Source organism: Scomber japonicus, chromosome 15 (genome assembly GCF_027409825.1).
Source record: "Scomber japonicus isolate fScoJap1 chromosome 15, fScoJap1.pri, whole genome shotgun sequence".
In the NCBI taxonomy this organism is placed as follows: Eukaryota; Metazoa; Chordata; class Actinopteri; order Scombriformes; family Scombridae; genus Scomber; species Scomber japonicus.
In genome coordinates this window covers 23,027,920-23,099,367 of record NC_070592.1, presented here as the reverse complement: position 1 = coordinate 23,099,367, position 71,448 = coordinate 23,027,920, and the positions used below count along the sequence as shown (strand labels likewise).

The 71,448-nt window shown below is 40.9% G+C and overlaps 5 protein-coding genes across 5 annotated transcripts in view; 3 read left to right on the top strand and 2 right to left on the bottom strand.

Moving 5' to 3' along the window:
• Positions 1-11,666: 11,666 nt before the first annotated feature.
• Positions 11,667-14,290, bottom strand: med10 (mediator complex subunit 10). Its single transcript, XM_053334293.1, has 4 exons — positions 14,057-14,290; positions 13,872-13,955; positions 12,697-12,799; positions 11,667-12,494 (listed from the first exon to the last, which is right to left on the bottom strand). Exons 1-4 carry the CDS (start codon positions 14,176-14,178, stop codon positions 12,399-12,401), a joined length of 405 nt encoding a protein of 134 aa, XP_053190268.1. The 5' UTR covers positions 14,179-14,290; the 3' UTR covers positions 11,667-12,398.
• A 3,304-nt stretch (positions 14,291-17,594) lies between these two features.
• ube2ql1 (ubiquitin-conjugating enzyme E2Q family-like 1) lies at positions 17,595-27,471 on the top strand. The gene is made up of 2 exons (XM_053334553.1): positions 17,595-18,147; positions 27,340-27,471. Exons 1-2 carry the CDS (start codon positions 17,794-17,796, stop codon positions 27,469-27,471), a joined length of 486 nt encoding a protein of 161 aa, XP_053190528.1. The 5' UTR covers positions 17,595-17,793.
• Positions 27,472-47,591: 20,120 nt separating this feature from the next.
• On the bottom strand, positions 47,592-58,354 carry nsun2 (NOP2/Sun RNA methyltransferase 2). Its single transcript, XM_053333992.1, has 19 exons — positions 58,165-58,354; positions 57,254-57,411; positions 56,759-56,863; positions 56,543-56,648; positions 56,383-56,454; positions 56,089-56,173; positions 55,784-55,976; positions 55,229-55,303; positions 54,920-55,050; positions 53,904-53,977; positions 53,565-53,695; positions 52,815-52,911; positions 52,376-52,587; positions 51,914-52,006; positions 51,676-51,811; positions 50,275-50,355; positions 49,151-49,289; positions 48,703-48,742; positions 47,592-48,579 (listed from the first exon to the last, which is right to left on the bottom strand). Exons 1-19 carry the CDS (start codon positions 58,228-58,230, stop codon positions 48,285-48,287), a joined length of 2,289 nt encoding a protein of 762 aa, XP_053189967.1. The 5' UTR covers positions 58,231-58,354; the 3' UTR covers positions 47,592-48,284.
• A 977-nt stretch (positions 58,355-59,331) lies between these two features.
• srd5a1 (steroid-5-alpha-reductase, alpha polypeptide 1 (3-oxo-5 alpha-steroid delta 4-dehydrogenase alpha 1)) lies at positions 59,332-66,654 on the top strand. The gene is made up of 6 exons (XM_053333993.1): positions 59,332-59,703; positions 60,008-60,174; positions 61,858-61,959; positions 64,953-65,103; positions 65,224-65,326; positions 65,446-66,654. The coding sequence occupies exons 1-5, from the start codon at positions 59,393-59,395 to the stop codon at positions 65,288-65,290; spliced, it is 798 nt and encodes a 265-aa protein (XP_053189968.1). The 5' UTR covers positions 59,332-59,392; the 3' UTR covers positions 65,291-65,326; positions 65,446-66,654.
• A 3,315-nt stretch (positions 66,655-69,969) lies between these two features.
• The window catches only part of tent4a (terminal nucleotidyltransferase 4A), a 16,701-nt gene continuing 15,222 nt past the window's right edge, over positions 69,970-71,448 (top strand). Inside the window, exon 1 of the mRNA XM_053333991.1 lies at positions 69,970-70,969. Coding sequence (XP_053189966.1) covers positions 70,182-70,969 — 788 coding nt within the window. The 5' untranslated portion in view covers positions 69,970-70,181. The remainder of the gene's footprint in view (positions 70,970-71,448) is intronic.

The following is a 71,448-nucleotide window of genomic DNA, read 5'->3' as shown; positions in this document are numbered from 1 at the left end:
GTATTGACATTGCTTATTCTTAGAATATCTCATTCCTGTCAGCAATTATTTTTAGTAAGTACAATATTATCATATAAGCAATAGAACCATCAGAATGTATGAACATAGAGACTTTTAGATCTTAAGTGATGGTCTAGCAACTATTGTCTGTTATTGTACATTTTTTTAAAAAGCTTAATGGAACATGTGATGGACCAAAATCTGAGAGAACTGAGAAGAACCTAGAAATTCCTCAGACTGTTAAACATTTGTACTCACTTAAACTAGCAACAATATTATGATTGGTAAGATCAGGCAAGATCCTCATATCATCTGGTCATTAATTTTACCTTATAATGATATACCAAACCAAAATGTCATTAAGGAGGTGAAAATATGCAACTAGCAGAGCAGCACTGCGGATGTCTAGTTTCAGATTTGAGTCAGAGATTTTTGTGATTTTGAAGGCTTATCAAAACTTAAACCCCAGTTTATAAGAGACAGTCTGAGTTTATGAGATACTGTGATACTGCTCTGGAAAATTGTCATGGTAACAATGATACTATCTTGTGTTGTGACAGTTACTAGACAAACAAAGTAGACACAACATTCATGTGACAAAATAATCTACCAAGAATGTACCCTTGCACATATTTGGTGTACCAGATGACATCACATTGATCTGGGTTCAGCTTTTTTGTTGGCTGACCCTGAACTTTGCTGCCGCTGTCTCCTGTGTTAGCACCCATCAAAGCAGTGCTGCTGTCTGTCTTAAAACAGCCTGAGTGAAGTGAGTACAAGTGACCAGCAGTGTTCAGCATTTCTTATTTCTTCTCACTTTATTGAGATTTGACAAGTACAACTATTTATATATGATAGTTAAAAATAGTGGGACGTCATCTTTAATTGTGGGACAGATCCATCTGAAACACTGACTGGAACAAACTATTATTGACTGCTACTTGGAGACAGAGCACACCTTTGTCACCCATCAGTCCAGCCTGACACTACTTCAAAGAATCACAGTGTATTTATATATAGCCTTTTTAGAGATACACATGACCACATGAAGTAAGTAATGTGAACATAATTCATTTTAAACCATTTAAACAAACACTAAAACATTTTTGTGAACACATTCTTATCAACACCTTTACAGATTTCCCAGCTGTTGAATTAAACAGTTATGGTTAAAATCTGAGCCCTGAGCAATATTCACTGGAAAAGATTAACAGCATTATCACTGCAAATCTGGTATTCTCTGCCACGGAATGTGAATACAGCATTAGAGATCCAAAGTGGAAATGAAACTAATCATCCATTTTGCTGTGAAGTTGAACTGCTGAACCTATAAGCCAACATCTGGACCTCATCCAGAATCATTAAGGCCTTGATGAATTACAGTATGTCAGAACATCTTGATCAAAAGTCATTAAGCAAGCCGTGGGCAGACACCACCGTCATCCTGCCCACCTCTGATGAGGGCACAAAGAACCAAACTGTTTGCGCTGATGAAGACACACGTTGTGAGAGGCAGAAACAGAGAGTGGGAGACAGAGAGAGATCGAGAGGAGGGATGACTCTGTGCTTCTTTTGTCCATAACGTAGTTTGTAAAAAGTCAAGTGTAGGTAGCAGGTGGGTTTAGGCAGTGTGGGTTTGAGTCATCCATGGCGAGATGTGAGTGTGTGTGTAGGGGGGCGGGGGGAATACAACACAAACTGCCTGTGGCCTGATCAAATATCTCACGTAATTGTTGGGAGGATCCAGAGAAACAGGACAAACTAAATTTTGTTTATCAGATCACCACAGATCTCATCACGCCCAAGCTGTGTGTGTGTGTGTGTGTGTGTGTGTGTGTGTGTGTGTGTGTGTGTGTGTGTGTGTGTGTGCGTGTGTTTTGCTTTTGTGTATAAGTGTTGATGTGTGCATTATAATCAATGGTATTACCGTAGTAATAGTGTAAATCATTTGTATTAGACTGTTCCTGAACATCTGGAGATTAATGATGCGTCAACCAGTGTGTGTGTGTGTGTGTGTGTGTGTGTGTGTGTGTGTGTGTGTGTACAGTCCACAGAGTCAGAGGGCAGTATAAGTGGCTATTGGTGTTTTATTGTGGTGGTGTCATATAATAGCCCCTTCCCCTAAGCTACACTGTTAATGAAACTATAGTAAGACCCCACCCTGCTCCAGTACAAACACGCACAAACACGCACAAACATGCACACACACTCCAGGGAGCTCACACGCTGCTTCACACACTTTATCTCCAACTATACACATAAATGGCAAATATACACACATAAGCACACACTCTGCAGCACCTAATCACACACTAAAGAAACACACTGAAAAAAAATGCATATATGCAAAACAACCTGGGAAAACAAGAACAAACATAAGCAAACACACACACACAAACACACAAATCCTGGACAGTGATTAATGAGCTTTTGTTGTTGCTGTGTAACACCACATCTGCTGCCATGGGGACTTCAGCACGAGCCGGAAACAATATGGCCTACTTGGACCATTATACAGTGGCCAGTCGTATTGCTCAGCACACACACACACTTCTACCCTCATTATGCTGGTGGCAACCTCATTTAGTCCCCAACCACCCCCTCCCACACACACACACACATACACATATGACCCCTGCAAACACACAAACATATGCCCATTATTCGTTTTGTAGCAATCATCCCCCAAGACCTAAACCTGCATCCCTCTGAACTCCCAGAATGCATAACTCAGGGTCTCTACTGAGACTGATTGTGATTGTGACCTGCAGCCTTTCAGTCCCACCACACTGCACCTGGATATAATAGTGACACTAACACTGAACACTCTCCATGCTTTTTTAAATAGGTAACAGTAGCAAAGTGCTTAAATAAAATAAATCAGTGCTAAAAATCAACAGAGAAAGCGATAAAAAAGGAGTCCAGTCTTACAACAGAAAGACAAAAACAGTAACTGACTGCTTTAATCTCGCCAATAGAAAGCTTTTTTTTTTGTATTTGGGTTTTCTTTCAATTATTTTGGCTTGTTTCCAGACTTAAATAGAATACGCTCATTAAAACCAGCTGAAAGTTACCCAAAGTGAAGACTAATCCTGCGTTTTTCCATGAACCCTCCGGAGATATGATCATTTTTAATAGCAGAGAGTTTTGCATATGCCTTTTCTTTATTGCTCCTTTTCTCTCTCTTGCTCGCTCTCTTTCATTTGCTTCCCTGCAGGCATCTTGATGTATATGTCTGGCCCATGGTCAGATGTGCGTGGGCGGAAGTTTGTGTGATGTTCATGTGGCCGAGTCACCTTGTGTGTGTGGTGGGGTGTGCGCTGCATGTTTGTAGGGGTGAAGAGAGGTGGGGGGTCAGCCAGCTTGGCATTTATGTGATGACCTCTGTGGGGGGTCACATCAGAAGACAGAAGTTGAAGCCAAATGGCGAAACAAAGGCAGGGCGTGGCTGTGAGTTTTATGGAGCCTGGCGTGTGTGTGTATGTGTGTGTGTGTGTGTGTGTGTGTGTGTGTGTGTGTGTGTGTGTGTGTCCACGGGGATGAAAGACACACCCTGAGGACAATAGAGGTTATGTGTAGCAGCTGACTATAAGGGAAATTATTCACGAAACAAATTAACATTTCAGTCGACCACTTGGGACACCACCTATTAATCTCAAATAACCATCATAAAACGATCAGCAACATTTTCCTTTACATACGTTCTGTTTCAGTCATACAGACCATCTGAATACATCTGTGATTTAATCCAGTTTGTGACAGATTTGACTTTTGATGCTCACAACAATCAGCGTCTGGTGTTATAGTTTTGTCTTCGAGTGCATACTTCACATCACACATCCTATTTAATGCTGTGTTAAAAGCATTCAGACTCCCTTATGAAAAAGTAGCTACACCATGGAAAAAAGTGGAATGAATTCTCAATTAAAAGTAAAAATCCTGCATAAATGTTACAATGTACTTGACTATCAAAAGCATTCATTATGCTGAATTTACCCTTTCAGATTTTTAAAAATATCTTATTACTAGATTCATTATTATTGCTATAAGAAGGCTTTGAAAGTAGTTGGAGGATGTGAAGCTAATTTTAACTACTTCATTTATCGTGGGGTAATTTAATCAGCAGTAGCTCATATTTTATAAACAGAGCCATGTTTTGTGTGTACAGTCTTAATCTGCAAAGAACCTTCAGCCAGATAATATCAGTTAATATACGAAGTGGAGTGAAAAGTACATTTCCTATGAAATATAGTGCAGTAGAAGTATGAAGTAGCATAAATAAAGGCACTTCCAGGTAGAGTAAGGATGGAGCTATAATAAAAGCATTAATTATGTGGGAAATATTGCAAGATGTGTTTTTGTTTTGTTTTTTTAACCTTTTTATTAGGTGGAATTAATATGAACAGATTAACTACACCTACACCCCATATAAACACTGCATTGGATACACACATGTATTCATCACACAATGATATTAATCAACTCATTAAAAAATCACAGTGTACATAAGATAAAATAATAACCATATAAATCACATTATGTAGTATTTTACTTCAGTAGAGGAGGTTAAATAAAAATGAATGGTTGCTTCCTCCATTTTGGAAGCTCTGCACTGTCAAAACTGCTTTATATTAGTCTTGGACAAGGGGTGCAAATTTAGGGTCAAAGGTCACCGAATTTGAACAGGGTGTGACATTTTTCACAACAGACATTTTGACGTGTCATAGCAGGGAAAGCAGAGGTGTGATTAATAATGTTAATAATGGTTGCAGTCCATTAAGGTGAGCTGGTGCCAGGCTTAGTGGGACACTTACTGAACTGAGCTGTCATTAATGTCATTAGTTAGTGTATGTGTCAGAATGTCTGCTGTGAAAAATATGCATTGCTGTTTGAATGTTGAAAGATAAAAAATATATAACATAATTATATACTGCATGAAGCAAAGAGAACCACTTTATCACATAGGCTACTGTATATAATGAAGTGGAATTTACCCGAGAATTGTTTAGAGAGCCTGAAAACACACTGCCTCAGGCCAAAACAGCCTCTGGCAAACACCAATATCACAATGGCAATAAAAATGTGAGAATATCCTCTGATTGTCTTCCCATGCATTGTTGATAGAGGCAGAATCATTTAGAGGCTCTAATCACAGGAGCCAGCGTGGTACATCGGAGGAAGCGGCACACAAGTGTACAGTATATCATAACTATGAAAAAGATGGTTCATTGACTTGTAATCACACAGTGACAGCGGGTGATGAAAATGATCGATTTCCTCTTTTCCCTGTGTAATGAGCAAGGTTTAAACACTATGATGGCAGAACGCTATTCCCTGCTCAGTGCTGCTTGTGAGCCTTTGTGCTTTGTTGTGCGTGCCATTAGCACACACTGGGAAAAGAATATCACACATGCACACATGTACACACAGACGGCTCACATTTTCAACTCTACCATTTAACGACAAGAGAGAAAAAGAGTAGGGTTGTCTACAGACTCCGATAATTAAACCAGAGGGAAATTATAACAACTCTCTTTCTCCTCCCCTCCCTCCCCTCTCTCTCTCTCTATCTTTTTTCTCTCTGTCTATCTTTCGGACTTGTTCGCTCCCACTCTCTGCTGCTTGTCAGCAAATCAGCCTGGCATCAGATGAAAATGGCGATCCAAAAAAGGAAGAGAAGAGAGAGAGAAGAGAGGGGGACGTGCACATGCCAGCAGCTGGGCCACAAAGCGGAGATGAAAATAATATTTTACATCTATTAACTTCCATCTGTGCTGTTTTTTTCTCTCTCTTTTTTTTTTCTTTTAGCGCAGTTGCTCAATTGCCACTGTTGACGGGCACTTTGCTGAGGCAGGTGCAAGGAGACATCACTGGGCTAATTTATAGTTTTCATTTAGCGTTTTTATCATCCTATTACTGGCCATCACACACACACACACACACACACACACACACACACACACACACAGGCAGATACCCCTGACTGGGTCCAGAAGAAATAATAGCCATGTTCCTCACTAGCCTTTGTGAGTCTTATTACTGTTTGCAACACAGTCAGGCCCTGCTCACCTCTATACAAGGCTGTTTGACTTAGCTCACACTGTGCGCATATGCGTGTGTGTGAGTGTGTGTGTGTGTGTGTGTGTGTGTGTGTGTGTGTGTGTGTGTGTGTGTGTGGGTGTGTGTGGGTGTGTGGAGTTAATAGATGTTCAGAGAGCAGTACGTAGGAGTGTTGCTCCCGCTGTGATGTGGTTTACAATTCATATCAGAGCCCTGGAGTACTGTGGCATCACAAACACAAATCAGCTGAAATGAGATTGGGCCTATTACCCAAACACACACACACACACACACACACACACACACACACAACCACACTTTTAATATCTTGCACACACACACACACTTTGCAAAGACCATTGTCCAGAGAGAAGAGCGAAAGGGTGGTTGACGGAGAATGGGAGGGGTGTTTCCATGGTGACCGCACTGACAGAAGGAAAAGGGGGTCCGCCTCCTGACCCTCATTGAGAAGGTGAATGACGGTCACTAAGCTGAGGCAAGACAGGTGGTAGTCACAGTGCTACAGACAAGAGAGAGGGAGCGGGCGATCAGCAGCCATGTAAGCCTATCATGGCTGTGGGTTGTGTGAGCTTCAGCGGTCAGTCGGAGGCACTTAGCATTAGCATCAGAAAGACATTATGCTAATAGCATCAAAGGCAGCAGCCCCCGCCTTTGTGTTTCCTGCGCCAACCCAAGGGCACAGGAGGATTTTATATTTCAACTGCCGTTCCAGCCCTAAATCCCAAAGCATTTGCATGAAATAAAATAAAAATACATAAAATGTAATGGATCCAACAAAAGATGAAGCATGGCCAAGCCTCTAATGGTCTAACTCTCCGCAGGCACAAAGAGGGAAAGCCTCACAGTGCCATGGTGGAGGGGTAAAACGTGCTGAACTCAGTTCTCTCTGCTGAACAGAGAGCAAAAGTGAAACCAGAACTTGTGGATTCTGTTCCAGAAATAATTAAACCTAATTCAAAATGCCATTAACATTTATAATGCAAATTACTAAAAGCCCAATCCTCCAACAAAACCACGCTCCACTAATGTCAGTATTTACGTTTTAAAAAGAATAATTTCCCAGTGGTCTACCCAGCATCACATACTGGGACCAGTCTAGTGACAAACTACTACATTACAATTGTGGCATTTTTTATTCAGGAGATATTAAAGCTAAAAACCTATTCAAGCTGATCTAATCAATGTTTTTACATTTATAGTGGATACATTAACTCTGTGTAATATCAAAGGTATCGCATGTAGGGATGAAACCATTTAGGATTATTATTCAACTCTGCATTTCAATGTCTTTCAGCTTATTGTTTTGGTTCACCCTCATTCCCAGCCATGACAGGCAGCATTTTTGAGCAAGAAAACACCAACTGTACGCTACCTGACCAGCACCAAATGGCTAAAAGACAAAATTAGCAGCTAGCTGGTGAACATAGTGGAGCATTATCAGCAAAAGAGCCAGATACTTCCCTCAGGAGCTGTTGCAAACCAAAACAGAGCTAAAAAAGACGGATAATACTCGACTTACATTCATCAAGTGGCAAGAAAAATGGATACCAATGTAGCTCTGTTGTACATGTAAATAGAATTCCTATATAAACTTGAAAGGTTGTATTTATAGCATACAGGTACTACAAAACTCGCAAAAAATTAGAAGGACTAGGATTTTTATGTGGTTTGTCTGTGATTTGGTTTATCTGGGCTACCGTAGAAATATGGCAGTGCAACATGGCGGTCTTACATGGAAGGGGACCCACTCCCCATGTAGATATAAATGGCTCATTCTAAGGTAACAAAGACAGGATTCTTAGTTTCAGGTGACTATACACTAATTAAAACACACTTATTAAAAATTATATTCCATTTCAGCCAAGTCCCATTTCCACTAGACGTCACTAAATTCTACATACTGCACCTTTAAAATTCTACATGCTGAACTTTTAATTGTTGTTTGACTTTGTTAGAATCATAATTGGAAAGTGATATACTACATATATATGTATCTTACTTTATGTATTTTATCTTATTCTACTTTTTCAGAGAAACAGCTGAATTAAACCTCCATGAGAGATTGCACAGAGTTTCAGCACATAGGTGATGTGAGGACTTCAGCTCGCTCTACCCAGAGTTCAAGCACCTTTTAAGGTCTTCATTAAATAAACATACGGTGAGATCACACATACAAGTCTAGTTATTTAATAATATATCCCAGAAGCAATGAAATGTCTTGCTCATATTGGGGGGGTTGTTTGTCTTGTCATGATTGCAAATGAGTCTCCGATCTAGATTCATGTTTTCGGGGGATTTAATTAACTATTTAGAGAGTGCAAGGGCAACAGATCACCTGATACTACACCAAACACTCCTTCAAAATGTGATACCTGCAGGACAAAGTCAGCAGCACCGTCCACTCATGCCTTTGTGTTTTTTGAAAAGCAATTTGTCGAGCCTCCTATTTGCACTGTGAAATTGGAGAATGGAGAGCTCTTCCAGCAGGCAAAACGAAATATCACAGGGTTTTGCAATTACACCATTTACTCCACCTAGCATGTTATATGAACTCTGTCCTCCTTTTCAAGTCACCGACAATAACGAAAGGGAAGAGGAGACACCTCCACATGAATCACTTCAATCAACACCGTTGACATTCTTCTGACATTGTTCCCAAGGAAAGCGGAGACAGATTCTAAAGAAGGAAAAGGGTCTGGCTGTTGAAAAATAGGAAAGGAAGGTAACCTAGGTAACAGAGGAGGATGTTTGTTCGGGGGTGTCGGGCCTGAGCGTGCAAGAAGAGGAGGTGAAAGGAGGGAAGACGGAGAGGAGAGAGAAAGACTGCTCACCTTGGATGAGTCATCCAACATACCTCAGCACTTAATACAGAAAGATATTTACAGTAGAATACCCTCTTCATCCCCCCTCCCTTCCTTTTCTGTTTAGTCAAGCATCACGACACACATCTTTCAGGCTTGAGCACACAGTCAGAGTGTCACCCAGTGAAAGAATTGTCACGGTGTGTACCAACACAAACACAAACTGGATAAAAACAGTCTTTAATTTCATTTCTTAGCTCTTTGAATTGGCTTTTTATTAGATTGAAATGGATGCCCTTGACCACTGCCACTGTGACTCACTTGCAGTGTGGGTGTTCGTCATCTGGACACAAAAGTGAGTGATTAATGGGTGAAAATAGGCTTAAAAAATGAAGAGCAGGACAATAGAAGCTGCCGACGACAATTCGCTCTGCTGATGGCGTCATGGATTACCTGTTTCTTTATGAGACCTTCAGAGTTAAAGATGTTACCTTGGTACGCATTTTAAAACATCAATGTGTCATTCCCAAATGACTATTTCTGCTGTATGACTGCCTTAACGTGGATACCACAGATGATGATTGCCAGCTACAGGGCTTCATGGATCCACTGTTTTTTTCAAATAACCAAGACCTGACCCAACATAACAAATATAAATGTCCTTGGATCGTTTTAGATTGGTTCTGACTGTCCTCGGGTCCCTTTTGGACAGTATGTTGCACATTTATCCAACTATGTACTGCTCATTCATCCATTTACATACACATACAGGCCAGTGTGCCACCTTTTTTCCTGAAAACAGCCAGTGTGCCACCTTTACAGACCATGGGTTTACAAGGAGAACTGGATACGTCACAGGCATGGCATGTTCATTCCAATGAAATGAAAACATGAAAACATACTGCGCCCATGTAGCATACTCACTAGACACTTCCACCGGCCAAGACCACTAACCTTCTGGCTAATTTATATAGGGAAATAACAATTCAATCGTGTGGCTCTTCTAGACTCTCGAAAAACTGATCAAACCAAATGGATTACATTTTAATAGTGAAACAAGGCATGATGTCAGACGTCTCTTACACAATTTAAGTCTATAGGAAAAAGTATTTTTGGGCCCAATAGTGTCACGTGGCGTTGTAATTGGTTCAATTGGTCAATTGGCTTGGTAGACATTAGCAGTAAGCTAGCTTGCACGAAAGGCAGTGGCTGTATGTTTATTTGCAGCTCATCAGAAACTCTTCTTTCTGTTCATTCCCTCCAATAACCTCTTTCCCTGTATAAAAACAGATCAACCCAAGGAGACACACACATTTTTTGCTCAACTTAAAACATGTACATGCTTTCTCTCTGAACACCATCCTCATTCTGTGAGCTATGAAGTTCAACTAAAGGAAGGAGGACTTATTACCAAATCTAATAAGTCAATGTACACAGGGGGCATGTGATTAATGTTGCCATATAGGAATAATTTGAAGATATCCTTTAATATTGAAACTATGAACATAAATGAATAAAATAAAATGACTACAAAAGAAAGGTAACTGCACACTGGAATCAGAACTCCCTTAAGTTTCTCAATGCTAATAAATGTAGCTAATAAAGTATAAGGTCTGATGTTAGTGTGCATGTACCTTTTTGTTCTATTCTCATTGTTTTTGCACCCTTGAACATATCCCACTGACGTTTCATATAACTGTCACATATAACTGTCCTTGCCAGAATAAATGATGAGCTCAACAGCAGTAGTGTATGCTAATTGCTTATTTCCTTAATGTGAAAATGTGCCCATAATACAGATTCTGATAGAAAACGTATAATAGTATAATGTTAATAATATTATTAATGCTACAGTAACATTAAATAATGTGATTTCTTCAAACAACAGATAAAGCTCTTTGTATTTAAGCATGGACTCTGTGACTCTGCTGTTCTCCTGCTATAAGGTGGAAGATCAATCCTTGGTAAACCACAGTTGACTAAATGTGACGCGTGTTCAGAAATCCTCAGGGAAGGGAGACAGCGAGGGGAGAGGGCTGTCTGTATTACCCTGCTGCATAGATCACAAACCAATAACAGGCCTCATTTCCCTCCTTCTGTCTCAGATAGGCCTCCAGGGTCAGAGGGGCGTGTCGTCCTGGTTAAGCCTCAGCAGGAGGAGGCGTGTTGGGCCATGACCTGCTTGATGACGCAGCCCTGTCTGTTTCCTGAGCATATGTCCCTACAGTGTATATATAGGCACGCTATAGGTACAAGGAAGACAGAGACACTTGAGCTGAATGAAGCAGACACGTCATTGACACATCCTCACGTCTATGCAGGTCATGTCTGCAGGTGTCCCACTAACATATTTACTCATGTTACCAGTATGGAAATCATCTCATTTTCAGCAGTGGTCTCCTGTATTACTGTGCAGTATTTCAGTCTTTTCATTCTAGGAAATAATGCTTTAGGGAACCATGTATTTGAATTTTTAGAGATAATGACATTTAATATTGGCATAAGATATCCACCTTGAAAATGACTGTACACTAACAAGTGAGTGAGCCCACTGTGATCATCTTTATATATATCTTAATTTCATAATATTCACTTCATGAATGTTTAAAAAATATCAAATATTCACTTCGGTGATTTTACTGATTTTTTAATATTATAGAATTAAATACAGTATTAAAATCTACTGATATATTTGATATATTCAGTAATATTGTCTATTACAGCATGCAAATGTTAAGAGTGAGACCAATTTTATTAAATAAAATCGACAAAAAACACAATATCAGTCCAACAAGGATCATTTATTAACAAAAATTATAATACAAACAAGTTACAAATAAAGAGTGGACTCATTTCTGACCATGTTGAGTGATCAGGCACAGAATTACCATCAAATAACATCTGCATTCAATTATCATGGCCATTAGAAACCTGAGCTGGATACAAAATGTTATGAATTGTGTGTGGTACAAATGTATGTCGCATAATTATTAGGAAGCATTACAAAAAGGTAGAGTGTATAAATATACCATATGTACAACCGATGAAGTTTAATTCCTTAATGCAGAATCAGAAAAGGCGCTGCGTAGCGTTTTCTTCTGTACAGTTGGGAGTTGTAGAAATACTACTGCTGTTAACTCAAGTGTCCATGCAAGAAAAAAACAAAAAACAGGGACGTTAAAAAGCGAATGTGGCTCCTAGCAACGCAACAACCCAAATGCGGAAAATTACTTGTTTGCCCTCTCTACTTTTGATTTGTATTTCTTTAAATGAACAAAATTTCAATATAGGGTAGAGCGGACAAGATTGGCTGAGTCGGGCTGCTGAGCACAAATTAAAACCTTCTCCCCGTAGATACCGCTCGGCAACAGCATCACGACATGTATGAGAAATTATAACAGGCTATTTTCACATCCTGCCAGCAACCGCAGAGGATCCTGCTCAGTCGAACTCTGTCCGGACTTTTCAATTCGAGGGTCACAGGTTGAAGGTCGGGGGGTCTTGGTGCAGCAGCCACTAGGAGGGGGCGTCATCTCCGTGTATAGCCTTATATTTGGACATCTCCTCTGGAAAGACTTTGCCGAGCTCGGAGATTAGGAGGCTCTTGAATTTCTAGAGTGAAACAAATAGGACAGCAATGGTTGGTTTATAACTGATGTATTACAGGACCTTATTTTACATAAAATAAGAAGCAGAGATCTTCAAATACAGTATGTGTACAGGAGCATAAAATCAGTGAAATAGTTTGAAGGCTCTGGTGATTGTTGTGGTATCCCTGGTGTGGAATCTCAGCGACCCTGGCACTATCTCTTACCGTCATGGTGTCAATCTTTCCTTTGACCTGCTCGTTCCTCGCCAAGGCTCTCTCCAGACACTCCTTGGTGTACAGCTGAGGGTTTCGGCCTTGATCGATGTAACTGCAAAAATACAGCATAATATCAGCTAAAAAGACTGTGATAAAGCTATGAAGCACAAACATTTTGCATGCTATTATCTACATTTTGTAAAGTGGCCTTACAAATGCGCCTTCCACATAACTTATGAGACTCCAGGCCTTGACTAAATCAGTTCAGAACACTTTGTGATTTGGTTCATGATCCACTTACGTTAAAAATTGTTTGCTTATTTTCTATTATTCCTACTATCCTCCACAGACCTGCCTAAAAACAATAGTCAAGTGCCCAAATGAACATTGAATAGTTTTTTGTTTCTTGCTATAGATCCCTTCATAATGCACTTACAATGGGAGGACACAATCCACAATCTTCAATCTGTGCAAAAATGTATTTCAAAGTTTATCTGAAGCTAGTATGAAGCTTCAGCTGTCCAAATGAGTCAAATCAAATAGATAGCTTTCAATCTTACCAAAGGGCTAAAGTCCCTGTTTTTGATACCATACTTTCACAGCAGCTCAATAAGGAAACGCAAAGATTTGATACTAAACGGCTGTAAATGTGTCAGATATCCACTGTATGACTAACTCAAACTACCAAAGCCTCATATGCAGTTATGATGCATAAAATGACACACTGTAGATTTTGATCCCCTCAACACTTACACTGAAAGCACATTTTGAATAGGATCTTTTAATTGGCAGTATGAACAGGAGGAATGATTACTGTGAGGAAAATATCTTTCAGTGTTCATATGAACACCTGACTGTTGTTTTAGGTAGACTTACTTTACAAATGATGAACCTATCCTTTAACACAGTACAAAGTGCAGAGTGAGAACAAAAACAATGAAGCTGAAAACTGTAGGTGTTATTAGTACAGTATGTATATGCCGAATGTAAGAAGAGTCTCTCAACAGTACAGAGAAAGTAATATGATGTATGTAAGGTAACCATATTGTGGGGCAAGGGACCATTATATTAAATTGTCAGATTTTTCAACGGAGTCTCGCATGGTTGAAAGTAGAGTAGTCGATAGTAGAATATGAGGCAATACACACAGATGGACACAATAATACATCAGGTTTTGGACTCACTCAAACACCTCCAGCGGTACGTTAATCTCATGTAGCTGCTGACGGCACTTCTCGATGTCTTGCAGTCCAGATATCATGAAATTTCTAGAAGGGGAGGGGGCAAAAAATATTAGCCAACCTGTTTAAAATGTGTTTTATTTACAGATTCGTACCCGTGTTGTCGAGCTGGGTGAAACATGACTCACAGTTTTTGGTTGAGACCGGTCTGGCTGCTCGGCTGGAAGTCGCTTACTATGATCCCCAACTGTCGAATATTCTCGATAAATTTCTCCAGATGCTCCTCCAGGTTGTCGAACTTTTCCGCCATTTTATTAAGTGTCAGTGAAACCCGCGAAAGCAAAAGAAAGACATATAAAAGAGTCGGTGTACAAGAATCCTTTTGTCAAATTAACGCTATTTACTGTTAGCCACCGACACTACGACAGCCACAACGTCGAAGTGCTTTACGGCTGTGTGAAAGCCAATCGTTGCTGCGGATACTGCTTCTGCTACCATGGCTACGTCAAATGAGAGGAAGTCGTTTTCCGACGCTGAGTGTCGTGCAGCCAAATAGGAAGCTGCTTCTTTGTCGAGAGCAGAAACACACAGAGAAACGATATTAATGCAGCTGTTACACTATCAGAAACAGCACTGTCTTATTATAATAATAAATGTTCAACATATTATTCTAATTTTATTCAGAATACTGTACGTGCTGTTGACACTATTGTGTCTCAAATGTGTATTATGTCTCAAAAGTGAAAGCATGAAGGCGACACTGCTTATGTCATTTAATTCTTTTTTTTAACAAAGGATAGTATTATACTGCTAATTTACAGATGTGTTAAGGATAATTTCAAAGACGATTAAAAAGACGCACTACAAACTTAAATGCAATTATATAGCCTATTCAAAAGGATAGAACCATTTAAGTAAATACTAAACCTGAAGCTTGACAAAGGCCAAGATATTAGAGGCCTTTTTTTTTCTAATTATTAGTTCATATTCACAGACTTCAGTAAACTAACCAATTAATGTAGGACTGAAATTATTTTTAATTTTTCTTTTTCTCACTTAAGTTCATTGCACACTGGATCCCCTCATGTCATATCCTTTCCACAAATAGCCCAATTATGGAAAATTTCCCCCATTTTCCCACATAAATTGCTGTTGTAAATCAATCATACATAAAGTTAATAGAAGTGTTAACTTTCTGTATATATATTTTTTTTTTTCACACAAAGAAAAAAAAACAATACAAGAAAACTAATGCATGCAGAATTTGTTTGAGATTAAGGAAAGAAAACAATAACTAACAAAAGAGAAATGTCTGGAAGGAGCCAATAAAATCCATAAGAGCTTGCCGGATGGCCCTCCTATTGTGAGACATACAACATAAAATAGACTAATAGGACAATGGGGAATGATTTGGCCAGACTCAATTTATACACTATTGTGTAAAGTTTGCATGTATGGCATCTTTAATGCTAATTTGAATAATACATTTCCTTAAAGCTGCAGGCTTCTCCTATAAAACATGAAAGGCTTAATTAAACTGCTATTTACAGGTTTAATATTAAACAGTTATTTGTATTTTATATATTTATATACATAGGCCTATAGCTATTTAAGGAACAGGATGAAATGTGTTTACCTCTAGAATAATATAGAGCTTTGCGCAAAACATCAGTGTAAAGATATACATATGCAGACTGTTTTGAGGTAAACATGCGATAAAAGTGAAAAGAACGATAGATTCATGACGTCGAGAGTACAAGCTGGTCCTCTCTCAGGTAAACACACAGAGGCTAAACCAGAGTGTTCATACACAGGAAACACGCCCTTCAAAATAAAAGCAAACCTATAGTGTATTGGATCCACATTGTTGAGACCAGGATGGTGAAGCTCTTAAATCTTTATGTTTAACAGCCATAGCAACGTTGTATGCCTTTTGCGAGATAAAATGAGTAACAGAGGATTATTTATTTGTTTCAGTAGACTTATGATCAACTGTGTACATCTTCTAAATGCTGTCATTAAAACTGTGTCATGAGTCCATTATGTCACATAGAAGTCACTGATTGTGTTGTGTTTATGTGTAAAAACCTGTACATAAAAACAGAAGACCTATTGTTGGCCAAAACGTATAAAAGGAGCTTTAATTTAGTGTGTGGTTAGTGTTTGTATTACAATAGATGTAAAACTACATCATAAAACATCACAATACTTCCATTATGTTTTTACTTTCCTTTAAGAAGTCATTAATTCATTCGTCCCAATTGCATTATTCACACACAAGTTGATCTATTCTTAAAGATGGCAATGTTATCTTTTTAATTGGGGGGTAAATATCTTAAAGAAGCTGATTTAATATGAGTACTTTTTTTTTTTTTTTTTTTTTTACCACTAACAGTCACTATGAATACTATTATTACATTATAAGTAGCTTCATGTTTGTATCTTTTCTGAATGTGTCCATTTTGGTACTAAACGTCACCTGACTCCCACCGGGGCTTTTAGACTGAAGCTCGCAGCGCGTCTCCGGTCGGATCAGACTGGGTGAGAAAGATTACGCGGAGCTGCTTCGTCCTCGGCTGCATTAAAGCTGGAGCTGCAGCAGCTGCACACACACACACGCATCAAACACTCTCCTTCCTCTCACTTTCTCTCTCTCTCTCTCTCTCTCCCTCTCTCTCTCTGTGTGTCTTTCTCTGTCTCTCTTCATCACTGCAGCTCAGAACGACGGCAGCTCTCCTGGATGGTGGATTTCATTTTTTATATCCAGACACAGACACACACAGACACACGGATCGGTGTCCGGTTAACATTACGGGACATAAGAAGGAGATCCTCTGAATTGGAGCCGTCTACGGTAAGAACGGACTGCTGTTACCCGGCTGCTGGTTTAATATTAGGTGTGTGTGGGCAGGAGGACGCGCTCTAAGGAAAATATAGGATATTATTAGAGTGTGTTTAGATCTTTATGTGACCTCATCGGGCTTTATAATAATTCCATAGCTATTATATAATGACCTTAATATATTATTCTTGTAGGAGTGGAGTGTCTCTCTCTATAGAAACCGTTATGCGTTTCTCTTCTATAATAATTCACTCTCTTGTCGTTTTAATCGGATGGTTTTCATACAGCCTGTGTTCTAATATACCATTCTGTTCAAATGTACCATAAGATCACCTCAGTGCTTCTGCGTAAACGCATCGTCCTATTGAGCAACTGCAGTCATGATGTCGGTCCACTTGTAGGGGGGAGGAAAAAAAACGAAACTGAATGAATGTGGTTTGTCAAGATATGTCAGTAGGTGAGTGTTTATCTTAACTGATATTTAATTGTTGTTTTCCTGTTTCATTTTTTTCCTTCAGCCGAGCCGCGTCGAGATGATGCACTGAGGAGAAAACAGCGCAGGCTCCCCGGTTGTGTTCATCCTGAGGCTGCAGTGAACGGAGGGGGATTGCGGTACAAGGTTAATAATCAGCATCGATAAAGGTCGTCTCTGCGAAAGGGAACCGACTCGAAAAGGGTGAATCTCGCCCCTGTGCGGGGGGATCGGCGGAGAAATAGATCTATAAAAAAATTATGGCCACCCTACTGCGGAAGATCGGTCTGATCCGTCTGCACGACCGGGACACCGAGGACCCAAAGCACCATCAGGGCTCGTTAAAGGGCACCAAAGGGAACCAGAAAAATAACACCAACAAACACTGTCAGACAGCCAACGAAACCAACATTCTGAGCACCCCGGAGATTAAAGCGAGGAAGCTGGACCAGCTCGGCAAGGACAAGCCGTCCGGCAAGGATAAGCAGGGCAAGGATGCGAAGGAGAAGCAGCAGACGGGAGGAGGCGGGAGTAAAGCCACCAGTGCCTCCTCGATACCACCGCTGGCGCCTCACCGGCAACACTGCACCCAGGTCCGGACACGGAGGCTGATGAAGGAGCTACAGGAGATCAGGAGGTTAGGGGATAACTTCATCACGGTGGAGCTGGTGGAGGACAACCTGTATGACTGGAACGTCAAGCTGCACCAAGTGGACAAGGACTCGGCGCTGTGGCAGGACATGAAGGAGACCAGCACCGAGTTCATTCTGCTCAACGTCACCTTTCCCGATAATTTCCCCTTCTCGCCGCCGTTCATGCGGGTCCTGACACCCCGGTTGGAGAACGGCTACGTGCTGGACGGTGGGGCCATATGCATGGAGCTGTTGACCCCCCGCGGATGGTCCAGCGCCTACACGGTGGAGGCGGTCATGAGGCAGTTTGCGGCCAGCCTCGTAAAAGGACAGGTGAGGGGAGGATAGGCTGGTGGGTGAGGGGTTCTGTTTGGAATATCATCAACCATACGGCATGTTACTCATCTCTAGTTCATCTATTTTCAGCCATGAAACGAGCTGGATATGAGCAACCATTCATGCGTCATGCGTAATTAACGCGTAAACCTACTTTTACATGTCCATCACGATACAGGTTTAAATTGGATATGGAATTACTCACAGCCCCCTTAATCCACAAGGAAACATCTTCAAATAGATTTTTAATAATGTCATATTTTTTAAGCAAATAGGTCTGCTGTCTGAATTTTGTTGAATCTAGTGTCAGTTTTGGAGTGATCTCTCAAGATAAGATACACGATGTTTGTAGGAGAATTCCTGAAACATCTGTAAATATAAAAGAAATAAAGCACCATGAGAGACCTGTCACTTTTTATTTTCAAAGTAAATATCATCACAAGACAAAATAATCTGATATAAAGACGCTCTTGCTCCATGTTTATTTATAGCATTTTTCTGTTGTTGCCCAGTGAGTTATAAAGTAGGCACTGTACTGTTAAAGGCAGCCTGCTAGTCCACCCCCCTCCCCTGCCCTCCTCCTCCTCTCTGCTATCAGCAAACCCACCATTGTGAATATTATTAATCTTTATGTGCATTTACGGGCAGCCATTTCACGCAACACCCAGTATCTCCTTGATGCCAGCTCATCTCTGCAGTCCCAGTTTGCTTTCCTTTTATCGCCTCCATAAATCAGCATCCTCTGACAACAAAGACCTGCTGCCATGCAATGGAAAGGTCCCTCATGCAGGCTCTATTGCAGCCTCACTCTATCTGCACTGGCATCAGATTGTTGTAACACAGGCATAAGATAATTATTCAACACGTGCATAGCGTGATGATGGATAGAAAGACAGATGGATAAATAAAGACAGCAGGTAGTCTACCTACCAGTAGCCCTCTCTGACTTAGACTGACTGGATTATGTAATCCTGTCAAATCTGTTTTGCACATCCTCAGTGCACTGCAGCAGCAGCAGCAGCAGCAGCAACAGCTCTGCAATTCCGATGGAAATGTCTGCATCTCCAAATGCACTAAACATTTAAACCTCAATAGATTTTCTGTTTTCCACTCCAACAAATAGGCACTGATTGTGTTTTGTAATGCACATTTTAATGTCATATAGAGTGATTTTATGCACAGAGTCTGCTCGTTTCTCCTCACTGACTGTCTTTTGACGTCAGCAGCGTGACAGCATTGGAGCAGGAGACCTTATGTAAACTGTCACCCACTCTCCCGCCCAGCCCCCAACCTGCTTTTTTTGTCTTTGGTGATATAACTGAACATTATTCCCGAGTCATCTGTGGTCATTAAGCATCTGTTACCAAGAGAGGTCATGCAAAAACTTGAGAGAGAAAGACAGAGAGACAGAGAGACAAAGAGAGAGAGAGAGAAAGAGAGAGAGAGAGAGAGAGAGAGAGAGAGAGGAAGATGAAGATGTGTGTGTGTTCATCTTGATTTGCTACTTGAGGACATGAGCTAGCAGCTCTGCAGTCTTCTCTAATTATGGTGCAGTATCTTCCTTCTTCAGTTTGCTAATGGAAACAATATTGATTGATTATTCCTCTGTGTGTTTGTGTGTGTGTGTGTGTGTGTGTGTGTGTGTGTGTGTGTGTGTGTGTGTGTGTGTGTGTGTGTGTGTGTGTGTGTGTGTGTGTGTGGTGTGTACGTGTGTGTGTGTGTGTGTGTGGTGTGTGTGTGTGTGTGTGTGTGTGTGTGTGTGTGTGCGCGTGTGTGTGTGTGTGTGCGCGTGTCCATCTTTATCTCATTGGTCTTGGATGGATGTGTGTCTACAGGCCCTCACATGTGCTGTATGTCCTCATTTTCGGGGGAGATGCCCTCATCTGTCATGCACCATGCCAGACTGAGCACACAGCACTATATATAAACCTAAATACACACAATACATTTATTCGTCCTTGGTCGGCGGTTCACTGTGACAATAGGGATGGGGCTTGTTTGGAAGCAGATCCCTCTATTTTTAGTGTGAGAGGATACATGCAGTGACAAAGTGCTAAGCTGAAAGTCAACAGAGAGACACATGTCTTTACCTGCAGATGTGAGGGAGCGCACACACACACACACACAATTACACATTTAGATTACAGGTCATTTTCAAACGGTTCGACTGAACTGAAGTTAATCATCAGTCTGGCCTTGCAGATACCTAACCTCCAATTTTAAGACAGTCACTGGCACAGTGTAATTTGTCTTGTATGACAGTGAATTAAGGCCCACAGCGCTGTACAGGTGATATAAAACAGTTGTCTGAGCAAACTCAGCATCATGTTCAATATGGGTTTCTTTGTAGTGTGAGCCAATTTTGTAATTGATCTGTGCTGCTGTATTGTTCTCTGTGGAGCAGTGTTTAGAAAGTACACCGTCGTCATTAAGAATTATAGTCTACTACAGGCTATAACATATCCTCCTCTCCTCAGTCCGAACAGGAGACATATCTCATAGATTTCCTGACAAGCAGTACATAACTGTTCACTTCTGTGCGTAAACCAAAGAACATCACACACTGTTGATCACCTCTACTCATTATTTTAACAACATCTTGGTAAAATTAATTGTCACCTATTCATTATTCATTTAAAAATACAACCATGTAGTTCAATCTAGCATGAAATGAACTGCTATCAAATGCTCATAAAAAGAAACCCTTAGTGAGGTTTTCAAGGTGACTAAGCTTTTATCTTCTCATATCGATAGAGATGCAATGATTCATTGATCAGCAGAATCAATTGCCAACAACTCTGATAATTGGCTAATCCTTATAAATCATTAATGGCACAAAAATACCAAAGTTTTGTCTGTTCTGGCTTCTTAAATGTACTAATCTTCAGCTTTTTCTCTGTTTCATATTGTAAAATGAATATCTTTTGGCTCTACAGAAAAACAAGCAACTTAACAATGTCGTTAGGATTTTTTACTATTTAACTATTTTTTTCCTTCATTTTATAGACTGAAAAATCACTGCATCCTAAGTGTAAATGTCATCAACAGATAATGACATAATGGTCATATAAAGTTGATGGGCTCACAAGTGACAGATTAAAACAAGAATAGTCACAGATGAAGCAGCAGAGATATCCTGACTATTAGTTCCTACAATGGGTCAAGCACCATAAGCACTGCATCCTACCTTTTTTCACAACCCCAGTGCCTCTTAAATGCTCACTTCTGTTAAACCTCACAATGTCAGTGTGTAATCCTGACTTCCTGTAAAAAAAAAAAACTGAAAGTCTAAAGGCTGAGCTGAGATAATACTGGTGACATCAGCAGTTAAGTGAATTTAATGTGTAAAACAGGCAGAAATCCCCAGTAAAACTTCCTGTTTGCGATGACGGATTTCATGTGTAGAAGTTAAATGAATGCAAAGTGAAAGTGACTGTGTGCAGACATGGGAAGTGAAATCATTCTCACTGAAGTTTAAAAAAAAACAACTGTGGTATAGCCCTTTAATGACCCCGCCATCAGTCCCAGAGGGCTTTCCTTACTGATCTGATGAGGATGATGATGCCATCGATCCCTGTTTGTTTATCCGACCCCTTTAAGCACATGTCTGCGTTATGCAATCCTACCCCTCCCTCCCCTTCCCTCCAACACCTTCCCACCCCCACCCCAGTCCCCAGAGCAGCTTCCCAACATGCACTGGGGCCTTCCCTGCTCTGCCCATTGACTGATCTCCATTCACACGATTACCCAGCAGCCACTTTACACGAGTGTGTCCCTCTCAACGAGCGAGCGCTTAGCTGAAATAGATAAACACTGACATGGCACTGTATAGGCCGGGGGCGCTCACTCTGCTGAACTGCAACACACACACACAGACACACGCACATTTACACGCACACACTTTCTCTTTTGTTTTCCCATTCTTCCTCTCTCTCTCCCTCTGTCTCTCTCTCTCTCTCCAGATATTTTTACTTTTGCTTTCTGTCCATCATTGGATGCGTCATACCAAGCCATTCTTGTAGATGACTGTCGAGCACAATGGCGCTAATTAATGCTCAATTTCCCCTTTTCATGCTTAAGTCACAGACTTTTGTTATGGATTATGCATCAATACCCATATTCACAAAGCATATTTTCACTCTCTCATTCGTACGGTTTCTTCCTCAACACAGCCAGTGTTTTCAAATGCATACAAACAGAGTACATCTAATTTCCCTACACACAAACACACACACACTGCCTCATGTTCTCCTCATAAAGAACACACCAATGAGAAATTGGTTTCTCTCGAGTGTAAAAACAAGTACAAGATGCTCACAGTGATTGGTTTAATGACACCACGATGTTCAGCTCAGGGTACATTCCTCCCTGCCATCGATCACCATGGTAATCACACCTTTAATGACGGCCAATTGCCGTAACAATATCCATCCAAGGCAGCAGCCGCCATTTTGAGGTGGTGACAGCCACCATATGGTGGGATGTGAAGATATGCATGTAATTTGAAAAGAGAAAAACATCAGCTATGCTCTGTGACAGTAGCCAACCAGTGCATTATCTGTGTTTGTCAGTCGGGGTAATCTGTATTATAGGCCTCTGGCTGCACAGAGAGGTAGAGCAGGTTTCATCCAGCACTGCTTTGGTGTTACCTAGTCGGTCTGTTTTCCATTTTAAAGGCTGTGTGGACCAGTTGTTTGAGAAAAGAGGAGGTTGTCTTTTTATGTGGCAAGTGGAGAGGAACAGAAAGCAAGTCCCTGAGGAGCGCTGCATATCATATCTGAATGAGTCACCTCATGAGTCAGCTTCGGTTTCATAAAACAAGTGAAATAACCTAAAGGGATTTTTTCCCCTTTCCACCTAAAATCGACTTCCGAATTGTAATTGTTTTCATACATGTGGCGAGATCAGCCATATTCTGCCTTGTTTCATTTGTGTGAGCGTTTCATGTGTCAAACCCGATATGAGATTAAACGAGTTGTTGTGGTGGACATTCGTTATCGGAATCGGTTTCAAGATTTGCAGAAGTACGACAGGAAATAATAGGAAGAGCTCTTCAAAATGTGTGTGTATCTGAGGGAGACAGAGGGACAAATTGAGAGAGTGAGTGTCACTAAGCCCCGCAGTGAAATGAGGCCAGTGTTGTTACAGGAATGGAAACTGTAACCCTAATCTCCAGATCATTCAATGTTATCACCTCATCTCCCTTTATCCCCTGCATCACTTTTAACCCAAAATAGACGAGCTTGTACGCAAGGAGACGTACTGATCGGAGAATTGACATTGGACTTTGTTATCTTGACTTTGTTGTGTCATGCACTGCAGAAGTTACAGAGTAATGTTGTGGTGCATTAGAGATAATAACTCTTATCTTGTGTAATCTCTTGAGTCCCACCCTAAATCTTGTATTTAGGCTTTTCCTTCCTGATATTGAGGCAAAAACAGTTTAAAATGATGCCATCACTATCATTTGGTTCCAGGAACTAGAGTTATATGGGAGCATTGTGTCCATATATAACACCAGTGTGAAAATGGGCAGTTTTTATTGCTTTTTTACTTAAATACACAACTCAAACATCTGTTAGCCATAAAAACGAAACATTCAACTTCTTTGCAATGTCTAACACAACTAATGTGTACAGTACAGTACTGTATGTACAAATTCACATAGAAGGGTTGCTAACGTATAAATCAATCCATGTGATACATTAACCGCTGTTAACCAGAGTAAGCAAACACAAAAGCAAAGATAAGCACCGAAAAATGTCAAAAGTGCCACAATGTAACCTAAAACTGTCAACTGGTAGTTTGCTAATCTGTTTGTAACAAGCTAGCAGGGTTGTCACTTGACCCAAGACCTTGAGAATATGTTAGTAAAGATGAGTTTATTTGCTTGTTTACAAATACAAATCAGTATTAGTGTGTTTGGAGTTTGTTTTTCATTTGAATATATTTACAATGTTATGAAAAAAGACAGATTTAACACTCAAGTAAAAAGCTAGGATATAAAATAGTATAATTAGCACTGACGCAAGCTAATAACTCATCCCAATTAGCCAGTTTGTTTTTCACTTGTTTTAAAAAATAAGTATAAAAAAAAATATATATATATAAAACAGTTATCTGTTTTGAATAATTGGATGAAATTGTATTTTCAGTTTTTTGAGAAACCAACAACTTCACCTTAATACAATGGAGGAATTTCAATTGTGTTGTTCAAAATGACATTTTTGAAAAATCCCCAGCAGTGTGTTTTTTCCAGGAACATGGGTAATGTTATTTCTGAGAAATCCACAGACTTTTTCTGTGGACAGTTTTTATCTGAACTACTTTCTTCCAAAGAAACAGTCCCAAACAAACAATGGCGACAGTGTTTCCTGTGGTGGAACAGAAAGAGAAAATATGTTTCTTCTCTAGTGATTTGGATGAATCAACCCTTTTAGCACAAAATGAAACTGATAAGTAAGATGATGGTGCTGCCTTGTGAATTAGATTTATATCACTATATAATCATGTCTAACTCCTGGGTCCTCCACATTGGGATCAAGGCTCTGTTTACTCAGTGTTTTCCTACTGAAAAGCAGGATAGAAGCGTATATTAAGTGCAGGGTTACAGCGCAGACTGTTGGTGTGTAATATTATGAGGATATTTAGCTGTACTGCACTGCAGCACGCAGACGGGTTCACTTTCTAAAAGAATTTCATTAGTATTGGTTTCAGTGGAAAGCATCAGTGCCATTTTCTCCCTGCCAAGAAACAATCAGTGTAGAGGGAAGTGGTGCAGCCTTACAGAGTGTGTACAAACAAATACAGGAAACCACCTGGTATATTACACAGCAGTAGGCATCATGTACAGCAGGTCAACCACAACAGAAATTTCTGTTTAACTCCAGTGGACAGAAATTTACCATTTGTCATTTCCTTCCCTTTATGATAGATCTGTTTCTGAGGGGACTTTTATACAAGAAATGAACCACTTCACAATGTAGTGACACTGGCATGAATCACACCTTTGTCATGGCTGCCTTTTCCATGCTTGTGTATCTTTCCCTTCGCTTTTATAATGTGAAGACAGTTGTTTCTCTTTCTATTCATCCTCCCACGCGCTTTTCTTCAGGGAAGACTTAGCAGCACTGCCAACAACAGAATAGGCAGCTTTATCGTCACAGGCGATGCCCACACCTCTTTTTTTTCCATTTTTATCCCACCCCCGTTTCATCCCACGTTTATTATTAGGCTCAGCGTGCGAGAGGATGGATGGCTTCATCAAAGTGGGTGGCGCCTGGGTGAAAATGTCTCTAAGTCTAAGTCAGATGTCACAGCGTTCTCGGTGAGAGGCTTTTCACACCGAGCTGAAGAGGGTTATATGCTCAAATATCTATTTCCTGTCATATTTACAACCTTTTCATCATTTACTGCAGTGGTTGGTTCTGGTCTTCACTTATCTCCCCATTTTCTAGCGTGCTGGAGGGTATATCTTCACTCCTGATTGAACCGGGCGTCTTAAAAGCTCTTTCTCTGTCGTTAAACATTGATCTAATGTTGGTCAACCCAAATTTAGACCACTTGTACGGTCGACATCTCCCCTGCGGCTGTGCATTTGCTGGCAAATTCATCCATGTGTATGTGTGGGCTGCATCTCAGTGTTTCTATATGTTGTGTGGGAAATGTTGAACCCGAAAGATCACTCAGTTTCTCCAGAACAAGGTTGACACGACCACTGAGGATGTTCAGACGCATTAGTGAAGGGAGTGCCGGTTTTCCTTTTGATCTGACAATGCACATCAGGATCACACTAATGATATTTTGACATGTGCTGGTTTCTGAGTTTCCTCTTGATATTTGAGTGTAGACCCAGAAAATGAAATCAATGTCAACATCTTAAAAATCAAAAGTGTCTTAAGACTTAAAGTAACGATGTGTAGGATCTTAAAACGTTATACTTTGGTTCCAAGGAATGGAAGGGATCCATAGCGGAGATGAATGGGCTGAAAGCACCATTATTCAAATTCAGTTATTTAAATGATGTATAGAGTTGATTAATTGGTCAGTCAAGCAGCAGAATATTAATCAGCAACATTTGGATAATTGAAAAGCAATTGTTCTCTCTTCTCCTATGGGGCCATTTACTGCTTTTCTTTGTTTAATATCAATGTAAAACTGAATGTGTTTGGGGTTTGCGCTCTTTGTCCGTGAAGATACATTTGAAGACAGCACCTCAGGTGTTTAGTAACTGGAATTATTCATGAGTTTCAACCACTGAATGACTTGTTTAATAAAGGAAATGATAGGCAGATCAGTCAATCATGAAAGTAATTGTCCGTTGCACTCCTACAAGTAATGATGAAATAAAAATGACTCTACACATAGCATGTTGCAGCGAAGTGAAATTGATTCCTCAGGCAATGCGAAAACAATCATAGGACTTGGAAAGAAGCCTATATCTCCATTAGTTTCATACTTATAGCTTAAACAAAAATACATTTATTACCTAGCGGCATAAATCTCAGATTCATATCAGCAACAACATCTAAAAGATTGGCTCATGATCTGACTATCTATCCAATTTTGTGAAGATACATTCATAATTTCTATGTTTCTCTCTGAAAGACAGCCAGACAAACAAATGTACTGTGTGAAGACAGTGTCCTTGGCAGACATGGTGTTTATAGTCTGGAATTTTTTAGAAATACTGAAATTATGAGTTGAAGTAGTCCCAACATGGTCTCACAGTAAATTTTTTACCACAAACCACAAATGAAAGAAAAATTTCGGGGGTTTTCAGTTCTGTTGTACTTCCTGTTAATTTGATGTGTTTACATGAGTGTAACCAGATAGTATGAAAGGTTCTACCCACAATAGAAATCTGCTGGAAAATCTAAATACATTCATCATACCATAAAATCAGGTTGTGAAAACCTCTATACCCACAGAAACAATATCAAAGACTCAATGGTAGTTTGATGCTTTTCCATATTTTTGAAAGTTGGGTGGGACCAAGTATAACTGTTTGCAGACTCCATTAATTACATAATTACCTAATAAAAAACAGAGTCTTGTCCAGCTAGGGGACAGTTTTTTATGAGTGCTATGGTTTTTTAATCTTTCTACATAATAACCTCATTCTCTCTCCTCCCCCTCTCTCTCCTCTCCCTCTCCTTGTCTCTCTCTCCGTCTCATCTCTCCTCACAGGGGCGTATATGTAGGAAAGCAGGGAAGTCCAAGAAAGCTTTCAGCCGCAAGGAAGCCGAGGCCACCTTCAAGTCTCTGGTGAAGACCCACGAGAAGTACGGCTGGGTGTCTCCGCCCGTGTCCGACGGCTGAACGCCGGGCAGCCGACCCTGCAACCCCCGCGCTAGCCGGAACAAACCCAGCTAGCCCCGACACGCAAAACGACACACCACGCTAACTCAACAATCTCTCATCATCACCTTTCGCTGTTCCACTCAAGATTTTTCCCCCTCCTCTTTTTAGTCGTGTGTGTCCGTGTTATTATTTTTATTTTTGGATTTTTTTTTTTTTGTCCTCATTTCCACCAAAACTTTCGGAGAGCAGACATCATTGATGCGACTTTCGCCCTCCCCGCCCCCTCCTCCCTCTTGCCCAGGGAGATTCTTTCCCCCATTTCGGAAAGGTTTGCGAGGGAGGTGTGTGTGTGTATATATATGTGTGTGTGTGTGTATATGTGTCACTCCATCACTCCATCGGACATCAGCTGGGAGTGTATGCACGTGCATCGGAGTGTGCGTTACTGTCCGTGGATTGCTTTTTTTTCCTTCTTCTTCTTTTGTTTCTTCCCCCCAACGCACACCCATGCACGTGCAGTCGGACAAATCGGACAGCGTGGACCCATGTGAAAGACTACTGAATGAAGGAGACTCATCCCTCTCTCCCGTCGCCCTCCCACGCCATCCATCCTCTCCTCCCTTTCCTTCCTTCACTCCTTTTTCTTCTCTTTATCACTGAACTGGCGTTACTTCCCATCCTCTGTCTCTCTCTCCCTCTCTCTCTCTGTAGCTGTCGGGTCATTTACATATAAATGAAGCTGTTAATGTTTAATAGACGGGCAGCGCACTGGCGTTTATACTCACTCATTCATTCACTCCTTCATTTCCCCTTTCTTTCGACTGTGCCGTTGCTCACAGTTCAATGCAACATGACGATTGTAATTTACATGGAGCTGTGCTCTCGTTTTGTTTTGTTTCTTCTTTTTTCTCTCAATCTTTCTTTTTTTTCTTCAGCTCGCTCGTTCACCTTGTTTCTCTTTGTTTCTCTGCGTCTCTCGTGGCTAAATTTAGAGCTCACTGTTGCGTAGATGGATATTGATTTCTAATGGAGAAAAAAAAACAAGTCACATGTTGCTTTATGCAGAGACTATGTATGATAGATAGAAAGACAGTCAATCACCTCTCTCTTTCTTTCTCTCTCTACTCTCATTGTGTGTCTCGTGTGTGTGTGTGTGTGTGCGTGTGTGTGTGTGTGTGTGTGTGTGCAGGAGAGGAAGAAGACTGTAATTCCCATGATTTAGATACCAGATGGTACAGCTGAAGGCCAGGCCTCAGTGTGTGTGCATGTGTGTGTGTGTGGATGTGAGAGGGGTTTGTTGTGTGTGAGCAAGGGGAGACAACCCTTTAAACAGAGAAAAATATGATTTACTGTGAATGACACTAAGGCCTAAAAAGGGAGTGCTGTTTTTTTCGGTAAAACGTAGTCGTCTCGTCCCACTGTCGATGTCAGCTCCTGATTATTATTGTTACTGTAAACACGTGTGTGTGTGTGTGTGTGTGTGTGTGTGTGTGTGTGTGTTTGTAAGGGAATATCTATGTGCACATAGCCTCTTCTGTCTCTCTCTCCAAAAACTAAAGAACTAAAGGTCAGAAAACGCACACGTACACTAACCCGCACAACAACACACACCCGTGGCCTCGAAATGAAGACAGACAGAGCAGCTCGAGCGCCGTGGCGGATGGAGTGGCGCTTTAAATGAGCACACGATTCAGAGCCCGCCTGATTGATGTCCGCTGAAAGAGAGGAGACTGACAGCAATAGGGAGAGGAGAGGAAATCGTGGGAAGCTTTGATCGCTACCGACTGCTTCTTGTAAATGTCAGGTGGCTCGCAAAACGGTCAAAGACAGATATGATTTGCTCTGCCCCTGCTGCGATTACTTCATGGACACACAGTTCCTGAGTACCAAGCCTGAATAGGACTTTATAAATATCTAATTCTAGCTCTACGTCTCTTTCAATCAATCGAGAGCCCCTACTAGCCACAGACTATCAGTCCGTCCAGTCCGGTGGGCTCCTCGTGTGTTTGTTTCGCTGGTCTATCTGCCAGTTAAATGTCAAAGGGAAAGCTGCTAATTGGTCTGACATTTTCAGCCGAGGTTCATTAGAGAAGAGCAGCGAGAGCAGAGGGATGGAGGATGTCAAACCTCCCGCTCGGCACTGACATTTTGTCACTTTCCGCCCCTTCCCCTGTTTTTACTGCGGGGGGCAGGGGAGGAGAGTTAGGGGAGGGCAGAAGAAGTGGGTTAGGCGAGGAGACGTACGGGGGTAACAGCAGCATCTAGCATCTCAGCAGGCCCGACTATAATCCTAGAGCAGGGACGCCTCGCTTAGATCGGGTCACTCCGCGTTTTCTGAACTCCTCGCGTCGCGTTCGAGGGTCGATAATAAATGTCTGTATATGTGCAAGCGCATGTCTGAGCAAATATGTGTGAGGCGACACTCCCATCGTGAAGAGGAAAACACACACACACACACACAAAAAAAAGAGACAAAAGATACAACACACCATCTGGTATGTGATCATGTACGAAAGCGTGTTAGTCCTCTTTCAATTTGGCTAGTCATTTCAGGGTGGATCGTATAGTGTTCTCTTGGCTCGTCGGCGGAGAAAACTGTAAACTGAACTATTATTAAGACAAAATATCTCAAATCTGAGTGTTTGCTGGTTTCAAGAGAATAATTTTGTGATATAGTTTAGATCGGTAGTTTGCAGACACTAACTGGGTGAACTGATTATGTTGTATTATATCTGCATGTGATATGTGATTGGTAGCTAGCTACTGTATATCTTTTTTCAAGAAAAGCAAGAAAAAACATGGGGGAAAACAAAAAATGCAAATGCTTCTCTTTCCTTGTTCTTTTTTTTTTGTTTTTGGGGTTCCCTTTTCTTTTCTGGGTTCTGTATTGTATGTATTTTTTCTTTTTTTTTCTTTCTAAGAGTCCTAAAAAAAACAAATGTCACATTGTGTTTTATGAATGTTTGTGTTTTAATTTATTTGTGGTTTGCCAAAATGAAGATTTGAAGCATGTTGCAGGTATTGTCACAAGAAAACGAGCAGAAAAAAAAAAATCTTACTAAGAATGATAGCCTAATGTACTTGTGCGACAAGAGGGGAAGGTGTGTTTATTCGGGGGGATTTCAGGGAGTTTAAAGTTTGCAAAGCCTCAAGATTTTAAAAGGGAGTGTTTCCTTCTTTTGGAGCTGATACAGAGTGCATCAAAGCGGAATCAAGAAAATTCCCTCGCTCCCTAGAAAACTCCCCAATCCCCCTCCATGATGTCACTACTGTCCTTTCCCCATTGGTCCTTGCTCTATATAGCGATTTGGCTTCTGGGTAATGCAGTCAACACATAGATCCGGACTCAAGTTCCCCTCAGTCACAGATTTAGGATCAGTATGACCTCCCGATGCTTCAAATCTCACTTTTTGTCAAAGGGAATGTGCACATCTGACCTGTGATCAGTTACTCCGGGCAACTTCATCCCACTCCTGACTTGAGTGCTTGGTCGAGACCGAGGTCTTAAAAAGTTCAAAAAGGTGAAAGGTCGTTGCAAGACCAAACAGGAATGTGCAATAAAAGTTACAGCTTATTCAAACTGATTGGATTGTGGGTTTTGTTTCATATCCGCATCGTGAGTTAATGTCACACCCGGGAGCCTTGTTCACTCCAACACTTGCATACATTTAAATGACCCATTTCAGGCTGCTGTGTCCTCTGCCTGGCCCCTGCATTGTCCTACTTTCATTTACTGCAGTAAGTGACTTTGTTTCTAACATCCTCAGTAAGGACAGACTCTAATCGCCTGTCCTGTACTTTTTCAGTTTATCAGTCGGCCTGCAGCTTGATGGAAACCATCCATGTGTGTCGAGTGGTGACGCATTGGCTCCCGTCAGTGGATGTGTATAAGAGTGTGTGTGTACTGATCATGGAGAGAGATTAAGAATGAACTCAACATAACAGTCAAGCAGCTTTGTGAAGGTTAAAGTTGGTACACTGTAAAAAATAATCTGTTTTTTACAGGCCGGGACTTATTTATGTAGTTTTTCCACCTTTCCTTTCAGCCATGTTGAGGTTTTACTTGCTGACTTCATTGCTGGGGTTTGGAATCCAACAGGCAAGGCTAACAAGCACACAAAACTAACTTATAAAATCGATTTAAACAACTTTAAATCTTTACGCCATCTGCCCATTGCAAATTAAAATGTGTGCTTTGCAAACTGACTTTTTCTATGCAATGGAGTATTACTGTATATCCAGCACATACAGTCCACTTTGGTTTAGAGAACATGTCAAAAGTGCCATCTGCTCACTTTATAGTCTGCCTTGATCTCAGCAATGAAGTTTGTAAGTTAAAAGTTCCATCACCAGTAAGAAGGGTGGCCAAAACTATGATTCAGGTTGTAAAAAAAACAAAAAAAACTTAAAATTGTCCTTAATAATCAGTATTATATGACCCATGCAGTGAAACATGTGTCATCAATCACTTTGAGTGGTGCAGCGTGTGCAGCACTGTGTGTGTGTGTGTGTGTGTGTGTGTGTGTGTGTGTGTGTGCTTGATTTACATCTCCTTCACTCTCCTCTGAGCTTTGCTGATCCTGTTAAGGCGGAATAGATTGCCATATCACATATATATATACCTTTTAAATGACTTTTATTTACTTTTATTTATTTTATTATATTAGTTATATAGTTGATGGTTAAGAGATGGAGAGAGAAAACGGCATCTGCATTTCAAGCCAGGGACCTTAAACCCCTGCAAACTGAAAAACTGATGACAAAGTGAGACAAACCTAATTTTCTTCCATTTTCTGTTTGACCTCTTGAATATTAGCGGTGAGATCTTTCAGATTTAAGTATCACATCACCTGATACGAGCTGATTGAACAAGCTGCTTTTCATTTGAAGTACCTGCGCTGATTTCACTCCACTGATTTTAAAGTATTTTGTAGGTTCAGAACCAGATTGCAGAACAAGAGCATATACTCCACTTTTTTTCTCCCACAGCCAATCTGTTTTTATTACCACCTCTCTTAACATTGTGTATCTTTTGGACCATTGAGCATCATTTTAAAGATCACATTTACTCACAAACCTTTTATAAAGCAGGCATCTTGGCTTATCATAGCCTGAAAAGCACAGGTGCGCTTAATTTCATACATTTCAGTTGCTCCCATTTAAATGTGCCTGATCCTCGACCCCTATTATGTATGCTTGGACTCCTCTTAAATGGAATTGAACCATTATTAATATTATTAATGACACCTGTGATTTTCCTGCTAGTCAAAATGACTACTGTAAAAAATGACTTTATATCCAAATACTCCTAGTTCTACTACATAGAACTACATTGACTTATTTTTTTGGATGTAAATGTATCACAATGTGTGCAAAACGTAACAAAATGCACAATTTTATGTCAAAATTCTGTCTTGGTCAGCACCTGTTCAGCAGGTAGTCACGGCAACTCATATCTGCTGAACTGCACGACTTTGCAAGAACGAAACCAACACTTGTGTGCCCTCACGCACGTACACACACATGGCTATCATCATTATAATTGCTGACATATCCCAATTAATTGATCCCTGAGCACTCATGTTTTTTTGTCTAGTTGATGTTTCCCCACCGCTCATTAGGGTGAGAGAGAGAGAGAGACAGAGAGAGAGCCGGAGCAGTGTATGGATCAGAGACAGCAAGCGAGATATTGATGACACCACGATGAATATACTCAGAGCACACCGGAGGCAAACAGAGCAGCTTAATTTTCTGATTAGTCAACACAGAAAGCACACACACACACACACACACACACACACACACACACACACACACAGACACACACAAAAATCAAATTGTGTGAGTGTGTTTGCATGCGCTCCTCCTCAAGTGGAAGCAACAGACAAAAACATTCATTATTCAATTGTGAGACAACGAAGCTGAATCCCCTAAAGGTTACCTTGACACAGAAAACATTCACAACAACCTCAGCCAAGCTCGGAAACACACAGAAAAAAAAGGAAAACAGCAGGCACAGTGAGACAAGTAGAGAGGAAGGTGACCATGGCTGTGTTTATGTATTCAGGTTATTGCTTTTATTCCCCCAAAAAAATGACAACCCCCCCTCCCCCTTCCCCTTCCCTCCCTCCTGGGGTAAGCTGTTTATGTGATTTGTAAAAGCAACACGTAGGGTGATGAAAAGGACATTTAGCAGTGTGAGAGATGGAGCATATGGCACCTCCATAGTTAGAAGGGGAGGCTGTTTTATATGGGTGGTGTTGTACCCGCAGTATTGTTCTAAAACCTCCTAAATGTAGTTTGTCTTCCAGGAAAATCACGTCTTCCTCCTCAGAGTGAACGTAAATCTCTATGATAAAGTCAGAGGATGCATCAGCGTAACTAGCAGCACACCAGAGGCTGTTAGATAAGACAAGGCTTTTCTTTTAAGTGAAAAAGCTTAAATAAATGGATTCTATAACAGAGGCAGTAGCTGTTAAAAAAAAACAGGATTTGTCAAGTCTATCCTAAAACAATAGTCAGGTGTCTAATTGACCTTTAACACATTTTTCTTGTTGTAATCATTCCTCCTGTTCATACTAACCGTTAAGAGGTCTCTTCATAATGCACTTACAGTGTAAGTGATGGGGGACAAAATCCACAGTCCTCTTTTATTAAAAATTGAATTAATTTAAAAAGTTTGTTTGAAGCTAATATGAAGCTTCAGCTGTGCAAATTAGTCAAATGAATTCATTATCTTTTGACGTTGCTGTCTCTTTACTGCCATATTCCCTTTTTTTGTTATAATCCCTCCACTGTACTGGAGCTTAACAGGAAAACAGTCCATCACACAAAGATACAAAGAAGGACTATTTTGCTAAAAAAAAAAAAAGACTGTAACTGTACAAGATGTTTTCTCTGTTTTTCTAACCCAGACAGTTCAAGCCTCAGACTTCTGAATTTTGTGGGTTTTGTGCCCCATCGCTTAAAAGCGAATTTGGAGATCTTCCAATGTCCAGCATGAACATGAATAATTACTTCAAAAATTGTGAACCTGTCCTTTAAGAGCACTCTCTTCAATCAAATCAAATCATTGTCTTAAACGTCTCTCAGATGCAAAAGCAGAAGTAACATGACGAAACCCCTAACCCTAACCACCCTAACCCTAACCATACCTATATTTAATAGTTTATTTTTTAACCGTGCTTACAATTGCTTCCTTACCATAACCAAGTAGCTTCAGTTGCCTAAATGTAACCAAACCTTAATTACAGTAGCAGGTATTAGATCAGACAATGCCTGTAAGATGCATTTCTTACGAGGTAATAGGTTTTCTTAAAAGACTTAATTTCCCATCAGTTGACTTATTAATCACATCACTACTTCTACAGATACCGGGATAGTGACCCTCAATGAAGCAAGTACAGACAATGAAGAAGGGATATTTTGTTACTCAAAACAAACAGAGATATAACAAGACAGTGAAATAAGGCCACGCGGCCCGGACAGCAGCTTAGGGCCTCAGCTCCTCTCTGTCTGAATTATATTAGCTTCATTAGATGAGATGTGATTTGTGAGTCTCCCATTTCCTCTCTGACACACACACACACACACAATGCCCAGTAGATTTCCCAGAAATTCTCTGTAAGAGATGAGCCATGTGGAGAGCTGGTCAGAGGAACACTTTCCGCTGGCGAAGGGAAACACAAACATACACACTGTTAGACGTGCACATACATACATCGAGCGCTCTCTCTCTCCCTCTCGCACAGAGGAACACTTGCCGTTCAATTGGTGACCGAGCGAATGTCAAGAGGATCAGCAGTGGCAGAAAGGGGCCGTAAGAGGGTCAGAGAAGGAAAAAAAAGCCAGAGGAGTAGAAACCTCTGGGGAAGAGCCATCAAAAAGCCTGTGTTGAATTATAGATCCTCCCTCCCTCTCTGTGCATGAGTCAATCTATGATGTATATTGCTGTCTTTCAAAAATGCATGAAATACTGGAGGGGCTTTTGTATCGATGATGTATGGATTACAGTTCAAAATATTGTCTTATGATCAGGCTAATTCCCACAGGGTGATATACAATGATGCTGCAGGTTCCAGCTGCAGAGAAGGAGCTGAAGCATACTTCTTCTTCTTCTTCTCCTCCACGGCAGGATTAGAAATGATATGAAATACAGCCCGCTTCCATCCAGCGTAGGATGAGATGAAGCCTTACTTTTGCAGAGAGGGACACTGGAGATGTGATTTCATTCTATACAGCTCACATGCATTATGCATTCATGCCCAGTACACTGGTGTCTCACTTGGAAATACGGTGTTAAATAATGAATTTGTTTTCCCTGTTGATACACAGAAGTATGTGTGGATATGGATGGATGTATGTCTGTGTGTGCGTGTGGGAGGATTTGCACATAGATCATGCATGCGTTTTGTGTGTGTGTGTGTGTGTGTGTGTGTGTGTGTGTGTGTGTGTGTGTGTGTGTGTGCGTGCTACCATTTGTTTGAAGAATTGGGGCCATCAAAAATTGATTTAGCTTCCACGAGCAAACATCTGCCAGATAAATTAAAGGAGGACACTTAAAACAGTTTGAAGAACGGCAGATGTGCGGCGCAATTAGACTAAAAGCAGCTCTATCAACACTCAGTTAGGATATCTGTTGTTGCTCATTAGTGGTACTGTATGTCAGCTAACAAGCTAGATGTCAAGCGTCTGTGTATTTGATGCCCTCTAAATGATCGTGAATCCCAAACACAGCTCCAGATTTCTAACTATAGAGGTTTTAAAAGAAAGAGTGAATGTGTTTGTGTAGCTTTTCTACTTCAGTATTCTTCTGTAAAAGCAACAGCCATTTCTCCGTACATCACCTCATCTTAAACTTCAACATGGGAATACAAAGCTCTCGCTGTAGATGAAACGCACAGCTTTCATTAATGAAAAGGCAATGTTTTGAGCGTCGAGCGAAACCCTCCTCTTCTCCTTCCATAATAGGAAATCGTGTCATCTGAGATGGTGTTTTCCCAGAATACACAGCCAGACAGAAGAGCAACAGACAGCCAAGGTCAATATCAAACCACATTATTTTATGCAGTTATGGCATAGCACCAAAATCACATTAGAAGAGCTCTGATGGTTGTTTTGAAGCGACATCACAAAGCTATTTTAGATATTTGGAAAATGTATTTTTAACAGCTGCAAACTTTCCCTTTCATATTTATATGAGGCTTGACGCATGACACTGTATCAATATCTGTCTTAAAATACTATGTTTTTTTAATGTCTGCGGGTAATAATAGGTGGCTGGAGGGGTTCAAGTCAAGACTGAGAGATGGGGAGATCAGTTTTTATAAAAAAGCTCATGTTATATAAATGTCAGTTTATCATAAGTTTTAAAATAGGGGATATTTTTACTGAGTGAATGCTTTGAAAATGGACAGTTTCTCATAATTTCACAGCAGTAACTGACACATTGAGGTAAACATTCACTCTAAATCATTCGATGTGCAGTGAAGACATATTTTCCTCAGCTACAAGCAATAAAGAGCTTTTAAATAACCAGTTTTGAATGAGTTTATGCATTTAATGTGCCGGTTTGTCGCTGAAATAAATGCTCTGTACAGATGTGCTTTCACCCTGTTTACTCAGATAATATTGGTCCAACTGTCAAGCTTGTGAAATGGGTATTTCCAACATGTCAATCTCCTGACAAGTGTGGAGTGACCTCTGAAAGTCCCTAAATGTACACAATATGAACTGAGTGACAGCTAAATAACAGCAGAGTGCAGTGATACAGCTTAGCTAGACTTCATGTAACTTGATGTACAAAATAATGTAATATCAGTGCAGTCTAAATGATATTTTTGTGTTCTTCCTTTGCACATCACTCTTAGTCTACTGCTTCTTTTGGCTTTGAATGACGGATCACACCCACAATTGTAAGCTCAGTGAAATCAAGGCATGCGTAGCAACGAGTTGTAGAGTATAAAAAGAGAGGATAAATATAGATTCCTAGAGAAACAAGGCAGTAGAGTCAGTCCTCTTTCTTTTCCCTCTTTGTCTGTCTTTCGATGCCACTCTCTGTTCGAGCGTCTGTGTGTGTTAAATACAGATACAGAGTGCAAAGCTCTGTACTCTTCTTTTTCAAACTGCAGTCAGCTCTTATGTAAGCTCTGGCACTGGGATGGAGGCAACAGCCAGCTTTGGCAGCCACTTCCCCTCTCTCTCTCTCTCTCTCTCTCTCTCTCTCTCTCTCTCTCTCTCTCTCTCTCTCTCTCTTTCTACCCCTCTCTCTCTTACTCTCTCTCTCTCTGTCTCTCTCTGTAACATCTTTTGCCATTCTTAGCAGACAAGGGTTCACTATAAATATTTTATATGGCACAGTGCATGTGGGAAAAATGTATTTTTAGCCTCTTCTAGTGCTTTCACTGGATGCCAGCTCTCTGCGACGCCAGACAGCTTTTTTTTTTTCTTCTGTGGATTAATGCGACTCTCCTCATGTGCATGCGATTGTGCATCAGGGTCAGCCTTGATTAATTCAATCAATTCCGACTGCTGCCCACCGGCAACAGTCACAGCATTGATTATCAATGAGTTCTTTTAAGGTAGGATACGCTGTGTGAGCCTTTCGTTCAATAAGCTTCCAGTTTTAAGGACCTGCATCTCGGTGCATTTGGGACTTTGTGCAAGGTGATCCTTCTCTTCCAAACAAGAGATGGACAATTACAAAGATAGGCTTTGTTCACAGTACACAGTGCTACAATGGCCAAAAACTGATCCCCTCCCCACACACACACACACATACACACACACACCACCACCCTCTATTTCACTCAGATCTGAACAAACCAAATCAGACTTTTTCCACATCAGATCTAGGCCACTTGCAGATCCAATTTCTAGCTATGTAACAGTCGTCATAACAGTCAAATTGGAATTTTGGGTGTTTTTTTAAACGTCTCACTTCTTCATTCCTGTTGTCTGTAAAAATAAACATGGAGGAGAGTAACGACAGCAACAGAGGTCAATAGAGACTTTTTCAGATTTGTTTGACTTTTATGGAGAAGCTTCTATGAGAGCCAGACTGGAAGGTAGCCTGCTTATCAAAACCAAAAACTATGGCATGTTGCACAAATCACGTTATCGTTGTTGCTCTTGTACACGACTCATTTAAAATCAAGCATGTGAACTATCAACACAAGAAAAAAGATCAAATCTGACTAATGAAAAGCATCCCTGTAATGTAAACTTGGCCACAGAGACACACCGACAGCACTAGACAGGGACAGCGAGGGGGGAAAAAACCAACGAATAGGAAGAGAAAAAAAGCCTTTGCAGACGTCTGTAGTAAAGGACGGGATGTTAAAATGCAAAGCACACCCTTCCCCCCCGACCACCAAGACATGCATGCATGAGCATGAGCAGCAGACAGCGGTCACACACTCCCGGTTGCAGCGCTGCGAGCACCGAGAATGTAGCCTTTTGCATATACATGGACATAAAAGAGAATTGGAAGATTTAAAAAAAAACACTGTACATGTGCTCATTGGTAATCCAGGCATTAAACACATCCATGGATCATTAACCATACCAAGTGATGCCATTTGTGTGTTTCCACGCATGGACAGGAAAGGATCCATACAGTTTCTTTTTAATCATGACACACAACGTTTGAGCTTCTTCTTTTTTTTCACCCCTATCTATCTATCAGTGTATTTTTTTAACAAGGTTGCAGGTAACTGGGTCGATTACACACACACACACTTACACTCACACTCACACTCACACTCACACCCTTAGTGCCCTCAATCTAACCTTGATCACTGCAGCCAAGGGTCGTGATTGGATACGAGATACAACGGCTACATTGAACGGTTTATCGAGCCGCCTCCCTTACTCATTTTATAAGCTCTCAAGTAAGACACTGAATACAAATCAGACTCATTTAAAGACATCATGTTGGTCAGATGCGTCGTGTATGCTCAGCAGGAAATCCTATTAACCCATGAATTGCAGAACACCTGTCTATAGTGCAAATGATGAGCAAGTGTTACTGAGCAACAAATGCTATGGCAACAATCTTACATGGCAGATATATGAGTTTCACCGCATTTTCTCTGCTCTCCGTGTCTACTTTTTTTCCCTAATTCATGTCTCTCCTCCTGCTTCTCCTTGCCCTCCTTTCCTCGTCTTCTTCCTGACAGGAGGACAGCAACCATCCTGACTGCTAATGAGGGACCAGGCTTTTGCTGTCTGTGTGTGTGTGTGTGTGTGTGTGTGTGTGTGTGAGACCGGGTAGAACGACACAGAGAGAGTGTCTTTGTTTGTGTGTGTGTGTGTGTGTGTGTGTGTGTGTGTGTGTGTGTGTGTGTGTGTGTGTATGCATTGGGATTTTGGAAGAGGGTAAGGCCAGGAGCAGAAAAGAGAAAGAGTGAAAAAGATAAAGGGGATGTGCTCTCCAGCTCTCTTCCCTCGATCTGTTTCCTCTCTGTTACTAGGCAACACCTGCAGGCATGCACTAAATAAAGCCTTGTACCCGCTATTCAACCCCCCCCCCCCCCACCCTCATCCCTCCCTCCTTCCCTCCTACCCCACCAACTCCAACTCTCACTCTCTGTCTCTCTCCTCATCAACCTCATCCATCTCTTCTTCTCTCATTTATCCCATACCACTCCAGGACCCTTACCCTTCACCCCGTCATCCCAGCAGCCATTACTTTCCCCTCACATATCCTGTGCCGTTGTCCTCCTCCTCCATCATCCACCGGAAAGCAGGTCTTTGTTTTGTTTGGGGGTTATTTTGGGGGTGGGGGGGTGGTTGGAGTTCTGGTTTGACACTGAGCAGGCACAACATCACTCCCTTGATTTAAAAATCCCCAGAAAGGTTAGGGACACAGTGAGCATGGTAAATCAGATTACAGGATCCAGTGTTGTGTTTCAGAGCTTCTTCTTTTTGTACTGAAAAATAGCTTTTTTTCCAGCTGCAGGTGTTGAATCGAAATTAACAATGGAACCAATTTCTACTACTAAGAATACCTCCAAAATACTTTTTACAGAGAACAAGCCTAATATTTGTCCTAATACTGTGATGATTTTTTGTGTCCTACTATGAAAAAGCCTCTACAAGTGACCTGTAGATACTATATAAAAACATCCATTACCAAATCTGTGGGTAAAGTCAGTCTTAAATTCTTAGCAATTAAATACTTAACCAGTTTTAGGGCAAACAATAAATTCAATTTTTTAAAACACTTTTTAAAATATATATGTATTACTTTTTTATCCATTTATGTAGTGGTGGAATATGTTTTCAGATCCTTTACTTAACTAATATAGAAATCTGAGGGGTCGTGAGATGATTAATGGGAGAGGAAAGAAGAAACTGTTAAGTTCAGTTTTGGACTTTTTCTCTAATCTTTGATTTTTGGTGAAATATTGGATCATTTGAACATTTGTTGAAAAGAAACCATGTGAGAAGTTTAGAGAGAAAAATCACTATTTGGTGGAGCTGTTAATGACTCATAGACATCTGAGATGTGAGCCGACTACACACTGCTTTTTGTAAGATATCAAAGGACCAAAAGATTGGAAACTGCTGGATTCATCTTTAACAATGTGTTGTATTTTAAAAGCTTGTTATATTATCCATTGGGTCAAATCTTCATCTGAAAAGTGACTAAAGCTGTCAAATAAATGTAGTGGCCTAGAAATGTGGAGTGGAAGTATAAAGTAACATCAAATGGAAATACTCAAGAACCTCAAAATTGTACTTAAGCATAATTCTTGAGTAAATGTACTTAGATACTTTGCATTACTACATATATAAGCTACAAAGGTGTTTCAAATGTACTAGTATTTATTCAGTTTGTAATGAGTGAAGAAACTTCAGTTTATGCTAACATGGTTTACAGTTGTCATTAGCAAAATGTAGAGTAACATACTTTAGTCTGAGGCATGTTGTGTTATGTGTGTGAAATAATCATTTTACAACATATTAAACTTTTCATTAAGTGCCATGTCCAATGTGTCAAATCCCAAATGATCTCTCTGCCTGAACTCTAAACAGAGCATAAATTACAAAGCTAACGCTAGGTAGCTACACAACCTGCCAGTTACTGGGTGTATATACAGTATTAACAAGTAATCTCTGCATTTGTTGTGCAACGTGTTTCAATCGAATGATGCGTGAATCACCACTTAATAACCACTTAGTTTTAAAGTAGGTTAAGTCAGAACTTATGAAACTCTGGTGCAGCTGGTCTATGGGGGTTATTATCACAAGCATTTTAGAGCTAGCACACTCAGAAGGACTTAATGAAAATCTTACAGTCTGACTCTCATACAACACATTTAGATTACCTCTGGGACGTGACAGTAAGGTAAGTGCTTCAAGGCACTTTTAAAACAAAAGGAGAAAAAAAGGCTTTATTGAATGACTAAATCAAAAGAAAAGAGAAACAGGTCTTCATAATGTAGAAAAGAACCTGTGCAGAGGCTCGTTAGTTTTGAATAACTGTCAACAAGTTGGTCTTTTTGTAATGTTTTTTATTGTTTTGCAAGCAGAGTGCCTCAGTACTCCTTCAGAGCAGCAGTAAACCTCCGCATCAACAAACGCCTCCATGGGCACCAACAGAAACACTCTCCATCCTTCTCTCCTCCAGCTACTGTTCTTTTAATACAGCCGGTATATGGAGCGTTTCATGCATTCTTAAAGGATTCAGTGATGGTAAAAGCCTCCAGAACTGTTGTTGAAGAGCCTGGTGCAGTATTTGCGCTGTAAAGCACTGTAAAGCTATAAGCAGCATATCTGCTAGGATAGATGAGTCTGAATGGATTGGCTTTTAAAAGCTTAGGAAATCTCATGTGCTCTAAGTGTTAATGCACCGGGTGAACTGGCCCTCACCTGCATTCTGCCCTGAACCCCTTACTTCATTTACCTTGAGAATATTATTATTCCTCTTCTGGTGATTTATCAGCAGGGACAGGATGAGAGCTGAGAAGGCAGAGACACAGAAACATGGATAGATAGAAAGAGAGAGGCAATAGTTAAAGACAGCACACTTGGGGGCACAGGCAGGTATCTAACCCCAAACTGTCATTCTGACATACTACCCCATCTTTCTCTCCATGCTGCTGAGGAGGATAAATCTTTGGACCATATATGAAATCAGTCAACCTGACAGGCAGCAAGTAGGTACAGTTTGTAAGCAATGACCCTGGACTGTTCGGTGATCTTGGGTTTGACCAATATGAAGGGATTTTGTGGTCAAATCCTTCTTTTTAAATCCTAGTAAGTAAAAAATATTCATAACACGTACATGTACACATCACCTAATTATTTAAAAAGACAGTAACATATTCATATCACTGATTGAAGCAGATTTCATCATGATATTAGCCTAATGTCCGTCCTTATTTTGCTTCTCTTAGGCACACCAAGTGATGTGCAAGCAGAGAGATTCATTGTGATGTGGGTGCTGTTCCGCTGTTGATTACAATAAATGTGAAGAGGAATGAAGTGTACCTCTTGAGGCTTTAATTTGCCCTAATGCCAGAGTGGGTGTTTGCTCACCTGTGAGAAATAATTTGATAAATTAGAGGTGATTCAGCTCTAAACCCTTGATCCAATCCTGGGAGATGGCACATTCAGTACTAATGGTACCATATGAGGAGTGTGCACGGACACACATGCATGCACACACGTTCAGCACGGGTCAGGAACAGAGGCTGGGGGTGTGGGGGGAGAAAAAAAGGATTAAAGCCTGTGAAAGCTGCAGCGTCATACACTGGAGAACAGTGTGTGTATCAGAGATAGAAAAAAAATCGCACGGGACGAGGTTTGTCTGTGTGTGTGTGTGTGAACGTGAACGTGGAGAGGAGGCTGCCTTAAAATTGTCCCATTTTGTGGGTGCACGTGCACACACTGATGCAAACACACACAGGCTTTGCACAATAACACTATCAGGCAGAGCCAACATCCATAACCGGAGATTTACCAGCGGATTTTAAAAGGGCGAGCAGTTATGTGTGTGTGTGTATGTGCGTGTGTGTGTGTGTGTGTGTGTGTGTGTGTAGAGCTGAGTGGGATTTGGTTTAATCCAAACATGAAACACAAGATTCCCCCACCACTATACACACACACATGTGTGCACACACACCAGCAACACCCCTCCTCTCTGTCACTCTCTCTCTCTCTCTCTCTCTCTCTCTCTAACTCTGTGTGTGTGTGTGAATTTGCCTCCCTCAGACTCTTTTAGTGTTGCGTAACAGCTTGATTATATAATCCCAAACATATATGCATGTCCACGAGGCTGAGCGCTAGAGGGCATGAAGCGTGCAAGAGCATCAAATTGGAGCGGGAGAAGATGTGGAGGGCAAGGAGGAGGAGGAGGAGGAGGAGGAAGAAGAAGGAAAATAAAAGAAAGGGGTGAAGAAGGGACAACATCCCCAGCGCTGTGGTGGCTCTGAGTTCACTTGGTGTCTGGATTAGAGTTCCAGTGACATCACACATTGCTTCAGTTCACATTGGTGTAAATTCATCTTCAGGTGAGCAGAAGAGGACGTGTTGTATTATTAATTTCCTTAAATAGTTCAAGGTGACACACAAAGAGTCATGCAAAAATGTCAAGTGATGTAATAAATAATCAAAATGTCATAAAATGTCAAGGCAGAAAACCAGCTGAGACTTCAATAAAATGCTAAATAAGTTATAAACTATTTAAATGTTTTAAAAGTCGCTCCTCTCAAAGGTGCTGTGTGTAGACTTTAGTGGCATCTAGCAGAACAGACTTGGCAGAAATGGAATATAATATTACAAGTATGTTTTAATTAGAGTATAATCACCTGAAAATAAGAATGAGCCCTTAATATCTACATAAGGAACTCTATGACTCTAGAGAGGGCCTTTCATGCTTTTCTCCAGTTTTGTGGCCCCCATACATTCTCCTACACACCCAACTGGAGGGAGTGTGTGTGTGTGTGTGGGGGGGGGGGGGGGGGTTCAGTTTGTTGCAATCTCTAACCTCACCACTAGATGCTACTAACTCCTACACACTGGTCCTTTAAAGCTGTTTTGACTGAATATTGGCTTACATGTTAGCAATAGCCTACATCCAGCAGACAGAGCAACATTAGCATTTAGCTGCTGTCATGTTTCTGGGCACCTCATGAATGCACCAACATTCACTCCTACTTCTTTGAACTAAATCCTAACAAGGTCTTTAGCTGCTTTGTTTGTCTTTCCTCATCAGCTAAAGCTAATCGCTAACATTGTGTTTTGCGGTGAGTGTCGGCTGGTGGAATACAGTTGATTTGGCATCATTTAAAGCACATTTGACAACTGTGATAAATGTCTTGATGTATGGTTAATAAATAATTTACTGTTTATTCATAAGACATTAATGAAACCAACTTCTGGGTTGGATAGGCTGTAAAAAAAATATCTCAAATGTGCTGTGACAAACATTCGGAAGTCGTCAATAAAAGGTGATGAATTTCTTAGTTAAACTCCACACTTGATGACTCTTCTAAACCAATAATAGAGGATTTGCCAGATTATCCATCACATAATCATCACTTGTAACTGTTAACAAGCTCTTAGTAAACTAGTTCTGATAAAATGCAGCATTTTTCGGGAAGCTGAATGGAGTGGTCTTCCTGGTGAACTAGAAGAGCTAGCTATGAAAGTATTATATAGCGTTAAAAATAAATATTAAATACACATATTTAGTTACCATAAAGTAATCAGTTCCAACTTTAAAGGGGACTTTTTAAAACATTTTGTTGGCCAAAAAAACAAAACAATAGGGCTAAAACAGGTTATAATAGATCTCAGAAGGACTGCAGAGTTTGGTGATAAAATAATTTTCTGCAGGTTTGTCACAATGAGCGAACCCTTTCATATCACACATACTCATTTGAACTATTATTAATGCAAAAATATTCCTCAGTGCAGCTTTAAAGTGCAGCAAAATCCACTGAATAAAATGTATCAAGTTATCAGGACAAATAACTTTAGAGAGGAACTTTTTACAGTCTTTATAATGTTATATAATATTATAATCTGATGCTACATTTTTTTAAACCTTAAAATGTATCTTGGGGTATAATACAAACATGGAAAATAGAAAAAACAACAGTGCTCCAATGAAAAATGTTGTGGGAGACTTAAATTGAGATGACAGTTTGAGAACATTTTAGAATTTGAGCTTTGGAAGACTGTGAGTGCTTTCAGAAAGCTCTTCCAGGGAGAAAGATAATCAGAATGGAAAGATGAAGTGAGTGGTGTGAACAAAGCTGGAGACAAGGACTGGATGGTAATTTTAAGCAGCAAGTAAAAGACGGGAAAGAGAGGAGAGCCGTGGGAGAAGGATGAAGGAGAATGAAGACATTAAGTGAATGTATGTGTCCCTGTGTGGAGTTGATGTCATTACTGGTATTAGTACGTTGGCAGTAAATGTTGAAACTAAAAGGCAGAAGGCATCACTCCCACTGACAAAGCAGCACACACACACACACACACACACACACCACACACACACACACACACACACACACAAAGGCAGGCTTAGCTGAAGTATACACACATATTCACATAGAAACCTCCAGTGTTCTGGTGATGTGGCAGATTTCTCATGCTGACATAAAACACACACACACAAAGGCAGGCTTAACTGAAGTATACACACATATTCACATGCAGGCTTAACCCAAACACACGCTTCCACACACAGACGTACAGACAGGCCTATGACTCAGTAACAACTTTTGCCTCGTCTCCAAACCTTTCTCTATCTGTCCAATTCAATTTATTCATCCCCACCCTCTCCCTCTCTCTCTCTCCCCCTCCTCCATCCACTCATCTCTCCTCATCCTCCAAAGGCTTTTATCATTTTCAACTCCTTCCATTTTCATGTGCTCTTCTCTACGCCGCTCGAAAAAATTGAGCGTTTTTTTTTTCTTTTTCTTTCATCGTTCATCCTTGACCGACAGCGCAAACAGCTCCCCTTTTGCTTTTGGCTTTATCCTCGCTCCGAAATACCATATTCACATTTTAGAAAAGAGAAATCTTCCAATCTCCCTTCCCCTCCCATAGCCAGGTTGTTCAATAATTTGGTCTGTGTAATAAAAAGCAGTGCTTGAGGTAGAAAATCAACTCAGTCGAAATGTTCCTTTGCTTTACTTGGAAACAGTAGCTGGGGGGAAAGAAAAGGAAGGAAATCAGGGAATAATTGGGTTTACTCCTCCACATGATCCTGGCATGTGACCCAAACAGTGACTTCTTCATGTCCCACGACTTGTCCACCTCTGCCTCTGCATACAGGGCTGTCACTGGCATGTCCACAGCAGAGGGAATTGACATGACAGCCCCTCTCCCAAATGGTAAAACACACTACCGTGCCCCATAGAGGTCACTGATCAAATGAAAAATACATGCATTTATAATAATAATTAAAGAGGGGTGGGGGGGGGGGGGGGGGGCAGAGCGACAGCAGGGGATAAAGAATAAAAGTGAGGAGAAAATGAAGGAGGAGAGCAGAGGAGTGCAGGATGCTCTCTGTGGTCCCTCTGTCCTCCGCTCCCCTCCCGTCACCAGTGAGAGGTGAGGGGGCTGGTTGTCATGACGGCTGTTGTCATGGCAGCTGGACTGGTTAATAAACAGGAGGAGAGATGTCAGTCCATCCTGTGCAGTGAAGCTGCCGTGGCAACCGCCGACAAGATGCGGCAAATATGCTGTTGTCATGGAAAGTGTAATGGTGTTGTTGGGTTTTTTTTTCATGTTTTCATCTTCACTGAAAAAAAATGTATAGCTCTGGCTTCCTACACCCCCCCCCCCCTTTTTTAAAAAAAAGCACTGCACCTCTATAGTTATTTTTTTTGCACCATGCACTTCCCACCTGTTCACCCCACGCAGATGACTTGTCATATATATGAAGTAAATAGAATAATACAGCTGACAGCTAGCTACCCCATCCATGAAAAAACATTGACTAACAAAGACTTTCATTCTTTTGCTGAGATACATCTCCTTTTATCTGAGATCCAATCTTTCCATCACTTTGACAGGTATTATTTCTGACTACCTAGACAGTTTTCACTGAGCTGAGCTATCATCAGAAGTCTTTATTGGGACAGAACGCATATAAAAAACAGGATTTTTAGTTGAGTTATTTATTTGTTACATTTTTCTTCATTTTAAATCTTAACTCTTGCAGCAACCTAGGCCCTTCCTTGAAACAGCCTCGGGTGCCACAACACCCACATAGCAAACCGCTGCTTTAATACCACTACCTTAAAAAATCTATTTATTTCTTCACAGCTGCCTTTCATTCAGTCAGTAACAACCCATTCTCGAGTATACCTTTCACACTTCAAAAATGATGTTGTTCAAATAAAATAATTTGACTGCTGACAGAGTTATTAACCTTTCACGCTTTTAATCAACTCCACATTTCTGCATAATTACAGGTGTAGAAAATGAGATTGCAGTTAATAAAAACCTCTCTAAACATGCGCAACTGAAAGAAAATTGATGCCTCTTGGTCAGTGGAATAAACTGGTTAAAACATGAAAAAAAAAAAACATATAAAACATAAAATAAGCCGTTTAACTAAAAAAAAAGCTGAATTCTGTGGAGAGAGGCGGGGAGGTCCAAGAGGGGGGAAAAACAAAATTCAAAAAAAGGGAGTCACTATCTCTCGGAGGGAATCCTGCTGCGGTGGCAGTGTGGTGAACAGAGAAACCCGTAGAAGCATATTACCCTCCTCTACCACGTGATGTGGTCTTGGACCTGGTTAACAACTCTTAGAGCTTTAATACATCTTCAGTCATTCCTCCTTCCCCGTCTCCTCTACGTTCTCAGCTGCTAGTCCCTTGCTTGTCTCCGTCGCTTTTTGGTTCTGATGATCCGTTTTTATCGCCGTTCTCCAAGTCCAGCTCTCCCTCGTTTTCCATCGCCCCGTCCTCGACCTCTTCCTTTCCTTCCTTTTGTCCGTCCCTTTGTTTCTGCCCCACGCCCTGTTTGTCTCTGAAGACCTCCACCCCCAGCATCCGGAGGTAATGGAACCTCTCGTTGCGGGGCACGAAGGCTCGGATTGATGTCTTTCCCCTCCAGCCGCACAGCTGGATGGGACACTGTGGCTCTGTTGGGTTACTGACAGAACAGAACAGAAGAGAACAGAAGGTGATGGTGGGAGTCAGATAAAAACAGAAACCAGGACAACCACTTCAAAATACAAGGATAAAATATGCATACACACTTATAAAAATGACTTACTTTGGGTTGGGAATGTACTTCAACACAATACTGCCCATTCCTGTGGAGAAATAAATAGATATATATTTACAACGATATTTTAAAATGACCCTGTGGAACTGCAGTTTCCTTTTTGCTGGAACTGCTGAGCTGCCCTGGCGAGGCTTTTTGGGTCAGTGCCTTGCTCAAGGGCAACTAAACCCCAGGAAGTTCACTTTCCTCTTTCACTTTTTGCCAACCAAGCCTGAAACCTTCCAGTCGCTAATCCGCTTTTCTAACCTCTAGGCTGCGACTGCCTCCCAAATTCTCTCATCTTTTTGTCTGTTTCAAAACATAACAGCCCTCAAATGTGTAATAACACTAAATCATACAGTTTTACTTCAGTAAGTGCTTGTCCACTTGACTAAATGTCTTACATTTTGGAATTAAATGCTGTAAATCACATTTTTAAAGACGGTGCAACGCGTACCTATTTTCTTGGCCTGAGCATGAGCGTGTTCCTCCAGTTTGCTGAGGAAGGGGTTCTCCTGGGTCAGCAGCACTTTGATGTCCTCCACACTCACCGCGATCATCCTGGAGCGAATATATGGCTGAAGAGTGTAGATACCCTGGTAGGAGAGAGAAGAGAGAGGGGCTGAGGTTGGACCAGATTCTTTACAGTTACACGGTGCATATAAAACCAATCAATTATCAGTCCTAGTGTGAACTCCTCCATCTGGGTGTTCAGCTGCCTTCATCTCTTTGATGCTTAATACAAGAACTGAGTGCAAACACAAAAGGAGACTATTTTTAAAAATGATTCATTATACAATCTAAGAATATGTAGTGTGATTAGACTCTTGCATCACTTCATTAATATGATAACAAAAAGAGGATTTTTGGCTTTGTGTGGAAAATGTGCAGCTGTAGTGTAAACATTCATGGTCAGCTTTACATTTTGACAGTAATACAGATTTAGTTTGCAGATTAACGACACAAAAATAGCTCAATATACAGAATCGGATTTCTTTTAAAGGGACAGGTTTCCAATTTTTCCAAGTCTGTCTTAAAACAACAGTCAGGATCCCAAATGAACATTTAAGCAGGTTTTTCTTGCTGTAATCATTCCTCCTGTTCATACTGACCATTAGAAGACCCCTTCATAATGCACTTACAATGGAAGTGATGGAGGGCAAAATCCACAGTGCTTATTTTGAGTAAAAACAAATGTATTTAGAAGTTTACCTGAATATAATGTGAGACTTACACCATTTGAGTCAGATAAAGTGGACATCTTTCACAGTTAGTTTTTTTAGTTAAAAATATCCCTGCACTAAAAGGCCACAACTGTGACTTGATTTGATTGGCTGAAGCTTCATATTAGCTTCAAATAAACATTTAAATACATTTTTGCACAGAAAGGGGAGCTGAGGATTTTGTTGTCCACTTACAATCACTTACATTGAAAGTGCATGATGAACAGATATGTTAATGGTTTGGCTGAGGACGAAGAAAAACATCCAACGCTCATTTGGGCACCTGTCCTTTAATGTGACTACTGGTGTGTCTGGCTGGTAGTTGCCATGTTCAGTGTATTGTGTGTGTTTGTGTTACCTCCTGAGCCAATCTGAAGGCACAGCCAAACTCCTCTCCATCACTGTTGCGAGACCACACCTTCACCCCTGTGTTAATGACCTGAGGAAATTTGACACATGGTTGATGGTTGTGTACAAAAACAAACACGAATGCCAACGTCTACTCTGTTAAACACTGCTAATTACTGTCACCCTGAAAACTCAATCAGGGGTGGTAATTTAAATCAAAACAAGAGATAAATGATGTTGCTTGTGGTTTATAATGTTACGGAAATGTTTTTATAATTACTGCTGTTCGCCAAACTCTGTTGCTCGAGGCGTCGACTGTATAAGATATTACAGAACTGTGGGTAAACAAAGTGCAGCTGGTCTCATGTCCCAGCAGGAGTGGCTGGCGAATGTCAGTGATTTGCATAGGAAAATATGCATGTTATATAAGAGAGGTGAAGCAAGAATGATGCCTTAATTACTCTTAATACTCAACTATTGCCCATTAAAATTATTACCTATTAAAAATTAGCATTTTCGAGACTTTCTTTGTGAAACTTGAGATATTATGAGGAGAAAGAAAACTATAAAATGTGTGGAGTTAACCAAGTTGTTTGGGGTAAACATACAATTCAGAGTGGTTCAGCCCACAGACAGCGACTAAAAAGTGAGAAACATCAAACACGGTGAGGAGAACAGGCACTGACACACACACACACACAAACACACACAGCACCACCTGTGCAGGTGCTACAGGGTAGAGGACCAGAGGGAATGAGGATAGGAGAGGGTCCCATCTGTTAGGCTGCTTCCCTCTGATGGGCGTGCACACACACACATTCACAAAAAACAAACTGATGTACCCAAAGTAAAGCCAATATGTCCGTTTCCTTCAAAACTGGCCAGTCTGTGTGCTTCTGCTTGGACTACCATAATGCAGTTTGTTTGATTATACTGTATAAATTGATCAATACCAGATGTTTTGTCCTGACATCTGGGATTAACTGATTATGGAAATAACTGATTATTGATTTTAGGGTTGGGCGATATGGACAGGACCAAATATCGCAATGTTTTTGACCAAATACCTCAATAATTATATTGCGAAAATATTGTGCGGTTGTCTATCTGTGCTTTCACAAAATATTTACACAATGAGATTTTTGATAAATAATCATCAGTAATGTGGATGTAATGAAGTGGATAAAGGCAGATCATAAAACAGTCTGTTAAGTTCAGTTCAGTTTTTACTGTCATGCAGCCATTAAAAGCAGGAAAAGACAACACTCATCCAATATCACGATACTCAAACTCTAAGACAATATCTATAAAATATCATGATATCGCCTAGCCCAGCCCTAATTGATTTGTTGAACACAAACATTATGAAAGCTGTGACACAAGTCTTTTTGGGAAAAGGAGACACACACACCTTCATGCGCTCACTGTTATTGAGCAGCACGTTGCGGAGCTCTTTGGACACCATGTACAGGTGTCTCTTCTTGCCCTCGTGGGTTCTGGTCAGAACGTTGAGCTTTGGGAAGTTTGGGGATAAATCGTAGAAAGATCTAAATGAGAGCAAAAAAAAGAAAAAAAGATAACTGTTAAGCACTGCCACAATGCTGAGATCAATCATCATTTCCATGATTAATACACATGAAGACGCTCACTGTATGGTGGTGAAGACTGGGTCTTCTTCAGTCAGGAACACAAATGGGTCTTCTTTATAACCAAACAGCTTCATCTTCTTTGAGGGTGGAGGCCTGGAAAACAGACAAAGTAAAACGGACATAATTTATGATTCAAATATGCTTCTGTTTATTGAAATTCCCAAAATACAACGTTTTCTTTGGCTGTCCTGCAAAAATATTCCATGTCAATAGTTTAAATAAATGTTTCATGGAGGAAAACATGCATTTTGTAAGAGCTTTTATTATTGATCATAACACTGCCAAAAAAAAAAAAATCAATGGAGGAAATGGCTTAAATTTTGCAGGAGCGGTGATGGGTTTGTTAGTCTGAAGAGAGAAGTGTTTCTCATTCTGTGCAAAAGCAACGTTATTTGATTAGTTCTTGTGACTCGAGAGCCTTCGGTTTTCCTTCAAGTATTAGCTCACCAGACCGTGACTCACCCACACACTCCCTCTTGTTTGGCGCTGGTCTCCTGAGTCAAAGAAACTCCTTTGGGTGCCTCCTCCTCCGCTTTCCCCTCTGGGACGATTCCCCCTTCCCCTTCTCCCTCCCCCCCGGCGCTCTCGGGGAGGCGGGCAGCGTCTGCGGGGGTCGTGGCCGCTGGAGAGCTTCCAGTCTGGGCCGCTGAGCTGGACGACACGTCCTTCCTCAGCTGGGAATTACAGTGAGAAAGAGAGAGAGAGGATATAGAGAGAAAAGCCCCAGCTGTGGTTAGTAAAACTGAACAGGTAAAGGATGTGGTGGTGGAGGAGGGGGTCTACTGCAAGATCAACAACAATAACCCATACCCACATGAGGGAATTCTGCTCCATTTCCATTTTCCAAGTAAGGCTGCTAATCATCCATTGAGTGTGCGTGCACGTGTTTGAGTGAATGTACCTTGGAATATCTCTTGTTCCAAGGCATCGGGGCTTTCTTCACCAGCACGGCCACAAAGAAACCTCCGGTGTTCTGATGATGTGGCAGAATCCTCATGCTGACATACAAACACACACAAACCAACTTTAAACCAAGTCTTCATCCTAAAATTAATGATTTGCATTAAGGAGACTTTTTTGGTCCCCATAAGGTTGGCGAGTCCCCAAAACATGACTGTGCAAACAGATTTATGTCCCCATAACGTCAGGAATACCTGGGCAAACACACATACACACACAAATCATGCCTCTGAGTTTTATGGTGCCACCTACTGTGAAGATAAACAAAGATTTTTTCCCCCCAATATTAAATAAACTGAGCTTTGCCAGCATGTGACAACAGCTCCCTCTGCTGGCCGCCAACAGAATCAGTTTGAACATTAAAGAAAAGGCTGCAGAGGAGAAATGACATCATCACCTGAATGTGCAGGTGTGAACTTGTACATACATCTCTGCAGACAGGATATACGTACATGTACAAAGCTGTGCCAAGATAGCAAACACATTTATCTGCTAATAATGGCATCAATCAGAGAAAAGTGTGTGCTTCGTGAGAACAGAAGGCTCCGAGCTGAAAAGACTTACACACATTTCCACCTTCACAAGACATCTTCACCGTCTTAGTTTAGAATTTGCTCAATTCTGGGAGGCACACAGTCTACCACACTGTATAATAAGTACAAACTTTAAGTGTGTATGTCTGTTTTCTTACCATCTCTCCAGATGCATGCCAGCAAGTTTCTCTGGGTCAGTTGGCGGGAACATAGTGGGGCGGATCTGTGTGTGGCGACAGCTTGGAACCTCAGACCAGTCCGAGAACCACTGGCCATCTTTGGTCATCAGCTACAATACGGAGACGGTGATTGTTTAAGTGCTTGATGCGACCAAACTGACATGCAGCCAAGACAGATCTACAAAATTCATTCTGACTTTTGATGCTAAAAATGTTTCCATGACTGGTTTGGGGGGGGGTTTGTGTGTGTGTGTGTATGTGTGTGTGTGTGTGTGTGTGTGTGTGTGGGGGGGGTGTAATGGCAAAACATTCCAGTACCTTCCAGGAGGTGACCCCAGGCATCCACTTCAGCCCTGGCAGATCAGCAGAACTGTCAGCCAGCTCCAAAGCTCCTGGCAATGTGAAAGAAGAGACATTACAGCTTGGCAGGGAAAGGCTGAGCAATTATATTTAGAAACAATCTTCATATCATAAATTCTGAAATCTTCCTGCCTTCAAAAGTGAAGCATGTCTTAATGTTAAAGCAATTACTTGACATGCTTGTGCAGGTCTGCTGCTCTTGACCCTGTACCCTTAGAAAATATGACCTGATTTATAAGGCATGAATGTCAGATGGTTATTATCAGGATTAAAAACAACCCCCTTTTTGTTTGTACATGTGTTTTAAAGGGGTGTCTGTTTTCATACCAGCAGATATAAACATCTGTCCTGTTTTTCAAGACACGGGCTCATTATTGTGCGACAAGCTAATTATTCGAAATTATGGCATTTAATGGAATATATATTATGTTCAACAGATGGGTGAAAGGCTTATTTTTTAAATTAGAAATCAGCTCCCAGACTAACAGATAAGAAAAACAGCTGGTTTAGTGATTGTTTGTGGCAAATAACATGCAAATAACGCTTAATTTGAAATGAATGAAGTGTCCTCGCACTGATATGTTAAGCATCAGTGGAACACAAATTCAGTCGAGCTTGTTAATGCTGTAAGCAACAATTTAACCTTTTTACTCTGATCTCTGCAGTGGATGTGGTGCTGTCAGGTCATGTGATTTTCTTACAAACGTGGACCTGTTTTGAGAGAATTGTATTAAAGCTGTGAGATTAAGTCACTGCTGAGACTTGTTCTTCCTGTGTGTGCTGATAGTGACTGTAAGCTAAGAGTGAAAAGCAGGCCACCTCACATCAATCAACATACTCAAAGACACATTTTAGTAAAAAGGAAATAAAGTAACTGCATGAAACAAAACTAAAATTAAACTTTGATTTGTGAAAAAAAAAGAAAAGTGGAGCACATATTGCAGTAAAGGTATGAGCCTGTGAGTGTTTGTTACCTTCGCTCTTCTCCAGCAGTGCTGCTATGACAGCTTCGTCCTCTATAGGGTTGAGTGAACAGGTGGAGTAGACCATCCTCCCTCCCACAGCCAGCTGTTCAACACCGCGCACAGCGATGCGCAGCTGGAGCCTGCAGAACACACACACACAGTAATGTTGCCAACTTATCTTTTTTTTTTTTTTTAATTAGTGCCAAAACAACACTCCATTCCCTTGCCGTTTAGTCAATTTGGTTGCTCACACCGGTGCGTGAATTTCTATGTTACCACGCAACTATGAGCGCACACACAAGCATTCCCTCTGCTCACCCGTGGAGGTGCAGGCTGTTGCTGGTCGTCCATTTCTTCCACACGTCTATGTTCTTCCTCATCGTGCCGTCCCCACTGCGTGAACACAAGAGCAGACGAGCGGCGGCGGTCAGAAACCACCAGAGAACCCCTCCCAACACTTCTCACCGGGCAAAAATGTCTGTGCAGCACAAACTGTCTAAACGCCGGGCTTTAGCTGACTGCTCACATCACTGCTGCCTGCCTGCCTGCCTTGCTTGCTGTGTCTTCATTACTGCTTTCCCTCCCCTCTCCCTCTCCCTCTCCCTCTGTTGTCTTTGGCATGGACTCCTGGCTTCAGTGCTACAGCTGGTCAAACTCGGGCAAGCACTGCAAACTAAGGCGGTTCTTGTTTTGGCCACAAAAATGATGCTACACTTCAAGTGAAGGAGGCATTTACACCAGGGCGATGTTTTACCGCTAATCCTGTACTGAAACATCAAGAAGGAAATATAAGAAACAGCCCTTTTAGTAGATACCCAACATTATCCATTTCCTCCTCAGACTTCAAAAACCACAACCCTCCTGTCTGCTGACCTGCAGGGCACATCACACAGGATGCGGTCGTAGAAGAGGATGTCCCTTTTGCCGTCTGATTGGACATGTAGGGTGGGGATGCAGGACGCGTCGTGGTTGATCACCATGATGCAGGGGCTGTTGAGACGCTTGGCCTGGTGCACCAGCAGGTAGCAGCGCTTGTTGTCCACGTCATTGGCGATGACGAAGCCCTCTGAAAATATGATTATAAATACTGTTAATGCAGTGGCACACTTTTTCCAATTAAAATATAAAGAAATTAATTATTATAAGAGTTTCCCCAGTTTTTAATATGCATTTCTCACCTGGAAATGGCACTTCCATGTCAGCGTGGAGCATCTCAATCAGCTGGGCTGTCTTTGACCCAGGAGCTGCACACATGTCCAGGATCTGAACAGAAACAAAAATAAATAAATAAATAAATAAATATATATATATATATATATATATATATATATATATATATATATATATATATATTTATTTTTTTTAAACACAGCTGTTATCAAACTGTAGGGAATGTGTGTTTTCCCGTGAGCAGAGGCAAGAAAATAACGAGTACTGACAGATTTAACCTTCAAAGACAGCACTTCTTTTACCTTATTATGAGACTCAATCTTCAGGAGGAGAGGAGGGATCATACTGACAGCTTCCTGTCGGCTGATGTTACCCTGAGAGGAAAAACATGGACATGAAGCTAATGTCTTTATTTTCTGGGCGACTTCTGACATCCTTGTTCTCCTTATTTCTTTGACTCACCGACTCCGTCTCGCTGACCAGAAACTGGTGGAACTTCTCCAGCAGAGGAGACTTCCTAATGATCTTTCTGCTCATGTTGGTGTGCCAGGCCTGCTCATCAGGATACCTGAACGAGACAAGCACAGTGTGACTTCTTCTTTAATCTGTGTGAATGGAGTCAAGTGACTACATGTGTCTGTGACATGTAGTCTTTGGATAAACCGTGTGAAGTATTACCAGCTGAGAGGCTGTGGTGCCTCCATCTTCTGGCCATCGATCTCCACCTCCTGAATATCCTTAAAGTATTTTTCCTTCAGACAGTGGAGGATCTCTTTGGCATGACTAGAAGGAGACGGAGAGAGGGAGAATTTGAACATGTGATCCAACATCCAAAAATCCAATAATTTAAAAGCACTGTCTTCCTTTCAAGTCCAAACACGAGAGCTAAGATCAAGAGACTGTAGATGTGCAAAAAAGCGTTTTGTGTCCTGAAAAATGGGAATTCAAAAGGTGGGAAATGTACAACAGATAAAGTAGTATAACTTCTAAGATTTCTAAAAATCTTGAGTAGTATCTTACGTCTCTTGGTAATTTTATAAATGATCCTACAGATTCACAAGTCTTAAATGATGATCTACGGGGTGCGTACACTGACTGGAAAAGGCACATTTTGTGCTGAGCATCACACAAGAGAAAGAGGATGAACTGGGCTAATAAATCTGTCCTTCTCACCTCTTGTATCCAGTGATGCGGATGGTTGCTGGCAGAGGTTCCCTCATGGCATCCATAAACTGTTCGAACTCTCCATCGGGCACCAGGCCCTGTTCCTTGTAGTAGTGCTCGAACAACTTATTTTCCTTGACGATGTCGGCATAGCCAGCTCCCCAGCCCTGAAACACACGGATCCACGGATATCATTGTGGGTCATTGATAACTGGAAAAGCAACACAGAGCCTTTCAAATGATTCAAAAATGTTCAAAAATCCATAAATGTAATATGGAAAAATATACAGAATTGCAGAACATGTAATTTTACATATTAGGATAGTCTAATTGCCATTTCCATCATACCTTAGGCACTCACTGGCCTCTTTATTAGGTACATCTGTGCAATCAAATGCAATCCAATGCAACAGCTCTGCTTTAAATTCTACATTTATTATGCTTATACGTTTTAGGTTTTTGTTGGCATTCTCAAAAAGGGGATAATTCTACTTTCTGTTTATGATTAAGGCCATAGTTGGTGATGGTGGTGTATTAGGGTGCATTATATTTACTGGTGTTCCTAATATTTTGTCCACGCAATTTACATACATGGGGGGCAATTTATTGGTAACACCAATCAATGTAGTGCACTCCAGTACGCCGCCGCCGCCACCACCACCACCACCACTTAGTACGACCTCAGTAATACACATAAAGTCTCTCCAAACAACAAAGAGACACGGAAAGTTAAAGGTGACAAGCGGCCACACCTGGCTTTGAAAATAGTTGAGTTAACGGAAGCTAGTTTCATAGTTTCATAAAGATGCAGTCCTCAGCTCCCCTGGCCAATAGCACCGTTAAATAAAAGGTGTTGCATGGCCTGACTGAGCTCCTAACATTAGCAGGAGTTTCAGCAGCAGAAGTAGTATGAAGCTTACAGCGTTGTCTCTGTCGTCTCTTCCTGTAGACTGGTTTTTCTGCCGCTGCCTGGCTCTTTTCCCCATTTCGGAATAGCAGGGGACTCTGGAGAAAAGTCTGCGGAGCGACGTGGTTATAGGACGCAGATAAAAAAAAGTGTATCACAGCTCGGCTAAAATTGTGTTTCTTCTGTGCGTTAAACGTGTTGCCTCTGACGCACGTGAGTCAGGACCTTTCCGGCTGGTCCTAAACTCTGCCTGACATAAAATAATAAAAACATTTCTATTAGTTCGGAACATTTCGTGTGATTCTTGAGATATTATCACATCGAATTCTAAATTTAATTGCTATATTGTAATATAAAAATCGCACACTTTCGAAACAATTTTCTTTGATATACTGTATATATTCTAATATTATAATTGCATTTATTTACGGCTTGAACGTCGCACAAACAAAGTTACAAGCGTACTTTTTTCTAATATAATGTATCAGTGTAGCAGGCGGCAAGGTAACTAGGTGATAGTTTACAGCAGGTAATATATTATGCAAACTACTTTATGAATATTTATTTATGACGCAGTTGAAAACCGAGCGTTTTGATTGGTTAATAAGATTTAAAGCCATATATGTTCAGGGCTATGATTGGTCTTCGGAGGGAACCCCATGAGGTGGTGTGTGTGTGTGTGTGTATGGCATGATTTATAGCATGTCCGTTTTAACTCGTATAAAAGCAATACAAACACTCAAATTGACATTCTTTACTGCTGAAATGTTATGACAGTTCCTAAAGCGACCCAGAATATATATGGAAATATTTCAATGCAGAGGCAGCGGTACCACAGCTATGCTATTTGTTTTCCTAGGACGGCGAAGTCATGACCCGCCCTACTCTGCCTCTAATTGGCTTACCCTGATATTCGTAGTCAAACTAACCAATCTTAGTCGTCACGCCTAAACCCACCAGCCAATCAGAGGTAGAATAGGTCTGGTTTTGTCTTTACCATCCTAGGACAAGAATGGTCTCAGCCGGGTATATCTAGCTCTTTATACAGTCTATGATCTAGCTGCAGCCGCAACACGACACACCCGCTGTACTACACGACACACCTTTTGCATAGGTTTAACCCATTGGTGTAGACATATAGAAGGGGCTGGTTTGGGTTAAGGTAAAGGGTCAGGGGGTGTGTCGTGTAGTAAAGGGTGACTGTGCAACACAGCAGCTAGAAGCATCTCTCCACCGCCGTGATGGACGCCCTAATCTCCAGACTCTTCTCCTCGGAGGAAGAGGAACTGTACATTCTGGACTGTTTGGCTTATTTTATGTTTTTTATGGCAGCGTGCACTTTCGTGACTCTGCTTTTCGAGAATGTCCCCTACGGCCGGTATGCCACCAGCAAATACGGATTTCCAGTAAATGTCAGGTTCGCCTGGTTCGTGCAGGAGCTGCCTGCTTTCCTGCTGCCTCTGTGTCTGGTGGTGTGGACATCAGCTAAAAAAACATCACTTCTGCCCAATCAGCTGATCATAGCCATGTATTTCTGCCACTATGTTCAGAGGTAGGTGATCACATTCAGTGTCACCATGAACCTACACCTATGGCACAAGTTAATGTTCAACTAGTTTCATCAGCATACTGTAATAGATGGTTCCCAGAGTGTGTGTCTGTGTGTTTGTAAAGCAGCTGTTCCATCAAATAAACTAATATCTGGATAATCATCATTCATTATTGTGCACAAGAAGAGGTCAGAATGTAAATATGTGCATTCCATTATATTAGTACTAGTTAACTAATAGATTTTTGTATATCAAAGCATGTATTTGAAATAACATGTTGCATTAATATGTTTTTTCCTGCCACAGATCCCTTATTTATCCGTTTTTAATTCGAGGAGGTAAGCCAACCCCATTCGTCTCATTCGCCCTGGCCTTTGTTTTCTGCATCTATAACGGCTACATGCAGATCAGGTACCTGAGCCATTATGCCGATTACCCTGCAGATTGGGTTACGCATCCATGCTTCATCACAGGTAGGTTTTCTGTGTCTGTAACTCCCCCACTTTTTAACAAGGGACATGTGAATGTGTGAAATAGATCTAGTTTTGCTGAAAGACTCCCAACACTCATTGCAAGTAGTGCTGCATTAGCACAGGAGACATAATAAGTTGATTATAGTTTATAATGAAGGATGTTGTCATGAAAAAATATTACAAATAGCTTTGAAAGACTTTAAACATCTCTACAAGAAGAATACACAATTTCAGTCAACATTTGCATGTAATTAAACATAACCAATGTAAGTACTCGGTTAATAAACTACAAAAAAAGTACAAGTTACTGTTTTGTTGTAGTATATCATATTGTGTGCACTGTGTGAGTGTGGATAAAATAATATGAATAACAGTATTGGATAAAGTTGAACTTAATTAGAGTTGAACAGAGTATGATACACAGTCAGGATATCAGGATGTCAGTCTCACCCTGTTCATCTCTTCTACCCCTTTTCTTTCCCTTCCCCTCATCATTATCCATTAGAAATCAAATTAAATGGCCAAACTTTGCTTAAAAACAGGCCTATCATTCAAATCTATTGGTCCATTGTGTATCTTTGTTTGGCTCCTTTGGCTCTTTAAGCCAAACTGAGGAAATGGTCATTTTAGAATTTAAGTTTTTTACTGTCCCTCAGCTCCCCCTTACAGTCGCTATAAAATTGTGTATTTGGAGCAGATAATGACAAAGTGAAAATAGAGTACTACTCAGATAAAAATAATGTATTATGAGAAGAAATGAAGAAATGTGAAAAGTTGTAATCAGCACAGTTATTTGCCTTTGTACTGTGAAATATAATGTTTGTTTTATTATTGTGCATATGAATAAAATAAAAAATATAATATAAAGTAACATTTTGTTACATCAAATATTGTTCTACCATCCCAACGGGGTCAATGGGGGCAGATTTTCAATTAGTGGTATATATGGTATATACTGTATACACTATTTCTATATATTATTTTATATATTACACACTGTCTGGAGTAGTGAGTAGTTTGTGTAAATGGGGCAGTCAGTACTATTATTAATCTCTTACTGACCTTCATATACGTCCCCATTTTCAGTAAATATGATGTCAGAAATCTATATTTATATTGCCTGATAATAGAGATGTGGTAATCATGATGTCTGGAACAAGGCTGGATGTCCAGGATGTGTAAGTGGTCAGACTGTAAATAACCAGGACACATTATTTATAAAGTAAATGCTATATTTCAGGCATATCTTACAGTCCCTGAAATTTGTCACCAGGACTTTGAGGATTTGATTTAACCAGATTTGATTGACAGTCCACTCTTAATCTGAAAATGACTTCCACTCATCAGATTCAAATATACTGTAGCTCCATTCTGATTGGTACTCAGGATTGTGACATCACCTTTTGCCAGCTGAGCCCCGCCCCCTCTTCACACCAGAGCACAGAAAAAAACAAAAAAAAATAGAAAATGTCTCATTGAACTTTGGCACAAAAAAAAGGTTGATTCGATGCAGGACGACATCACTCACACTAAAGAGCCGATAGAGAAAATAGTTTTTCAGGGCAGCAACATGACATACAAACACTGCATGAATAATGTAACTTTTCAAAACACAGTTCAGCTGTTTGGCTTTTGGTCAGTAAAATGTCACACTAAAGCACCTTTTGGTTGGTTGGTTTCCAGGGTCTGCTCTGTGGTTTGTTGGCTGGCTGGTGAATGTGCATTCTGACCACATCCTGAGAAACCTAAGAAAGCCCGGAGAGACCGGTTACAAGATTCCCACAGGTAAAGCCTTCAGTCATCAAAACACTAGGACCAATTATTTTTCCCACCACAGCGAACAGGTTTTATACTCATATTACGTCTCGCTTTCAGAGAAGGGAAACTTCAGTCAAGAAGTTACAAAATATGTTTAGTAAAGTGCAGCTTTTAAGTACATTTGAGAGGTATTGATGCTATAAACTGTACTGTAACTCCTCTACACTGTAGTCCTTTTACTCTTTATTCACTGTATTTGTTGGCTGTAGTTACTAGGCCACCAGGTCCATCTATAATTAAAAAAAAACTTCGATTTTAGACTCTGAAAGGGTCCATTGTTCTCAGCGAGTATTTTTAATTTTATATACAGGACACTTACTATTACATCGTGGTGCCACTTCTACTTTAGCTGAGAGTTTAAATACTTTTTCCAGCACTGCCGAGGAGTGACATAAAAGTCAAGAAAGCAGTAATTACATCATGGCACAGAACACAGCGGTCTCTGCAAGATGCTAATTTCCCAGTGTGGTCGCATGATTATACAGGATCACACTGGGAGCACAATCACAGGTTGTCACTAGTTATCTTTGCCTTCCCGCCATGCCCTCTGTGAGCCTTTACATTCGTGTATGAAAAGCTTCTTGCTGCTTTGACTCTAATGTGGTGCAACTCAGCTTGAGCGCAAGTGACTCACAATACTCGTAGAGCTCGCGTGTAGTTTTGCTTTAGCTGACACAGAAAGAGTAATTTTTCTAAACCACAGGGAGTTGATAGTAATCATATTAGACGGCAAATCAGCCCTACACTGGAACATGCACATTATGTGTCACTCTACACTATGGTGGCCAGACTGATTTGTGACTCATGCTATATAAAGCTTTCAGTCTGTGAACTGTAAAAAATATTAATCTAAGAGTTAGATGAGAGGGCTGGTACCGCTTTCATGTTTGTATGGTTAATATGAAGCTATAGTCAGCTGTTGCCTCCATTAGCTTTGCTTAAAGATTTGAAACTGGGGGAAAATGAACTAAATCCACCTTCTCAGCACCTCCACAGCTTAATAATTCATCAGCTCAATAGTTTAATCTGCACACAAGTCAAATCTCCTCTTTTATCTTTGTACACTATGTTAAATCACCTTCTAACTCTCAGCTGGAAAGCAAAGGAAAGTATTTAGTACTCAGGGTGGCAATAGATAATAAATTATGATGGAAACCACACATGAGTTATATTAAAGTTAAAATGTTGAAATCAATTGCAGTACTATATAAAGCCAAAGATTTTTTTAAATCGAGTTCCGTTATGCACCTTATACTATTCCTTTATACTCCCAACTTACTGTGTGGAAGTGTGGCAAAATACACACTAATCCAATCTTCATCCTTCAAAAAAGAGCCATAAGAATTGTAAACAAAACTACTTATAGAGAACCAACAAACCCACTTTTTATTACGTTAAAAACACTAAAATATAAATATCTATAAATATCTGGTTGACATGAAAACTGCCCAAAACATGTACAGAGTTAAAAAAAAAAAAAGTCAACTGGAGAGGAACCTGTATGTTCAGGAAGCATTCAGAGAGGCATTCATAGTCTTAAAATCAAAGGAGTTAATGTATGGAACAACTGCAGTGAAGATATAAAAACACGTGGAGCGCTAATCACATTTAAAAGACTCTTTTAAAAATAATATATTGAATGGATATTAGATGGATTTTTGATGTTGATGGTTTCTTTCCAACCTCGTTTGATTTGATTGTGAATAATTAAGCTTTGATGTTAATCATAAAGTTTATTTATTTAAACTTTAAAGCAAAAAAAAAAAAAAAGGAAGAAGAAGGGGGAAGGTGGACTAGAAAAGTGTTTAACTTCTCCCTACTCCTTTTCAAACATGGAACACTATCATTTTGCTTTAAGAAAAAAAAATCCTTCTTTTAAAATACGAAATGAAAGATTTAGACTAAATTAACTAAAAGTATTCCCCCAAATGTTGGACTGTGTCCTTTTAAAACAAGGGATGCATCACTCCACTTGTATAAGATGTTGAAAGAAGTCGATTATCCCGGAAAACTATTAAGTGCGCTTGCCTTTTTTTTCACCTTTAAAATGTTTTTTGAATGTTTATCTATCAGTTTATTTCTTATCCAGCTTCACTGACATTTTTAAAAAAGCAGTGTAAAGGTTCTGGGCTTCGCTCAGCAGCCAATTTGCACTCAAGGCTGCAACATGACTAAAAACAGATGGAAAAAGGTGGATATTTTCTACAGTGTATGACCTTTACCATGTGGAAATGGATGTCATTCTATGAGATGTGACTCGTAAGTAAGGGGGGCGTTGGATAAACAAGATTTTGGCCCATTTCCAAATTCCTTTTGACAAATAGCCTGAGGGTCGGTATGTATTGGAAAAGCAAAATAAAATCTACCACTCTGCTTTTTCAGCTCACACACTGTAATAGGAAAATTTAAACCACACACCGGTTGTTGGCTTTTGTAAATCAATCAGTAATCATAGCAGCTCCTCAAAGAGAATTGGCTCCGCTCACCAGCAATAGCAGTCACAACAATAGCACCTTGAGCCTGAACTCGTGCTGAACCTGTTGAAACAATCTGTCCCGGACCCTTATGGAAAATAAAGTGAAGAAAGGCGAGGCGGGGGGGAGCTGTGAGCTCTGTTGCTCCAAATGAACTTCCAGGCATGTCTGGAATCCCTGCAGCCAAGAATCTGCCATTTTCACATAGAGGGTAGCAGCACTACCGCACACACGGCCTGCAGTCAAGTAGTGAGTGCTCAGCCACCTATACTGAGCAGTCCATGCACTTTGAGCTTTTAGCAGTGTGCAGATTCAAAATCACATTAAGAGATAGTTGAAAACGACATGTAGTTGCTGATTTCTGCTACATGGAAATCCATAAAATGCTATTTCTCCCTTAAGGTAAATATTTGGGTTGTTTTTGCTCCGGTGAACATATGAACAGACAAGCATACCTGTCCTCATTTCTATGCCTTCTACCCGCAGGCGGAATGTTTGAATATGTGTCTGGAGCCAACTTCTTAGGAGAGATAACAGAGTGGGCAGGCTTCGCTCTCGCCGGCCACTCTGTTCACAGTTCAGCCTTCGCCCTCTTCACCACAGTGGTCCTCGCCAGCAGGGCTGTGGCCCACCACAAGTAAGAAAAATAACACACACAGAGACACACAGGAAGAAGGTTTTCATAGAGTGTATGGCTTACTGTGAAGCAAATACTTGTATTAATGTATGAAAATGGCTCTTTCTGCTCTCTTTGCAGATGGTACCTTGCTAAGTTTGAGGACTACCCGAAAAGCAGGAAGGCGTTGATTCCTTTCCTCCTCTAGAAAACACTACAGGCACTGAAAGCTTTACAAAAAAAGGTATTTGCTTACAGTGCCTGCAAGGAACATTCCCATAATATTTTTTCTAATGTAGCTCTGATGTCAGAATAAACACTGAAGATACAGATTTTTTTTTCTTTTTTTGTCATTGGAAACAGATTGAAACACAGGTCTCAGGCTTGTTAAATGATCTCATCTGAGCTGGGAGCAAGCAACAGTTGAAAGCCATCATCTTAAAAAGATTTTTATTGTTGCCATTACTTTGGTAATAATGTCCATAAAGCACCGAGGAACCTCAACAACAATGAACTGAATGTGCTGGAAGTGTTGTGCCTGCAGGAGAGGCAACATTTAGCGTTCCTCCAGAGGAAATAAGATAGTGAATGGAGCATACCTCAACAGTAATACATTGGATTTATAACACTCTGTGCAAGCAATAAATAGCTCTCTCTCTCGTTTTAAGACTCTCCGCTGATCTGCATATTCTTCCAGATGGAACACGAAGCTGGAAATGCAAAGCGGACATTTCTCGTTTTCACTCATCCTCAAGAGTCATCTGTTGCAAATCTATCTTTTTAACATCCATTTGAATTAAAATTGATGAGTAAGGGACCTTAAATTAAACTCAACTCATTTTCCTGCCTCTGGATGACTTTTCTATGGACCGCCTCAACCCCCCTTTCTCCTGAAGGAGAGGCCAAAATGTAACCGCATCTCTGTCCTGTAAAGACTGAGACTGTAGCAAGCCTGTCCCCGGACATTGGGCTGCAGGGAAATCAAACGAAGATCAAGCATAGCTCTCAATAACTCAACCATGCCTGAAATGAGAAGAATTGAACGTTGCCCCAACACATCACTCCTGTCAAGGTTTTCGGGGACAGTTGTGGAGGTATTAATAAACCGAGAACGAAGAAGAAAGCAGGAAAATAGAAAGGAAATGCAGCTATGAATCCTCTCCATCTCTTTTAGTATGGTATTGTTTTACAGTACATTGATTACAAGCCACATCTTTACTTTTCAGCAGTCATGTCATACTAATAATTTGCCTTGTACTGCCATTTTTTTAAATCCAGATTGGAAACCAGTTTAATTTTCTCATCACTTTGGTAAAATCTTTTAGTACATAAACTCATGTACTAGAGAAAATGACACATTGTCGCCGATTAAGCTCGACATTTCACAGCAAACTGTAGATCAATGTTTATACTGAAGCTTTAGTTTCCAAATTGTGCCTTTGCCCAGAGGTTCCAGCTGCAGCTCCTTTCCATAACTCTTCATCAGATCCCTCTTTTCACACTGCAAGACATCTTCCAACAACAGTCACAGCCAAGGTCATGTCATTATGAATTTTAAAAAAGGGGTTGTATGTAAAATAAATTTATTTTGTCATCATTTTTACACATGGTGTGTAGTCAATAAATTATGGGACCGCCTGTATGTGAGCATGATGAAAAATGAAGGCTGTGTGACGCTGAAGGCTACGCAGACTGACATCCTTCATGTTCGAGGTCCCTGCTGTCTGTCTCTTCCAGGCGATTTCCTCTGTGTATCCTCTTTATCCACGCTTCTCGTAATTGCATCACTATATTACACCAGCAGCGTTTACTGAGGCTGCCATCGGACTATAATGCCATTTGTCTTCAACGGGACACCGAGGGATTTTCTTTTTATATGCAAAGCATTTCAATGAACTGTCTTGTAACTCACAAACTCACACTTTCATGTTTCTGTTCTGCAAATATCAGGCTAGATCTACACACTGCACCACCTACAGGAAAGAAAAGCAACTTCTGTGGCAGTTTAGACCTGCAATGTCACCTCCTGGCAAAGATAAGAGTAGTCAATGTGCAGTTTTGCTATTTTTTGTGGCCTTTTCTTGTCTATATGTTTTTACCTAGAATAAAACCTAAGTTCTTAGGACCCTCTCTGTCCCTTTATAAGCTAACCACAAAGGCAGTCCTGTTGGTTCAAAAAAGACACACAATACACTCTAATTAACATAACTTTTAGGTTTAGGTGGTTTCAAATACGTAATAAAAACATGATTAATAAAAAGCTAAATATGTGAAAGAATTGCATTAAAACAAATGTAAAGACTCATATGTGCTAACAAAAGGACAAAAAAGTGCATTTCACTCATACAAATGGTGCCAATGTTCAAATGTATTAACTATATTATTCCTTTCGTGTTGATGGAGCACATTAGCACGTCTTAAATGCTGCTGTCCTGTTACTTTGCTTCTGTTGGTGGTACAGGTTGACAGTTGGCTGTTTTGTACAGCAGACATTTTAATTTGTAGAAGAATCACTCAGTAATAACAGAAGTCATGGCCAGTAGCATGGTGTGACTTTTCTACTAAGCTAGCTCAGTATTTTGGCCAAGAGTATGTGCTCTACAATGTAGCATACTGTTAGCTGCTGTTGGCTAGCTTTTTTAAAAGTATCTTTTGATGGCCTCTTCGCAACTGCTTTCATTTTACAATTATCACCACAGTACTACAACATTATGTGTACGTTTTGCCTGCCTTCAGGAGGTAAATGTTGTCTAATGAGGAAACAGAATTGGGTGCAATATTTTCTACCCCAGATCCAGTTATTTTCAGTGAAAAGTCAGACATATTACCTCCATTGGGTACAGAAAAGAACACCCTCTGGCAGACAAAGATTGTAGGCAGCGCTGTTTCATTTGCTGTTACACATTTCTGTAATTATGTATGAATTATGCAAGAGTAACAACTGAAATGTACACACACAACAATAACATTTATTTTACAGTACTTAATGTTTGCATTTGTTTTCAAGGCTTTCATATTGTGAATGCTTGCTAACTAACCGGATCACCTAAATGGAACAGAGCCATTGTTAATGTAATTAGTAATCTACACATGTGCTTTTCCTGCTATGTCAAGTCAAGATGTCTGCCGTGAAAAAGCTCTCCGGTTCTTTGCATCAATGGCACTGTCCTCATTATACTATATGGCTGACAAACCCCAGGCAATATGCTTATGTGCAGACATGTGAAATAACCGTTGATATAACAGTGTAAATGCAGCTTTCCACTAATGTGGGTTAAATATCTAGAACATGCTGCGGCCTCATTACCATTCAAGCCGCATGCAGCCTCAGACAACTGCCTAGTTCCTTAATATTATCTGCTGTTACTATTATGCCTGTAAGCATACTGTTGACTCCTCCAGCCCTGTCTTTGTTTATATATATATATATATGTGTGTGTGGTGTGTGTGTGTGTTCACGTGTGTGTGTTCATGTGTGTGTGTGTGTGTTAGGCATCTGTCAGCTATGGTCCACTCGTCACCAATGTGGTAATCCCATAAAAGCTGACAATGAGGCAAACCAGCCTTGAAATCACACACACACGCACACTGGCACACAGCCGCAGCGTTTGGCTTGAGCCGAGACTGTGACATGAAGGATGAGAGGAATAACCTATTCAATCTGGTGTGTCACTCAAATGCCTGCGTATCGCACAGTGTATGATACAGAGGCAATAGAAAGAAGATAGTAGATTTCCACAGGCTTACAGTGGGAGTGTGCAGCTGCGCTGATGCCTGAGTGTGTTACAGAGAGAGCTACATATCCTAGCTGACACATAGTTTGCTCTGGGGGGGTTTTCCTTGAGTCTGTCACATGCTGCACGTGAGTAGCAGGGGCGGGCATTATGCAAGAAGCTTTCTCCCTCACTCTTTTTTTTCATGCATCCCAGAAGGTCTTATCCAGCCTGCCTCCCCTCCATCATAGAGCTTAATGGGCTGGGAGATGGGGTGTTACTGGGGCTGGGGCCGTATACACACTTTGGAGTGATCAACACCACCTGCTGTGTATTGCCCCTTGAAAATGAGCATTTGGATCCAGGGGCGGCAGCGTATATCTGAAATAATAAACAGAAAAGGGAAGCAGCTCCATTTACACTTAGACACAGTGAAAATGCTCAGTGTGTTAGCATGTGGAATGCAATGTGGGTTTCTCCCGTTTGTATGTATGTGTGTGTGTGAGCAGCATTTCAAGGCCAGAGGTTGTGATTATGCCCCCTAGCAGTATTTCAGATGCCAGCTGACAACACAATGTGGTCTCCCTCTCTACTGTTTATGTGAATTATATTTTTGTTGAACGCTCATGTTGCTTTGCCCCCCCCCCCCCCCAAAAAAAAATACAGTGGGCTTTTTTTTTCGGGCAGAGCCGTCCTAAATAGAGGTGCCCTTACATATACATTTGTAACATCTTTCTAATTTCAGTTCAAATATGTGCCATTACCCTAAAATAGCTATTTGTGTTTATATTGTTAACAAACTGTCATTCCTGCGAGATTTAGCCACTGTCCTCCAGCCTCATATTGATGAGGGGGATCCCCTTTGAACCAACCCACCCATTGGTGAAGTGGGAGTAGTGTACAAGGACCACTGGATCCCCCAGGCCCTTCTCCATGGGCGCCTTATTCATTATAGACGTTTTTAGTATGTACTTCATTTGTTCTTCAATTAAATATTTATCAAAATCAAAATTCATATATTTGTTCTATGCAATTCATCACTCCGCCGGTTGAGGAGTGATGAAGGAGTGGGCGGATGGGGGGGCGCAGTCATGGTTTAAGAAACCCCTCGTAAAGCGCATGCGCATGGATTTGAAGAGAATACGCCATATTGAATTCCCGTAGGAATCGACTAGCGTTTTTTTCCCCTGCTAGCGGTGTAAAGGGGCCACTTTATCAATGGTCCTAATTCGGTTTTAATGTTTAAAAACGTATCTTTTCGTATTCCCCGGACAGCATAGCTACATTTCGAAAGGTCCAGGAGGAGGCGCAGAATCACGACGGGCTCGCCAGTGTGAGTTAGATACTTGTCGGGGAGGGGGGTTTTTAACCAGAGAGAGAAGTTGAATGGATCCGAGGGTAGCTTGGATTCAGCCCGAACAGAAAGGACCTGCGAACGCCTTATGGATGCACGTCTGGGAGACCTCTCAGGGAGTACGGACACTCTCCGCTCAGCAGCAGCAGCAGCTCCACAATCAAAACCACAACCAGTGCGTGAATATCGCTGCGCTGACTGTTTTAAAAAATGTGGCATCGAGCAAGAGCAACGGCAGCAGCAGCCATCACAGCAGCAGCAGCAGCATCATGATGATGAACGGCACTGCGATGTCCAACGGGAACAACTCTTTCACCGCGGCTAACACTTCTCAACCAGGTGAGGGGAAAACCTTGCCCCAGAAGACGGGATCTGCCTCTCCGTCGTCGTCGTCGTCGTCCTCCTCCTCGCTGGATTCAGGGACGGACAGCTGCTCAGTAGTAGAGAGGACTATGGGTGGAAATGTTAATAAAAACGTCGGGGGTGCCAATCTGCTCTTTAACTTGAGCGACATGGACAATAATGTCAACCTTTACCACCACCTCAACAACCACCATCACCACCACCATCATCATCACCACCGTCACCTACAGGAGCAGCAATCGGCTCTCAATGTACAGCAGAATGGCGTAAAGCGTCACCAGGTTCACCCATCCGCACCTGTAAATCACACACACGGTCACCATCCAGGCCGGAGGAAAAGTGACAACAAGGCGAGCACTTATGGGATGAATTACCTGCTTTCTAACTGCACTAATGGTAATTATGCGAGCACTTGGACGCCCTGGAAGACGAGGAAGTACAACCCCGGGGTCCTCGGGTGAGTGGCTGAACGCCTCATAATGTCTTGCTCGCAGCTTTAATGGATGAAATACGTTGTTGGTTCTCGTGCAACTATGTGTATTAACTATCATGTTACACACTGCGTTAGACGTTCGTTTCCCAACGCAGTTTTAATACGACAGAGCATCCATTACACTGGAGTTAGGCTGTTTTAGCTGGATAGCAGGAGAAAAAAAAAGCTACAAAAAAAAGCTGCCGTTAGTTGGATAAAGACACCGACAGACACCGGAAGCTCTGTGACATTGTGTTGAAGTTTGAATTGGGAGCTCCCAAAAAAAACAATAATTTGTATCAAATTGTTAAGACGAATAGTTAGGAGACACATCTTATTGAAATCACTCGTGTATCGAGTGGTGCTAATTTTAAATGTATGTATTTTTAAACGGCTTTAACCGGATGTGTGCTTTGAACTGTTTCCCGTTTGCCAACTTGACTAAGCTAACTCAGCTAACTGAC

Excerpts from the sequence above, each read along its gene's own strand:
- med10 (XM_053334293.1), bottom strand. The coding sequence starts at position 14,178 with ATGGCGGAAAAGTTCGACAACCTGGAGGAGCATCTGGAGAAATTTATC. Across the intron at positions 13,956-14,056 it reads ACCGGTCTCAACCAAAAACT|AAATTTCATGATATCTGGAC; the intron begins GTGAGTCATGTT and ends CTCCCCTTCTAG. Across the intron at positions 12,800-13,871 it reads GTACCGCTGGAGGTGTTTGA|TTACATCGATCAAGGCCGAA; the intron begins GTGAGTCCAAAA and ends GTATTTTTGCAG.
- srd5a1 (XM_053333993.1), top strand. The coding sequence starts at position 59,393 with ATGGACGCCCTAATCTCCAGACTCTTCTCCTCGGAGGAAGAGGAACTG. Across the intron at positions 60,175-61,857 it reads GCATCCATGCTTCATCACAG|GGTCTGCTCTGTGGTTTGTT; the intron begins GTAGGTTTTCTG and ends GTTGGTTTCCAG. Across the intron at positions 65,104-65,223 it reads AGGGCTGTGGCCCACCACAA|ATGGTACCTTGCTAAGTTTG; the intron begins GTAAGAAAAATA and ends CTCTCTTTGCAG.
- nsun2 (XM_053333992.1), bottom strand. The coding sequence starts at position 58,230 with ATGGGGAAAAGAGCCAGGCAGCGGCAGAAAAACCAGTCTACAGGAAGA. Across the intron at positions 56,864-57,253 it reads CGCATCACTGGATACAAGAG|TCATGCCAAAGAGATCCTCC; the intron begins GTGAGAAGGACA and ends GTCTCCTTCTAG. Across the intron at positions 56,649-56,758 it reads GCACCACAGCCTCTCAGCTG|GTATCCTGATGAGCAGGCCT; the intron begins GTAATACTTCAC and ends TGTCTCGTTCAG.
- ube2ql1 (XM_053334553.1), top strand. The coding sequence starts at position 17,794 with ATGAAGGAGCTACAGGAGATCAGGAGGTTAGGGGATAACTTCATCACG. Across the intron at positions 18,148-27,339 it reads CCAGCCTCGTAAAAGGACAG|GGGCGTATATGTAGGAAAGC; the intron begins GTGAGGGGAGGA and ends CTCTCCTCACAG.